The 53,587-nt window shown below is 38.3% G+C and overlaps 1 protein-coding gene across 1 annotated transcript; it reads left to right on the top strand.

Moving 5' to 3' along the window:
* Positions 1-14,906: 14,906 nt before the first annotated feature.
* Positions 14,907-52,404, top strand: clvs2 (clavesin 2). Its single transcript, XM_085372182.1, has 5 exons — positions 14,907-15,295; positions 19,172-19,346; positions 49,334-49,444; positions 50,112-50,344; positions 52,311-52,404. The coding sequence occupies exons 1-5, from the start codon at positions 14,907-14,909 to the stop codon at positions 52,402-52,404; spliced, it is 1,002 nt and encodes a 333-aa protein (XP_085228308.1).
* The last annotated feature ends 1,183 nt before the right edge of the window (positions 52,405-53,587 follow it).

Genomic DNA, 53,587 nt, shown 5'->3' with positions numbered 1-53,587 from the left:
CAAGACTAAACCTGTCACATTATCCATTCCTTAATGTTGCATAAACCAGGAGTTTATTCTTCTATTGAAACGCATGCTTTAAATTTAATACCCTTAAAAGAACACCGAATTATAAAACATGTACAGTAAAAATGTACTGTAAGAGAAATGTATCTACCCTGGGTAAAATGCGCATGAATGATGGCATGTTGAGCTGCTGCTTCAGAATGGAATAGCACCAGATGACTTGTCTTGTTACATGTAAGAGAAAATCTTGATTTCCTTTTAATGATTATTTTTCTATTAAATAAAACCCTTTATTCAAAAGTTCCATTGACTCTATTGTCCTTGTTTTCACAGGCAGGTTAATAGAGTACTAGCTGTTGCAGTTAATGAAATAAAAAAGAAGCTGAGCTGCAACTTTTAAGAGTGGCTAACTTGAAAGTGACACTTAAACTTGTGCTGGCTAGTTCATCTCTGCAGGAGGGGCGCAGGAACGACGGCTAAGCCCGGATGACCTTCATACTCCCTCCCACCATTAGCCCATGATTTTATTCTTCTCTTGTTCAAACTTTCCAGAAACTCCTCTTGTTTCTCAGCCTCCACTTCAAGCATTTGCCCCTCTCTTCTTCTCACCACCCTCCCAACTCTTTTGTCCCTTTTCCTCCCTCCTCCAATGTTGATTACACCTCTGCTAAAGATTCACAGCACTTTTTTTTTTCAATCTGGGTTTTTCCTGGCTCAGATTGAGCCTTTGAGAGTAGACTACAATCAGTCTGTATACAATAAAAACAATGACTCTGTGTTACCTTATTTCACAGTAACATTTTTGAACTCCTGAGTAACTTTTTTAAGCTCCTCATAATTTCTCTTATATTCTGTCCGGAGTTTAGAAAATATTCTTGGGCAGTGAATGTGTACTCTGTGTTATTGTTAAACCTTTCCCCCTCATGTGCCTCTTTGCCATTATTATTCCTGACCAACCCCTGCCTCCCCCCACTCAGTGCCTGACAGGACGTAACCGTGGAGACAGAGTTGGTGGAGAGCATGGCGATGTAGAGGACTCCATTGCCACGGCAACATGAGTACAGCTCCCAGTCCTGTGAATTCACTCTTTCAGTCACTTTTGTACTTACCAAATTACATAATGTGTAAATTGCCAAACAATAAATAAATAAGATTCCCTCCACTGGGTATCAAAATGATCCCTAAGAGGAAGAAGAGAAATAGGAGACACCAAGAAAGCATGGAGCCAAGTACATCAGACTGTAGTCTGAGTCTCATAGTTTTGATTATAGTTCCCATAAGAGCCAAATTACTAGTTTGTGAAGGGAGTACTACACACTGCAATATGAAAGCTGTGTTTTCTTTTTTTAATGGCAACTTCTGTCATTGGAACAGCTTTTATTTTTCCCAAACAAAAATACTGCACAGCAGGAATGAGTCCTAAAATAATAATAACAATAATATCATTAAAACCAAAAAAATGAGTTGGTATTTCACAGTAGGCTGAATGATGTCGAAGTAAACTTTTTTTCACTGGGTTTTTTTGTTTTTGTTTTGTTAGATGTCTAAAATCAGGCCTGATTTCACATTTTGCTCTGCATCTGTAAGTAAAGATCAGCTGTTTAAGATAATCATGTAGCCATATTAATGCTTTAATTAGTAGAATTGTTGTTGCCACACTAACTTGCATTAGCCACTGGAGCAAAGGAATGAGGGCTGCTGAAAACCTTTGTTCTCCTTTGTAGGTTATTTCTAATTTCTGATTATAAACAAAATACTGATTTGATTCATTTCACTTTAAATAAAATCAAATACATAGGTATATATTTAAAGATATTATTTTTCAAAGTTACACACTAAGCATTGCATGTGTTTTACTATCTGGCTATGAAATAACACAAACATATATGTAAGATGAAGGTTTTGTGTGGCAAAATCACAATTATCAAACAAAAAAACCAATTTGTCTTTATAAGCATGCATCTTCCAAATAGAGATTGTGAAAGCAAAACTAATGAGGCTACAGAGTGAAAGAGGGATTCAATAGCTGAAAACACACAGTGGTGCAACTAAGCTGGTTGGCTGGTTGGTGGACTGTCTGTCTTCTTAAATGACTGTCTGTTTGGCTAGCTGTCCCTTTGGCTGACTGACCCACATGTTCAGGTTTGCATACATTTCTGCTTTAGTTCCAGTTGGCTGGCTGGTGGAGGCCCACAATCAGTTAATCTGAGGATTACTGTCAGGACAGTACAGCCATCCAACTGCCCTCTCCTGGGGAGCTGGAATCTCTCTGGGTTTATGTGTGTATGGTTCAGATCACCATTACCCTTCAGGTTTCCAAATCACTTAATCCCTTTTAACATGTTTGGGTTTCAAATGCTGTCTTTCTCTTTACAACCAGAGATCCCCCATTTGATTTTAATGGTTGCAGATTTAGTTCTGTTGCATTATACTTGCTGCAGATTACTCTGGTGGTTGGTGATTTTGCTGGAGGAGAGTAAATCAGCACAATAGATCTAAGCAACATTTTCTAGTTAGCTATTTAATTGAAGTTTTGCTAATCAGTTGAAGCCACATTGTTTGTTCTTAGTGTCTTCTAGTAATGTTAAGAACAACACAAACTCTAGTGATCTAAGGACAGATGTATGAATATGTGTAACCTGCCTGTGCCAAACCTATCATTTTGGGGTATTGGATAGTAAAGAAAACATAATTAAGATACCTATTAGCCCTTTTTTACATGCCTTCAGTGGACTTCAAGCCTAACAGTGTGCACTCAAGATAGAAGAAATTAATATTTTTTATAGTGTTGTGTAATTTAACATGATTTTTTCCAGCAATATTTTTCTTTTAGTTTTACCCTAAATATGGTAATTATGATACTTACATACTATGCAGCCTAATGAAATAACAATGTCCAATATTTATCGGGCAAACCACTTGGTCTCTTAGTTGTCTATGGAGCCCTGGTTTTGACCTTGCTGCCTTAGTGCTTTGAGATTTGAGCATCCTTTTAGCTCAAGTCCAAGGTCAGGGGTGGACGGAGACCTCAGGCTACCTCCTCCTTTCTGGTCTTTAATCCTTTTTGGTAAACCAGCTGTCTGGACTAAAAGTGATTAGTCCTGTTGAGATGCAGTTCTACTTAGTAAGTCTGTCAACAACTGTTATGCCGTATTATCAGTCACTCCATCAATTCTTCTTCTATATCAAGTGAAGCTGCTGAAACAATAATTTTTGCATTACTTTATTATTATAAATGCTCTATTCTTGTACTTAAAACTAAATACTCTGCCTACATTGGCCTCATGATTGTGAGTGTATTTTGATTGATTGATGCTGATGTAGCACTGATCTTATTAACAGTAAGACTAAGAAAAGTCTCAATCTGTTCTCTTTAAAGGTTTGGATAAGTAATGAAACCTCTCTCCTTATTTGATTCTGTGAACTATGAAAACTTTTTTTGTTCTTTTGAAACATCAAAAGGTAAAATAGGAAGACATCATTTTATGTGTGCTCAACTGCATAAAAAAGTTTTATATTTACTGTAAAACTTCAGATTAAATGCTACTTTAAGTATACATTTTCCACCAAAAAAGCCACAGTTGAAAGTGTGCTAAACACAATGCTTCTTTCATAGTTCTGGTCCCCAGTGTGATATTCTCTCACACTCAAATCTCACACAGTCGATAATGGCCAGAGAGAGACAGAGACAAAGAAATGGGGGGTCTTAGTCTCATGCTTCAGTAGTAATTTGTCAGCGGGCATGAATGGGCTCCTTCATCAGTGATGGGGAGAGCAACAAGCAATCCAAGGGTAGTGTATGTATATACGTGCATGTGTGGTGCACATGCGTGTACGCTAGTGGGGGTCCAGTCTCAGATTGGAGTTTGTGCTACACTTCTTGTAGTCAGATCCTTTGTATGGGACCACCATAGGGTGTTCCCCCAGCAGCCAATCGGGCTCCACAGAACACATTACTTCACTCTGATGGCAGCCGAGCCAAGTTGGGCCAGCATCCACCCAAATAAAGGCTAATTTAGAGAGAGCATGAAAAAAGACCCGGAGAAGAAAAGGACTAAACTGGAAATACAAATATGACTTCTGAACACTGAATTTTTTTAATGAATACATTTCTTTCTGACTTTGATTATACAGGGAGTGCAGAATTATTAGGCAAGTTGTATTTTTGAGGAATAATTTTATTATTGAACAACAACCATGTTCTCAATGAACCCAAAAAACTCATTAATATCAAAGCTGAATGTTTTTGGAAGTAGTTTTTAGTTTTAGCTATTTTAGGGGGATATCTGTGTGTGCAGGTGACTATTACTGTGCATAATTATTAGGCAACTTAACAAAAAACAAATATATACCCATTTCAAGTATTTATTTTTACCAGTGAAACCAATATAACATCTCCACATTCACAGATATACATTTCTGACATTCAAAAACAAAACAAAAACAAATCAGCGACCAATATAGCCACCTTTCTTTGCAAGGACACTCAAAAGCCTGCCATCCATGGATTCTGTCAGTGTTTTGTTCTGTTCACCATCAACATTGCGTGCAGCAGCAACCACAGCCTCCCAGACACTGTTCAGAGAGGTGTACTGTTTTCCCTCCTTGTAAATCTCACATTTGATGATGGACCACAGGTTCTCAATGGGGTTCAGATCAGGTGAACAAGGAGGCCATGTCATTAGTTTTTCTTCTTTTATACCCTTTCTTGCCAGCCACGCTGTGGAGTACTTGGACGCGTGTGATGGAGCATTGTCCTGCATGAAAATCATGTTTTTCTTGAAGGATGCAGACTTCTTCCTGTACCACTGCTTGAAGAAGGTGTCTTCCAGAAACTGGCAGTAGGACTGGGAGTTGAGCTTGACTCCATCCTCAACCCGAAAAAGCCCCACAAGCTCATCTTTGATGATACCAGCCCAAACCAGTACTCCACCTCCACCTTGCTGGCGTCTGAGTCGGACTGGAGCTCTCTGCCCTTTACCAATCCAGCCACGGGCCCATCCATCTGGCCCATCAAGACTCACTCTCATTTCATCAGTCCATAAAACCTTAGAAAAACCAGTCTTGAGATATTTCTTGGCCCAGTCTTGACGTTTCAGCTTGTGTGTCTTGTTCAGTGGTGGTCGTCTTTCAGCCTTTCTTACCTTGGCCATGTCTCTGAGTATTGCACACCTTGTGCTTTTGGGCACTCCAGTGATGTTGCAGCTCTGAAATATGGCCAAACTGGTGGCAAGTGGCATCTTGGCAGCTGCACGCTTGACTTTTCTCAGTTCATGGGCAGTTATTTTGCGCCTTGGTTTTTCCACACGCTTCTTGCGACCCTGTTGACTATTTTGAATGAAACGCTTGATTGTTCGATGATCACACTTCAGAAGCTTTGCAATTTTGAGACTGCTGCATCCCTCTGCAAGATATCTCACTGTTTTTGACTTTTCTGAGCCTGTCAAGTCCTTCTTTTGACCCATTTTGCCAAAGGAAAGGAAGTTGCCTAATAATTATGCACACCTGATATAGGGTGTTGATGTCATTAGACCACACCCCTTCTCATTACAGAGTTGCACATCACCTAATATGCTTAATTGGTAGTAGGCTTTCGAGCCTATACAGCTTGGAGTAAGACAACATGCATGAAGAGGATGATGTGGACAAAATACTCATTTGCCTAATAATTCTGCACTCCCTGTACTTGCCTGTGATACATAGGTAGTGCCCGTCCGCTTAAGCTGTTGAGTTATTGGTTTGGTTTGGTTGTCTGTGTGTTTGTTACCTGATTAAATCAAAACATTCTTAACAGATTTGCACGAAAAATCAAGTTGTGGTTTTGTCCAGTTTATAAAGGATTATCATTTGTAGGTAATCTGTATCTGGTTTCAGCAAATTTTTGATTGTTTCTCTCCCAGTTTGAGACAACTTTAAACAAATAAAAAAATAAAATAAAAGGATATTTTGCATCACCAAAAATATCAAATGAATCCAAATGCAGAAAGGCCTCTAGACCCAGTATTTTTTATTTAGCATTTCAATGCACACTCTGTGAGTATAAAGCAGGCAGAGTCTAGGAAGTAAACAGCGTTACAAACAAACGCATTAGTTTAGTGATACATCAAAGAAACATGCAAAATTAGTTTAATGATAATCCTTTAATGGCAACTGGAAAAGGCTCATCCATTTATCTCAGATTTCCATATATCCTTTTTCTACATATATTCAGCAACATGAATAACATTTTCCATTGGGTTGCTTTATGTGTTGCAAACCTTTATTAAATGTTTGACCACTGTGTCCCTACTGAGATTCAGTAACAATTCAACTCTGATGATATCCCTGTGTTGATTTGGGCGATGGCAAATTAGATTTTCCCCTAAATGTCAGTGTATTCATGTGAGATAGTTTGATGTAAAACAAAAAGTTTTACTTTATTACTAAAAAGAAGCAGAGACTATAAGACTTTCACTGTATAACAGGAGCTACGCCAGTTAACAAAGAAGCCTTTCTCAAACTTTGGCGCCGCTGTATTGTAAGGCTAAAACCTGGCTGTGTTTCTGTATGCATGTGTGTGTGGATGTGCGTGTACACAGTGTGCGCATTTTCAGTATGAATGAGCTGGAAGGAGGCCAGCTATTGACAACTGCATGGCTGAGACTACACTTCCAATTAAAATTTCACCTAGTAACCAGAGTTGTACATTTCCCACTAGAGTAGAGCTATTGTACAAGAAAACAAAGGTCTCACTATTGTGCTGGTGATGAATTTATGAATGGCAACAAAGGATCGTGGCCACTGGAAATAAAAGAGTGTCATTATAACAGTGTTATGAAATTTGTCACTGCATGTGTTACAGGCTGTAAGAAGTTGTAGATGTTTAAAAGTGACCAATAAACGTCTGTCAGAATGAAGCAGCAGGAAAAAAAAAACACTTTAATATTTATTTCCCACTTTTTTTTAGACAAATCAAGAAGCAATGGTGACACTTAATTCTGCCTCAACTTACATTGACTATACAATTTTATTTTTCTTCTATTCTTTTATTCTTTATCTGCACTCTATCATACTCTGGAGCTTTAAGTCATATAACCCAATCTTCAGGTCTGATAACCACCTCTTATTACCTGATGATACCTGATTTTTTTAGCTTTTGTTTAATATGCCTCTAATCATAAACAATAACCAGTGGATAGAAAGGGAAGTTCACACAGAAGCCCTCCAGTGCAAAATGGAGGGCTTCTGAACAGAAGCTAAGTCAACAGATATGCTCATGTGTTCCCGAACTAGGGAGGAAGTAACTCTGACTATACCAGAGTATAGCATTAAACCAGGATTAAACTTGTTAACAGACAGCGGGTGATTTAACCTGCCATACTGAATGAAAGTGGACCGATGTATAACATGGTCAAGTAATAACATTTGCCTCTTTAATGTTCATATTTTCCATTTTTTATAGTTCTACTGACCCGTTCCAACTTTTTGTATATGTGTAAAAACCAAACACATTAGCTAAATTGATGGTTGTAGCTTATGCCTATAAAACTATCTATGAACATATTAAATCAAAATATATCAAGTTAATGAAAGGTAACCATAAATGTAAAAGATTATGAATAAACGATTAACCCTCTGAAGTGAACATAAAAAGACATCTAAGTCTTTTAACAATTCAGACCTCAGTTTCTGTGGAAAATTAGATCTAACAAACTAGAAGGTTTACTTCCCATTTAACCCCTATTTTAACCCAAATGTTGTCTCACCTGCACCTGCAAACTACTAGACAGTCAGGCTTCAAGTATCAAGCCAGCTATTTAACACTGCTGGTGTAATCATGACCACATTATTAAAATACAAATAATGCTGAAGCAAACAACTTCCATGTCTTCTTTCTCGCTCTCTTTTAAACAAAGACTTTTATTCAAATAGAAATGCAGGTACATTTAAAATGCATTAGAAACTAAGCAAGGTAAACAATTTTAATAAAATCCTTTAGAAAAATGATATTGCCAAGCAAATAAAGTGGGTTGTTACAGATACAATATAAACATGATATATAAATTCAAATTCAAATTTTATTTGTCACGTACACAGTCATACACAGTACGATATGTAGTGAAATGCTTGGACAACTGCTCGTGACCTAAAGAAAACAAAAAAAGGAAAAGGCTATGAATAAGATAGGAAATAAATATGAAAAATTAAAAAGGGTAAATTTAACTAGGAAGGAATAGAATATAAATTAAGGTTAAAAATGAAATAACTGTACAACACAAATTAGAATGAAGGGCAAATTTAACTGGGAAGAATAAGATAAAGATAAATATATAAATTAAAGTTGAAAATAAAATAACTGTACAACAAAATACACAATACACAATATAGAACTATATAAGAATATAGGCTGCTGCTTTATGATTGAACTTACATGGTTAATATGCACTAAAGTGAAGTGTGTAGTTTCTGTTCTCCACACTGTCAGTGTTTATCTAGCTTAAAAACCTGAGAATTAAAAAGTAAGTTGTCATATGTGTCCCTCCGAACAGGGAACAGATGTGATGTTTGGTGCTGTATTTCTACAAAAGTGTTATCTGCAGCAGATGTGTGTGTGTGTGTGTGTGTGTGTGTGTGTGTGTGTGTGTGTGTGTGTGTGTGTGTGTGTGTGTGTGTGTGTGTGTGTGTGTGTGTGTGCTGGTTTCTTTCCTATAAACTGCACCTATCACCCTTTCCCTTCTCCACAGCAGGTGATTGAATGCAGCTGATATCATCTGCTCATCGCATGAGTAATGTGTTAGACAGTTGAGCTCAGGAATCCACAGCTGTCTTCAGAGGAAGTGTCATTTTTCCTTTGCTGAACTGCTGCAGATATAAGAACAGATCTGATTGCGTAGTTCAGTCTATTCTAATATCTGCAATCTAACATTGAGCACACGAGTGTGTCTGGCTTTTCTAGCTGTTTCTTACTGAAGTGGAGAAAGCAGTTATTGGAAACCTTTTTTTTCTCTTTGGTCACCTTTTGTGATTAAATATTTCATTCAAATATTTCAGCACTTGCACACTTGGGTTACTGCAGCAATCCTTTTTGTTATCCTCTCATTCTACCCTTTTATTTAGCTCAGTAATACGTTATTAAACCGCACATTAAGGCCTTGTAATATTTTAGTGGGAACCTATTGCTGCAAGTTGAGCATGTCTGCTGCTTTTTAACCAGACCTGCTGTATTGCACCTATAATTTGCTAAGGGGGAGAGGTTAAACTGACTAGTAGATGCCTAATCTCATCTCCTTCCACAATCCAGTCCATCCCATCTCATTCCATCTATTCTTCCCTCTTTCCAGGACTCCCCGAGGATCTTCCCGCCCTCATCCAGCTCTGTCTGCTCTGTTTGCAGGGTCAGTGGGTTTGCCTACAGAGAGGTTTGGACAGGAGGAGAGGGATAAAGGGGTGTGGCATGTTGACAAGTGTCTTTGATCACCGTGGGGGTTACAATCCAGTTTATTCCACCTGATCAACACTGTCTTGACCTTGTGGTCCCACACCCAGCAGAGGAGCAACTGAATCTGGGGCTCAGGGGAGGGGCAAAGGGAAACCACCAGATTTTCCCTTTTCCCATCTTAACTGTCCAGACTTTGTTTTCCTGGGGTCATTCTGGAACTTTTATAAATATTAATACAAATAATAACACCTTAGCTGTAATCCATTGTCATTTTAAGATTTGATATATGGGATAAAACAGTGCTTGAATAGTACTAAATGACTCATTATGAAACGTGTTATCCTTGAATTACCTTGAATAAACAGCATTAACAAAATCTTAACAAAATGCAGCAAAAGTCAAACTCAAAACGAGCATCAATCACTAATTTTCTTCCTTGTCCTAATTACATTTCAATGTTTCTCATTTGTCTGCATGCTGTCAAAGCAAATGACTTCTGGACTTTTGCACAGCATCCATCTGTACCACTAAAATATTTTAAAATGTATTTATACATTCTTATTTAAATTTAAATGTGTAAAAGATTGTTTTTGATTGAAAATATGTGAAAAAGAAATTACTCAGGTGTTTAAAATCACAACACTTGTGGCACTCACGTTGTACCAGCAAGTTCATTAAATGTACGCTTGCTGCCATCTGCTGTTGCTCCAGTCAGTCTTTTTCTTTTCTTTTTTCTTTTTCTTTAATGCATCAGAAAATCAACATTTTGATTATGCTTCTAGAACTAAAGAATCTTTGATAACTGCCTGACATTTTCGCTATGAAATTAAAAAAAATCCTAGTTCATATGGTGTTTAGTGTTATTATTGGTAATACATTTTCGTAAACTGCAAATATATAGTCTATCAATAAACCCCGTCATTGAAACTGGTCCACACTAGAAAAGAGTTCACAGAACTCTAAATGTTGTTTATGTCTAGAATTTGCTAAATCTTTTTTCTTTAGTTCCAGTAAGGATTTTACAGAATTGAATTAGGTCCTATTGACCACCAGAGGGCGCCAAAGCGCCATAAAAGACTACATGTTCAGTAGACGGTTTTCTGTGATTTCAGGAAAACACAAAGTAAGTAAGTAAATATCTTCAAAGCAAGAGTGTTTTCCAGGTAAATGTCAGAGGATACGTACCCATCTGTAATTATCTGGTGCTGGTTTCAGTCACATGGATAGTGTTTGGTTTGTTTGTGTTCCAGAAATGAAATATCTCAAGCTTCAAATGCCATATCACAACGTTTAGCACTTTCCCTTTTGCAAAACCCTTTGCAATCCTCTGGTGCATCCCCCAATTTAACATCTATGTGCAGATATAAATAAATCTAAAATGACATAGAGCAGTTCCAAGAATCATTGAGATGCCAAAGCAAACAAATGCTGTACAACATAAATTGATGTCTTTACATTTGTCTTCTGTCTGTCTTTGTCCGACATTTAAAAAGAAAAGGCAGGACATTCACCTGCAGGGTCAGTAGAGCAATAGAATCCTTGGTCAGCTGAAACGTGAAAACATTTGTTTTTCCATTTTGTTAATTAGCTATTTGGTCCTTGGAGACTAAAAGGCAAATCAAGTCTGAAAATAGCAGCTGGGCCTTTGGAAACCAGAGGTAATGTCTAATGCCTGTCCTCAATACATTCAATTTGCTCTTATACCAACCCATTAGAGCTGAGGGCAATCACTGCAACCCCATCGCTTCCCCTGGGAGCCTGTTACTTGCTCAGTACTCCCCCAACCATCCATAAAGGATTTGCCCCTGTAACCATCCCCAGTAACATGGTACCTTCCAATCATTGCTTTGTATGTACCTTCCAATGCACACTTTAGACAGCAGGTGCATGAGTGATGTGGCAATATTGTAGCATAAAAAGTGTAAAAAAGAAAAAGTAAGCCAAGAGGTGGCACGGCTGAGAACTCTCCTGCAGAGCATCATAACATACTTGGACCTGTTTTGTTGTGAGTGGGTGGCCATTTCATTTGTGCTAATTCAGGAGGAAATGTGCTCTCTGAAAGATGAATTTTTCACTTAAAGGCTTAAAAGACCTATTTGCATTTCTAAATGTTTTTTTTTTCTACATGCATTTCCTCTCATAGTGGCAGCATCTGAACTGAAGTGTTCAAAGATAAAACGAGGGTGTGAGAAAATAGAACCACAACTTTAACAATGTAAGTTTACACAGTTCACTTCTGACAGATGTGTGCATTTACGCCATCTGCTAAATTCTCTTGAATTTATTATAAGCAGCAAAACTGAGTTCCATCTAGAGCCATGAAGTGGCTCTTTTGGTTTCAACCATTTAAATCCAGGTCTCTCCAAGCGCAGCCTGTGGGGAGGGAGGCCAGCGACATTGACAAGCCATATCAAGTCATATTCTGGCTTTCTACAGTCATCACAACTTTTGAAAACCCATAATTAAAATGCACAACCTTATAAAAACACAAGCACGGATGGTCTAAACTTGTAAAATTACATCAAAGCATGAAAGTGGTGCATATGGATGTGATGCTTTGCTGATTTGCCGACTTCAGATTCAACATATGCAAAAGTCATCTGACAAGAACTTAGGGGATTTTGTGTATGTGCATGTGTTTGTGTGTGTGGGAGAGAGTTATGTTTACTCTTGCCAAAACCACACAGGCTCTGCTTTTGCAGGTGTAGTTCTTCAACAAGGAAACAAAAAAATGTCACTATTGATTTTTAAAAATCAAGTAAAAATTAAGTAGAAGAAAGACTCTAAGTGCATCCCCCCCCCCCCTCTACTCTCTACTTGTTTCATGTGTTGCATTTTTGTCATGACTGTGCTGCTTTTGCAGGCAGCAGCAGAGGTGACTGGGCTGCGCACTCGACCGTGTGCAGTGACACACTAAACTGGCAGAGAGACAAGCAGGCAGATACAATAGAAATTAATTCAGCTTGTTAAAGTGCAGCTGTCTGGTCAGCACTGAGCAGGTGTCACCCCTGTCATCCCCCACCCAACTTCACTCTCCACATTCATCTATTCATTTGCACTCCCCTTCCCCCATACAACCCTCTAGCTTGCTATTATAACTATCAACAGCATTTCAGTCATAAAACAACAAACAGCCATGTACTATACGACCTGTTTTACTACACAAGTAATAAATAAGTAACATAATAATTCATAATTTGTCCATTCTTGCATCTTTCTAACTAACACCTTCCTCTTTCCCTTCGTCCAGCTCCTTGTTGCTTTATTCTAGTGTGAGACCTCCCCCAGGCAGACATGAACCTACAAAAGAATATGTTAAAAACCGACTAAAACAAGCTGTTATGTGAGTGATATTTTGAGTTAATGAGGCAGTTGATGGTGCCATAAATTCTTCTGCAGGAAGAATTTAATGCATTTCATGTACGATGGCAGAAAAAAGCCAGGAATGATCTGAACAAAAGGGGAAATGAATTACTGAACTCATGCTTAGAAGCTGAGGTTGTTTCGGTGGAAAAGTCTGCTGTTTGCATTCATGTCGCCAGTTTTAGCAGTGATCTCTTCCCTTATCCTCATGACACTAACAGATTTTATATTTGATGCACTGTCATTCTTATTTTCTGCCGTAGATAACACATAACTCTAAAATGCAAAAAAACAGGTTCACTCTACAAATTCAAACTGAGCAGATGGGAGGGTTTGTAGGTCAATTCTTTGATGTTTTGGGGGAATTTAAATAACCCATGGACGAGGTTACATTCTTCCAAATAGCATTTAATGAGCGAATGCATATTTTATTTAAGACATTTAATAAATTACCTTAAAACTTGCACTGATTTCACATGAAATGTAAATGAAATATCAAACACTTTAAGTATTTTTTTTTTATAAAAAGTGTTTAGAAAGCTTTAGAACATATGTGATATACAGTATGGAGATAAAAATGTACAGAAAACACAGACAAACAAGAACCCAGGACAGGATGGCTTTGTGACAGGACAGATTTTAATTCAGTGAAGTCTTCATTATGATTCTTAGTTCATATTTCTTATGAAATCCCAGAAAGGCGAGGAAAAATACAAAGCTACAGCACATTTTCTATCATTTCCTTCATCAAAAATTACATTAAATTTAAAGTTAAATGCAAATTAAAGTTAACCTGTGCATAATTTCAGATATAAAACCTACACACAAACGGTTCTTTAAGGTGAAACAGAGAAAGAAGAAGGTGACATAGAGGTTCCCAACTTTCCGTCGGGCCTCCAAAGCCCAGAACCCCTCCCTGTCTTCAGCATTTACCTTCATCTTATTGCCCTACACCCGTTCATTTGAGTTGCCTGCTCTCTCCTCCGCTGAGCATCCTTTTTTTACAGCTATTCTCCATCTCTTTGCCACCTGGCCCTCTCTCCCCTCCCTTCGTTCCTCGTTGCATCTGTTGTCTTTCCATCTTACACTCTACCCCCACCCCTTTCCCCCTTCCTCCCCGCCGGTGGTGACCGTACACCGACCGGATCACAGACTCTTGTTGTCAGTCACTTTCCCGGCGAACAGACGGCAGCAGCAACAGCAGCAGGCGGAGCGGAGACGGCAATCCCCCCACACGCACACATCTACCCCACCCCTTTCAAAAAACAAAAAAAAAACAAAAAACGGAGGCAGGAGGGGAACAAAACCTTGCGGGACACCTGTGCTGCTGGATTCCCTCTTTTGGGGCTTTCATGAACATTATTAGAAACCTAAATTCACACCCAGTTTTTGGGTTATGTGGACGAGCAGCGGAGATCAGTAAAACTGGGATGTAGACGCAGAAAAAAGCGGCCAAATCTGCTTCGATTGGACTGTGGCGAAGCCGTCGGCGGCACCACCAGTAGCACCAGCACCAGTATTGGTCGGTCGGCGGATGGAGATGCGTTGTGAAGGCGGAGGGATGATGATGATGATGATATAGCAGGTTGCTGCAGGGTCGTGCCGCATTGCCTGGCCGCCGCGAGCGACGCCGGGGAGTCGGTGATGCTGTCATCGTCATTGTGCCACAGAAAGAGAGAGAAAGAGAGGAGAGGCTCTGACATGGAGGGAAGCGGATGTCTGTCGACTCCGAGCTCAGGCCGCCCGGATCAGCAGGTTGGATGTACCGCCTGAAGGCTGGAGGACCTGATTCATGATATACATTGTGGGAAATTGTGATAAAGTTGAATTCTTTGTGGTGGAACTGATTTTTTTCTGTGCGCAAAAAGTGAATGGCCCATATGTTGATTATGCATCACAGGAGCATCATAGCAGCTGCGTGTGTGCCAGTTCAGGGTGGATTACGTCTACAGAGCAGCAGGCCTCCATCTGAAGTCAGCTACTGATCAGGAAAGCGTGAAGAAAACACTTCAGTATACTTTCTTACCCTGTTGCTGCTCCGGGGGTAACCATTTGTACTGGTGTTTCATTGGAAGCTGGTGTGGTGTGATCCCCTGTGGAGGGACAGCTGTTGCAAAAGATGACTCACTTACAGGCTGGTTTGTCTCCAGAGACCCTGGAGAAGGCCAAGGTAGAGCTGAAAGAAAACCCTGAGACTTTACACCAGGACATCCAGGAGGTCAGGGACATGATCATCACCAGACCGGACATCGGGTTCCTCAGGACAGACGATGCGTTTATCCTCAGATTCCTCCGAGCCAGGAAATTCAATCACTTCGAGGCGTTCCGGCTGCTGGCACAGTATTTTGAGTACAGACAGCAAAACCTAGACATGTTCAAGAACTTGAAAGCAACTGACCCGGGCATTAAGCAGGCCCTGAAGGATGGTTTCCCTGGCGTGCTCTCCAATCTGGACAGATATGGCAGGAAAATATTGGTCCTGTTCGCTGCCAACTGGGACCAGAGCAGGTAACAAAGAGGGGTTGTTATTAATGAGAAGAAAAAAGGGCTTTTGGAGAGTAGAAATCAGTGTTTTAATCTTTATAAAGTGGAGACTGGTTTATGGAACTGTCTATTCAGCACCACACAGCTGTTGTTTACTAGGAAACTACAAGAACTCTTTAACCAACTAAATAATCTTTATGGAAATATTAAAATAAAAGTATGAAATCCAAAATAATAAAAACACATGTAGCTAAATATCCATATATATCACCCGTACACTGTGTAAATGCTGAGCTCATTTCCTGGCAAGGATTTTAAGATGGGAGGACATTTAGTGAGGTGGCCCACTGATGTTGGACTAATTGGCTCAGGGTCAGCATTCCAGTTCATCCCAAAGGTGCTGTCTGGGCTGTGTCCAGTCACAGCACACTGTCTGCAGCGTGATGATGAAGCGTAATACCTTTTTTTTTAAATGAGGACTGAGAGGTAGCCTATCCCAAATCACAAATCACAGCCTCACACCAGAGGTCTGTGGACAGGGGGGAGGGTGTACAGTACAGTTTGTACTTATTTATAATTTATTTCAGCATAAACACACAATGTCAAATATTCTCAAGTCTGGCTGCATGGTTTTTAGTCTTTTTACCCAAGCTGGGGAAATGGCTCTGGTCACCTGGTCTACAGTTTTGCCCCAGACTTAAATATCCAAACAACTATAAAAAAACAAAACAAAAACTGAGCTGTAATAGCTTAGCAGGCCATTGAAGATGTGACTGTATGTCTCCCTCAGGATGAACTGTTTTCAATTTGATTTCGATTTTGGTGATCAAATCTTTATTTTGTAGATACAACACAGGCAGAATTTTGTGTTCCTTGCAGTTTACTTTGGTTTATCACCAAATAATGTCAGGCAGTAAACTAAAGTTACACTGATCAGTTTTATTTTTGAATGTCTTTGACTGATATAAGATTTATACAGGCTCTGTTGCATTTATTGCTAAGTAACAAAGTTAGCATACTACTAATATGTTCAAACTAAACAGTGAATATATTCAGCATGTTTGCATGACTGTAAAGCAGAACCTTCCCATCCAGTAAAAAGCAGTTTAACAGACACCAAAAAGACTTTTATAGATGTCTGAAAAATACTAAAATTAGTTTTTACAGGCATTTTCTCACTTTGTTGACATGGCTACAAAAAATGTTTACATCTAAATTTGGTTAAAATGGTACATCGTTCTCTGCAATCTCCTCAGCAGATTTAAACTGTTTCTCGGGGCCAGTAATACTTTTTTAAGTTTGCTTATCTGAAGAAATAAAAAAGGCTAGGTGTGATCTGTATGTCTAAATAATGGTCTAAACCAAATTTAACCCAATTTTAGTTTCAGACCTTCGGTATAATCAACAGAGAATTACAGAGTGGGTAACCATGAGTTGATGAAAAGCTGATGTTAGGTTGAATTTAGTTCTTTGCAATGGCCATAAAATATATATTTTTTTCACCTTTCACTTTCCAAATAAGTTTAGTTTCAATGTATAAATACGTTTAAATGGCTGGTTGACCAGATTAAACCCAGAAAACAACACCCACGTCTCGTGTTCTGGGGCCTTGTCTTGTTATCTTATGACGCCTTGAAATGAAGTGTTGGTTTCTTGCACGTGTTTGTCACATCCTGTATTCATCTTATGCCTCATGTGCCCTATACTGTAAATCATCTCAAGACCTTTCAGGGCCTGGCTTATTCACCCACTGTGGCTTATTTCAGGGGAAAATCTTTGTAATTACAACTATCAGATAGTAACAGGTTTAAATAGAACATGGTAAATGGACTGGTTCTTATATCGCGCTTTTCTACTCTACCGGAGCACTCAAAGCACTTTAGGCTTTAGATATGAATGTTTACGCTTTAGATAAAGTGGTGTCAGAGTACTTAATTCAGTAACATAGGGGCTGTTAGATACCCCTCATTACTCTGTGTTTATATCCTTACAATTGTAGTCAATAAAATAACAAATTAATGTAAAATTAAGTGCTGAAATTACATTTCCTCAACATTTTAGGGATGAATCTGCAGACAGCATTTGTGTATTTTTTTGTTATATTTTTTCATTAGTCTGTATTACTGTCACTATTCATTCACAGAGTCTAGAGCTTTACTGTCTCATAAATAACAGCACAGACTGAGCCAGACTGGTTCAAGGCTAGAAACTTGACTCATATTAAAGCTCTAAGTTGTCTGAGCTGTCTGCTCAGGGTGGCTGTAGCTCAGGTGGCAGAGCAGGTCAGCCACTAATCAGAAGGTCGGTGGTTCGATCCCAGGCTGCCTACGGGCTGCATGTCAAATATCCTTGGGCAAGATACTAACCCCATGTTTGCCTACTGGTGGTGGTCAGAGGGCCCGGTGGCGCCTGTGTCCGGCAGCCTCGCCTCTGTCAGTGCGCCCCAGGGCAGCTGTGGCTACAACGTAGCTTACCATCGCCAGTGTGTGAATGTGTGTGTGAATGGGTGAATGACTGAATGTAGTGTAAAGCGCTTTGGGGTCCTATGGACTAGAAAAGCGCTATACAAATGCAGGCCATTTACCATAAGTTGCAGTTTATTTGGCTTCAATATAGAATCGGGCTTGTTTATTGTTTTGGATATAACCAGAATCTGTAGAGACGTCCACCATCTGTTCCATATATCTGATTACACAACAAATAATTTACCGTGTATCTAATAAAAAACAAGGAAATAACAATAACCCGACAGATCTCGCTCGCTTTCGCATGACTTTGATCACATAAACTACACATAGTGTGATAAAACCTTTATGTTTTAGTGTGGTGTCAAGTAGAAAAAGTTTGCAAGTTTTAATTGCATTCATAAGATTAAAATAAAATAAATGATTGATCGCTCCTCTCTGAACATGAATCAGTTTGTGAAATCTGTCTGGGTGTTTCATGTTATGCTTTTGTTTCTGTCCAGTGCAGTTTAGAAAGACTTAAAAGCTATGTTGGATATTCTGGATATATTATTAGTAGTCTCAACTAGTAGACGCCTCAACTTGTGCCCGCAATTATGAAAAGGACATCTGTTTTGCTGCCTGATAAGCTAATTAAAAAGTACATTATCTGTAGACTAAGGCAATAGGTTTCTTGATAAGGAAGCAGAGAAAGATGAAGAGCGAGATAAGATAATGAAGGGCAACAAAAAACAGGAAAAAAAGCACAAGTGTTAAATAGGTACGTGAAGCATCTGAGGTATCAGCTGGATGAAAACCCACAGGGATGGACGAAAGTAGCACCAGGGACCACACAGTCACCAATGACAGCAATTAAAATGTCCCTGAAAACACCCAGCAGATACATTTGAGCTTTTTCACAACCATTTTGTGGCACAAAGGAACTAAAGACCTATAATTAATTCATGACCAAATTAAATTGAGTGAAGGTTATCAATAAATTTTACTGACAAAGTTGTGTCAGGCTGATTCAGAGATACCGTCTACAGCTCTTTCATGAGATTTATGAATGAGGGCAGTTCAGCACTCTTGTCTTTTAACTGATTCAAGTAACATTTTTTATTTAATAAATTCTTTAGTCAATGTTAGCAAATGTCAAAGGCTTTATCAAAGTTTGTCATGAGCGAGTTTGATGTCCGCGGTGTTGACCCGTCTAATCAGAACTCAAACCAGAGATTTTTTTTTATCTTGCAATCAAATGCTGCAATAAATCCTCGAATTTGAGAAAGTGTAGCTGGGAGATGTTTGATATTTTCAACTTTTAACTTTACAAATGTCCTTCATCTCCTTAGCTCGTCAAACCGTCAATATATATACTTTTTTCCATTTCTCTTCATGACTGTAAAATCTGTTCTGCTATTTTGTTAAATTAAAAGCTATCTTACATTCGTCTCAGATACACGTTTGTGGACATACTGAGGGCTATCTTGCTGTCACTGGAATCTATGATAGAAGATCCCGAGCTGCAGGTCAACGGCTTCATCCTCATCATTGACTGGAGTAACTTCACCTTCAAGCAGGCATCCAAACTGACTCCCAGCATGCTGCGACTGGCGATTGAGGGACTACAGGTAAGGAGCTGGGTTGGATCTGACTCTGACTCCAGAGCTGCAGTTTGCATCCCGAAACATGACAATGATTTATTTGATCCTGAACCAGAATTGTTCTTAAATCCTGTACGAAAAGCTTTAGTTTCATTTTGTTTCACACTTTACAATCATATCGAATGTCCTAATATGTTAGTGGCAAATTATTCTTATTTCCTGAATATATTTGACACTAGAGCAAAAAGTTAGCAACTTATACATCGATTAACATAGTAAATAGGATAAATATCCTATATTCTAAGCTTCTACAATTATAGTCTTGTCCCTGACCAACTTTATTTTCCCTCTTCTGTAAAATCGTAAGCTTTACTTTTCTCTAAAGTACTATTTTTGATTTTGCTACAGCACCGGAACAAACCTCCAGCCCTCTTTCCATCATCCTCTCTGCAGTCGAAATGTTCCACTTAGGAACAAGTCAAGCACCATGTTAAAGCTGTGAGCTTCTTTAAATCGCATGAGGAAAAAAATAATGACATTTCCATTTTGATTACGCACTGCTGGGTATTTCTTCTTCTTCTTCTTCTTTTCAAGCCTCATTTGGCAGGTAGATGATGTAAAAAAAAGTGATTTTTACTGGTTGTCAGTTTGCTAATAAGAGGTGGTATTCCAGCTTTTATCGTGTAAACAGAGAAATGAAGTGAGATATGACATTTATATTAGTATAGTTACGATTTTTTTCATGGCATGAAAACGCATTAGTCTTCTTAGCTGTCACAAACACCTTTAACGTTATTACTGAAATAGGTTACGGGAGAAAAGACTCACAGGCAGCATATAGCGCTGTCCTCGTGTCACTAGCCAATCCCGAGAGGAAAGGTCTTGCTTATTGCTGTGTTTGGGTGACAATTACTCGTGTTGTGGTGACATAAATCTGTCTGTAGTCACATTAGGGGATTTGTCTTCTTTATGGGGACAAAGTGCCCATAACATATATCAAAGTTTAAGATAAGGTTAGGACAAAGGGTTGGTAAGTAAGAGTTACTTCTGAATGAACTAAATGAAAGTCAATGTAATGTTCTCTGAAATCTTGGAAAAATTTGTGTGTGTGTGTGTGTGTGTGTACATAGATAAGGGAGGTTGTTATTGCTTTCTCGACATCTCTGTGAATCATCTGCCAATTTGTGTTGAGCCCCATTAGTCAAGTCAAATCTAAGGGGAAGTGTTTCTTGAGGGAAGTGTTGAGTGAGACGCAGCGTGGTCTGAGAAATTACCTGATATGTCTGTGATGGCTACCAAAGTGTCACAACTGCATCGTTTGAGTTTTACACTTAATTTGGATCCTGTGGTTTTTTTCTTGCAAATTCCCTGAGGGTAAAACAAGCACGACAGAAGCTTTCCGTATACCTCTGTGAGAATAGAGTGTTTACCTTCCAAAAATCTAATGTTGCTGCTGATAAACAGGACCTGCATCAAACCCTCTTTTGAATATAAAGAAGGCTGAGAGTAATGACGGTTATCAAATTACCTTACCTTTGTAGTTGGTACTGTGTAAAAGGCCTCCATAGCAACAGCTGTTGTTGTTTGGTCCATAGGAGACTTGTTGGTCGTGTTACCTGTGATTTTAGGGGTTTGAGCATGATGACAATATATGTTTCACTTCAGAGAGAAATAAAATGTAGAAATCATCCAGTGCTGTAATGACTGGTGACTTTTCGCAGCTACATTTTGAATGATTGAACCGGTGCTTCTGATATTCTGGAAACCAAGCCGAAAACAGAAGATTTTCTTTCAAATAATGACAGGAAACATTGATCAGTAACATGAAATTCTCACTGTATAATTTACACTCAGCGGACAGTTTGTTAAGTTCACCTTCCCAGATCTGCTTCAATTCTTCATGGCATAGATTCAAAAAAGTGTTGAGCCACATAAACGCTGGCTGCACATCCACAATGTGAATCTCCCATTTCACCACACCCTAAATGTGCTCTGTTGGATTGAGATCTAGTGACAGTGAGTTTGAGTACAGCAAACTCATTGTCAGGCACAACCAGTTTGAGATGATCTGACCTTTATGACATGTTGTGTTATCCTGCTGAAAGCAGCTGTCATAAGATGGGTACAGTGTGGTCAGAAGGGATGGAAACAGTCAGCAAAAATACTGAGGTAGGCTGTGACATTTAAACAATGCTCAGGTGGTGCAAAGGGCCCAAAATGTGCCAAGATCCAACATCAGAACTGGGCAGGATGGGTCCATGCTTTCATGTTGTTTAGACCACAGTCTGACTACCATCCAAATGTCAGCAGAAATCAAAACTTCTCAGACCTGACAATGTTTTTCCAAGCTTCTCTCATCCAGTGTTGGTGACCCAGTGTTGCAGCTTGAGTTTCCTGTTCATAACTGATACGTGTGATGGTGTGGACTTTACTGCTGTAGCTCATCTTCTTAGAGGTTTGATGTGTTGTATGTTAAAAGATGCTCTTCTGGTTGTGATGAGTGGTTATTTGAGTTACTGTTGCCCTCTTATCAGCTTATAACAGTCTGAACAGTCTGAACTGTTTACATGCCTAAAAGCATTTTGTAACTGTTGTGTGTATTTACGTGTATATTAGGGTGGTTAGGGTTGCAGTGGTCTGGTAATGTTAATATCATGGCTTTGTACCAAATTATACAGAATTGTACACTTTTTTGTATCATTATACACATTATAATGATAGAATTAATTAATTAATTATCATTTACCCTTTGCTTTTTCTTATGAATTATGTGTTGGAGATAGTCTCAGGGTTCACTGGTCAGTTGTTTGGTCAACATACTTCCATCTGGCCAAATTCTCATTGGTCTAAATATAGGTGACTAGTCTTATTGTCACTAGTTGGCAAAATCCTGCTATTTTGCAAACTAATCAGCAATTCTTCTTAGAAGAGACTGAACTATGCTCCCTAAAGTCACATTTCTACTAATCCCCACAAAGACAAAGACGTTAGCAAAGTGCATTTCTTCTTTAGCCGGATACTTTGATGCTCCTTTCCACCTCCTCCACTTTCTGTAAACATTAGTTTTCTGCTGTCAGCACACAGTTGATGTGGTATGTTGGTGAGGGAAAAATCCTCCCTTTTTTCAAGGGGAGGAAATAACTGTAGACTCAAGCCAGTGCATCACTGTGATGAGTCCATACATAACACATTTCTGACGGCTCTCCAGACACAGATTAGAGCCTGAATTATTGATGGGAGCTATTAGCTGAGCCCTGAGTCATTCCTAACTGTGCGACTGCTTGGCCGAATGGATGTTCATCGCTTGGTGCAGAAAACAACGAAAATAGGTGCGATAAGGTGGTTTAATTGGTTTTACTTTGAGAAATAAAATGCAAAAAGAAAAACTAGACACTGAAATCGAAATGGCTGTGGTGATCAATTCAGTCTTATTTTTCTCAGGATATGAAAAGAAGAATATAATTTCTGATGGCCTATGGCCTTTACTTTCCTATTGTCAGCATTTTTTTTAAATTACCGCAAATGCCATAAAGTACCAATGTATCCTGCGAACAGTTATTGTGTTTGTGCATGTGTCCCGTGCCTCATATGCTTTATTTCTTTGTCCCACTGAGCTACATTAAAGCCTAAACAATATTAAAAAATCCATCATTGTGCCACCTTAATTAATATGTTCCTGAATAACACGAGTACACTCTTACACTTGTTTGTTTTGACTCAGTCACACAAACAAACGCTGTCCTGGTGTGTTGAATATTAATTGGAGCCACAAATATGTATTAGTTCACAGCTAAAAATACATAGGACCCTACACACGTAGTTTTCTCTGTTTTTGTAAATTTTGCTAAATGATAATAAGGAGAATACACATACCACTACTTAAAACCTGAACTACATACTTTTCTTGTTTAAAAGTCAGAAGACTCCAGTATACTCGGAGCAGAGGGCCTTTTAAATGAACCCAAATTCAAAAGCTAATAAAGGATCGTGCTGCAAGTTAGGTGCATATAAATTGCATTTGTGGCACAATTTTCCCCAAATAATAATTTTTAATCCAAATAAACACCTAGGAAATGCATTAAATATTACATTTCAGCCTCTGTACAGCAGAATTAAGCCTGAATCATTCCCACACACTCAGAGAGAGATCTGAATACTGTTAAACAGTCAGTGAGTCACTTCAGTCTGAGCAGGTTTGGTTGTGAATCTTTAAACCATTAAGTGCACTGAAAGCAGCTGACTCACACTAATGTACGGAGCTTTTTTGGGTGTGAGAATTTGAAGTAGTTTCAGGCTGATTTATGGTAAATGGCCTGTATTTGTATAGCGCTTTTCTAGTCCCTAAGGACCCCAAAGCGCTTTACACAACCTGTCATCCACCCATTCACACACACATTCACACACTGGTGATGGCAAGCTACATTGTAGCCACAGCCACCCTGGGGCGCACTGACAGAGGCGAGGCTGCCGGACACTGGCGCCACCGGGCCCTCTGACCACCACCAGTAGGCAACGGGTGAAGTGTCTTGCCCAAGGACACAACGACCGAGACTGTCCAAGCCGGGGCTCGAACCGGCAACCTTCCGATTACAAGGCGAACTCCCAACTCTTGAGCCACGATCGCCCCAAATTTACACCAAATGCATCCCTGAGTTAAACTTTTCTGCACGTCAGCAACTTCATACGCTGCTGTCCATGTTTCTCTTTGTTTCTAAAGACTTTTCAGTTCGTTCTGCAGGATTTTCTGACGTCGATATGAACTGACACCAACGAGACATGTAAAAGCAGCTACAAGCATGCAGTATCATTAGTGTTTTAGAGGAACTGTTATCAATCTCAAAACCAAAAGGGGTGAACGTTTGTTTATTTTAGGTTTTGGTTAATCTCTTGTTTTTCTTGCATGGTTTTCAGTAGTGCTGTGACCACAATTCACTGCATGTTCCACACTTCCTTCCTATCAGCTGAAAAACAGGCTGAATATGTAACTACGGCAAATCAATTCCACTTACCTTGAAATTAATTCAAATTGAGCTTGACAGTTGAGTTTGCCTTTCGGTGGATAAATAATCTTAACCATCCCAAAATAAGCTAGTTTGACATTCTTGAATTGGTGCTCAAACTGCTTCGTCTGTGCTTTAAAGTTTGTCATGGCAACCCTGATAGTGTTAGTTTTAAGGAAATAGCATGTAGGCCACATGCAGTGGGATCCAAATTTGTAGCTCAGTATTGTGAACAGATCACAGAAGAAGCAAGTCTGGATCCCTGCTGGGGCCCCCTCGAGGGCTCTGTGTTCATTTTTATATCTGCAAATACACGACTGATTGTGTTTTTCTGAGGATTATCTTTTGGGCTTTTATTTATTTTTTTATTATTTTTCTCTGTAAGTGCAAATCCAAGACGCACACAGGAAATATGGGGGGACAGCGATAGTGATGGGGTCATTTATTCTGTCTTACTCCATGACCCATTATCACTGACTGTTAAAGAGAATAAACAACATACTCTCTGCTTTGTTGTGATTGTGTGGAGGATCATGCTAGCCATTAAGGGTTTATCAGCATGACTGCACAAATATGATCAGCAAATTCAACGTTTCTGCCAGTTCTTTACAAACCACGTTCCAGGCTTAAGTTGACCCCCTGCTGGGTCTTTGACTGGAGATTTATATTTTCTTAGCCTAAAGCTATAACCGTTAAGTTAGCTAATTAATCCCGCTCCTGTTTTTTTTTTTTTTCAACATTAACAACAAAAAAAACCTAAACCAATGTGTATACTGTCTTTAGCTATTATGTGTCCACTTCTGTCCAATGATTAAGACAGCCTATCTCGTTCATTGATGAATGCTAACAACATTATAAGCCTTTATGGTATTCTATGAATGGCTGTAAGAAATGAAGTATACCCAATTTCAGTTACATGTAGATCCACTTTGAGCAGGAATAATTTGAAGTAACTGTGCTCTGTATGACTGTTCATAAACAATGATGCTCATAAACATCATTGTTTATGAGCATTTGTTTACACAGCTTTCATCTGGGCGTTTAATTTGGGTTGAGGTCTAGATTTTGACTGAACCTTTGCAACACCTTCATTCTCAGTTTGGGCCAAGCTGCCTGACAGATGACCTCATATTTCACTCTAGAATACTTTAGGATACAGAGGAGGTCATAGTTGGCTGTGCTGTGCTTGGCAGCTGGTACGAGGTGTTTGCGTTGATATGTTGTGTTCGGTTTTTGCCAAATGTGGCACAGCATCGCTAAACAACTTCACTTTGGTTTATAGGCTCACCGTGTTGACATAAGACACGATGCTGCTGCAGTATGTTTAAACCCAAGAAAGTGGCATTGCATCAGTGTACTCATGTGGTACTCTGATGCAGCACATCCTTTTCATCTGCTCCTGTCTTTCCCTTCTAAAACGTTTGGTCAGCTGACCTGTCAGACATTAGTTTATGTAACACGTAATACCTCTTTTCCACCCACAGTTGGTCCCAACTTTTGGCCTTTTTTTGGTGATGTTGTGTTTAGACCAGCTTTTTGGTACCTTCAGGTGGAAATGAATGGGATTCATTCTAGATTTGGCAGTGGCATGATCTTAAATCAATGAACGGCCCTTTAAGAGCCATCAGTTAGAAACTCTAACATGATGAAAATATGAGTAAGGCAGTGGCTCATTTTGAAGGCGCACCAAACTAGCTCCTGGTCGAGAATCAAACCAGAGTGTTAAACACCAGTTTAGGTATGTTATAGAAAAAAGCCTGGATCCTAAAACAGTGTGTCTCAGGCAGTTCAGCAGCAGTTAGACAGTGAGTATCTCCTTTTATACAAACTTTGCAAAATGTTTTATGTGCACAAAAAGCGTGACACAATAAAGGAAACAAAAACAGCAGAAAGTTGATATAATGGACACTTTTAAAGAAGCATGGCCGTAAGTCTCTGAGATTTCTTGTCATTGTGGTTTGCAGATTTTGAAGTCTAAAGGTTTGGAATACATGTGTGAAATATCTTCTTCAGTGATTGTAGATCTTATGTTGTGTGTCTTCTACCATCTTTTTTCTTACACACCTAGAAAAACAATCCTTCCAGTTGTGTTTTTTTTTAATGTTTTTATTTTTTTGCCCTGCTTACCGATTTATGTCAGAACACAGTCAACGGGGCAAGAGTTCTGAGTTAGTATCTGATGCAACAGCGTTTGTGTCCTTAAGCTGAACTTCTCTGCAGTCTTTGTTTAATGTGCTGCTTCATTGTTTGCTGCAGACAGATGGTGCTCTTTGGGATTTGTGTTCCTATGCCTATAAGAACATACAACACAGTTCATGACTGATTTACTCGACTGTGTGAAGCACTACCTTCCACTTACATTTCTTTGTGTGTAAATTAGATTACATTCAAGTGTCATAAGAAACACAGGAGGTAATAAAGTGTGCGCAAAATGGGATTCAAACCCATCCTGACATAATCCTCCAGGATTACAGTGTTACAGAGGGATTAGAGCTGTGTGGTACTGTGTGGTTCTTTAAGGGTGTTCTTCTCAAAAGTATGATTTAAAGTAATATATGAACAGGTTTTACATGAAAAAACAGTTCAAGAAAAGTCATACAAATGACTTTAGAGATTTTTAAGGCAGGTTAAAAAACAGAGGAACATTGAAAAATCTTAAAACAAGAAAAGCATTAAACATTTAGTTGTGGACACACTACCACTAAAGTAAGAAATTATATTTTCTTAGCTCTTCATCTTGTTGACAGATTTTATTGTCTACACTGACATTATTTCTGTGTCATGAGTGTAACATGTTGTATCATACAGTGGACTGCAGCAGCTTCTCATGCTGTCTTGTTCCTGAGGTTTAGATTTGTGAATCACCTCGTTAACGTGATCTGTCACAGTCTGACGCCATCTGACCTCAGATCAACTACCTGCCACTCACTGTAATGAATGAGCTGTCCTGAATCTGATGGGTAACCGACTGTGCAGTCGCTGACAGTCAGTGGACTCAATCTTGCAGCTTCATGTGTTTAAGCTGCATTCAAGGATGCAGCGTTTAACTTTAATGTCCTAAAAATCATGTGAAAAGCAGTGATATTCTGTCTGTGTGCGGAACTTGGCTCAGATTTACAGATCAGCTGGAAGGACTGCGTTATTTAGATTTTGTCCATCGCACAGTTTATGTTTTGTTTTTTATGGGGGGGGGGGTGTTAGGAAATCCAATGGTTGCTCTCATTTTGTGTTTTTAGCAGAAAGCGTAATGAGATTCTGCTTCCATTAAATAATTAAAGCCAAATGGAGTAGCAGCTTTCTCTCCACAAACAAAGTGCATCACAGCAAAGCCGCGCGCCAACATCCTGCTATTCTTAAATCTATATATTCTATATATTTCTGTAATGCTTTTATATGTGTGCCATCAGTTCTGTCTACATTACTATGTCACTATATATGATCCAATTTCTGAAAATCGATTGAGTACACCAAAGAGCTGTGTTACTATATGATAGAATTTCTAGCCATTTTTCAGTTTACAAACTGCTTCACACGACCTCCCTCCAAGCTGAAAGCTGAACGCTGACACTGGTTTGGATGTAGCCTTGTAAAATAAATATTATTAAGGTTTGTGAGTATAAATGGATAGATTTACAGTACAAGGTCAGGTGCCAGGTGTCCATTCGTGCATTTCTCCTAAATATATTAGTTAGATTTTAGTAAAACTTCCATACAACGATCACCAAATGAGTCTTCACCCAAACTGCGCATGAGGTTAAACTCAGTGTCATATCGATCAGTTTGTGGGTAATTTTTCTTTTTCACAGAAACTGACTATTGTTCAGATTCTAGTGAAACCAGATGAATTTGTCCTGAATATGAATGTTTGGGATCTCATCTCTTCTCCATGGATTTTAATTTTCATTAGTTTGAGATCCAACCAATGACAAGAAAGATCAAACATTTCTTAAAACTTTCTTAACTTTCTACACGAGCTGCTTCATGCATTACAATAGCCTGTGTCACCGATGTTCCGGTTTCTTCTTTTGGATCGTGTAACATATTCAATGAGAAAAGAGACATTATGCCAAATATCTCAGCCAATCAAAAATACATTAAATTCTGCTTATTGGTTGGGCATCATAAACGCTACCTGTATTTTTATCCACTGGGGTTAGGTTGTTTGCCAGACCCAATAATCTATTTTGTATCACTTCTTGCTGTTCTTCTGTCCTATTCAGGTTTTTATTTATGGATCTCAGGATGTGCAAGCTCACCCATAATCAATAAGCTCCTGACTGACTCAGCCTTTTTCTCTGTAAAAATTAAATAATATACAATGGATATGAGTTTCCAAATGTGCAGTATTATATCAGTCAGGATGTCTAAAATATATCATCTTGAAAATCTGCAATACCATCACATTTTTTTTCAGGGATGAATGAGCTGCCAATTCATTCCTGGTCCTTATTTTTTATTTATTTATTTTTTTTCTGAATGCAAAATCAGTGCAACACTACATACGAGTTTCAATATTTCTTACTGTAAGGTAATCATTTCACATCTTAATGCCTTTAATAATTAATTAGGTAAGTGAATGAAAATTGATAGATGGATAATTTTCTTTCTCTTTATCTTAAGTAACCATTGCTTACATACAAAAATAAAATGGATAAATAAAATGAATTGGAAAAAAATAAAAATACTATATATACATTAAATTATTTGATTTTTATCCATATATTTCAATGTTTTTCTAGTCAAAACTTTTAACAAAACAAAAGCCAAATCCAAAGGCCAGTCAGATGCTATTGGCAACAGAAGGTAGCACTTTCTCTAATAACACTGTTAAATAACCAACATTAAATGATCATATTTTCCTATTAAGTCTTAATTTGCCAGATCAGATCGGTACTTATACATTTTGAGAATGAGGAACATAAAATAGTGGATTGTGTATTTGCTGATTCTATCCTAACACTAATATGTAATGGTAATAGATTATTTACATGATACTTTGTAGAGACACTCATAGTCCCCAGAGGATTAATCACAGCTTTTCATTTCACTGTTTGTAAGATTGCAAAAGCTGTAAATATTTTATATTTGATTCGCATCATTAAACCATCAGTAGTTCTGCTGCCCGTCTCCACCTCCTCAAACCCTTTTACTTTTGTTTTCTTTGCCCTCCCCCCTAAATCTTCAGCAACATCATCATCCTCCCCCTTATCTTTGTCCCTTTTCACTCAATTCAGCCACTCCAACATTGTGCAGCGGGGACAATAGTGGCAGAGCAGTTTTAATGTTGTCACAGCAGACAGAGCATTCAAGCCACACTGAGGTAATCGCTCGTTTTGTTTAAAAATGACCTCAGCCATTACACTAAATCACAACAGTTCGTCATTAATCAGTGTTTTCTATAGAAACAAAATGAAGTCCGAACAATTCATTGCTCTCCGCTTTAAAATGCCTCACCCTCCTCTCAACCTCAAAGAAGCATCGTCATCATCATCATCCTCTTTGTCAGCAGCCAGTTGAATGCTACAGTGTTTCACCTTACCCCCCTCTTCCTCCGTTCTTCCTCCGCCCTCCGCGGCTCCCTCCCTGCTACATCCCACCCTTGCTGCGTTGCCACGGCAACATGTCGGACTGCCTCGCTATCTGCTCTGCCCTCTCCTCCAGATGGGCTCCCTTTTGTTGTGCGTCTGAGTGTTCGTGTGTGTGCTGAGACAGAAACACATTTCTCCATCTTCGTTTTCTTTCTTCCGCGGATGCTCACAGGCACTTGAGTGTCAGTGAGTGCGCCACAAAATGCTGTAAACGAATTATGTGCTATATGAAGACACCATGTTTAATGTATTATTAAATGTTCCAGAATACACTAAATATTCACTAGCTACACATGCATACTGTTTCAAAAACAGCATAAAGACGTACTCCCTTTGTTTTATCTATTTGAGCTGAATCTCGTGGGTGTTCATGCTGATATTTTTCTTTTTTCAATGAAACGTTTTAACAGACATTAAAGGAATTTGTTATTTTCCAAACAATCCCATCAGGATTAACTTCCAAAACAATCATGATCACTTCTACTCCAGCCTAAGGTGTATTTCGTGAGACCATGTTGGTGTCCATATGTCCATTTGAGCCTATTTTGGCTAAACAGAGAGAACAACTGCTGGAATTCAGACAAAGTTGAGGCTACAGAGGCGCACTTGTGGGAGTCCTCCAAAAGACAGACCACTCAGTTGTGATAAAGGCATAGGCTGGTTTAAAAGCGGGCTTGAACAGGAAAAGAGGTGTAACTGGGCTTCAACTCAGAGAGGAAGAAGTGTTAAAAAGGCATTTAGAAAAAAAAAGAAAGAATGAGAAAACAGGCCGTGCCTTCATTGGACTTCTTTTTCTGTTTCACTCCTTTGTCTGTTATGATGTCTGTCTTGTTAATGGCAAGGACTATACAAAAACAAACAAAAGCAGCCCACATTACCATCTGTTCTGCATATTTTCAACATTTTCCCACAAGAAACATCAGACAGCTACAACATGTGAATGTGGGAATGTGGGATTTCAGTAGTGCCGAGTCTTTTCAGGGTACTTCGGATCAAGACCTGACAATGTTATGGCTCAGTCACACTAGAGAAAAGATAGGGCAGCAACCTTCTTGGCAGTTGGAAAAATTGGTGGTTGTCTTGGGATTGCACTATTTTTTTTTTTTTTTTTTAATTTGCCTATCTACAGTAAGTAGCTGGTGTTTGCACAGGTCACTAGAAAGGTGTACAATGACTTTATGTGTAAATGGCTTGAACCAAAATTCAGAGTTTTCTGTGTCATGAATGTGGCTCTCTTTATTTCCTGGCTAAATCACTATGGTAATTTATGCTGAACACATCACCTGGTTGGTAGCCGGTTATCTTCAGTTTGAAATTGAGGGCAAATGACACATTTTCACAGATTTTTTCATTTACAGCATGTAAATTACATGATGTGTTTTATATGTGCAACTTGTTAAGCCGTACCTTACTAACATTACAAATGAAGCCCAGATGTCACAGCAGCCTATTGTCACTGGAGTTGTTACGTTTATTTATTCATTTGCAGTAAATGTATAAATGTTGTCAACCTTGATTCTGCTGCTAAATCTCTTTTACGCTGCTGGAATTGTAGCTACTGGAACACACACCAAGAATTCCTGTTCATTCAATAAAATTGATTTCACTTTGCTCTGCCAACAAACTAACGATATTTTCATATATCTTTTATTAGACTATGGGACAGTAAAAATTTACTGTTTGAGCAGTTTAAAGTTTCAGAGCTCTAATGTCGCGCCTTCATCTTTGAAATAACCAGCAGCACTGAGAGCACACTCTGCATTAAAATAATTAACTTGAATAAAAATCAAGATTAATCCCAAGATTAATGACATCTGAATGTGTCTCTGATTGGATGACACACTCAGAGGGTCTCATTTTCTGTGTAAGAAAAGTCATGTGACCTGGGAAATTCCCACTTTTTATGTCAGCACACAGAGCCTGAGGAGGCAACCCAGTTCAAAAGAAAGTGGACATTGTAATGCCCATTATCTCCCACTGGAGTTTTAACGAAAGCCTAACTGTGTTGAACTTCCTTCATAATATACCTCTCTGATGGGAGATCGTGATGTGACTTGGACTGACCTCAAATAAATCTCAGACAGATTGATGTGTAATGTCGACAGACTGCCAGCAATCAATGTTGCAATCAGTCCAGGAAGTTGGTGATATCTGCAACAGGGGACAAAACTCAACTCGTTGCAAATGCATCGTATTCTTGTTATATTCATACATAAGCATCATTTTGCAGTTAAATTCTCCTCCTACAGAAACTATGTCTCTATTTGTGGAGGAATTTCAATTTTTGTTTCAAGTTACAAGATTGTGGCTGAATTCTAAATTAAAATAGTTTAATAATAGTTCACAGTAACGTCAGCCAATCATGACTTTGACTGGTTACAGATACGATCCCCATCTCCAAAGCAACCATTTCAAAGGCAACACGACCTCAAGTGCATTTTACACAGTCACATATACACATATGACTCTGTGTCCAAACACTAACTTTCCTAGTTTGACTGTTGCATCAGAGACAAACACATCAGTCACCTCTGTGGGCTAAACACACGGTGACACTAGGCAGCAAACACTCCCTTTGAACGACAAAGAAACCTTTGACCGAACCAGAATCAGTAAATCTGGCTTGACTGGTTCTGGTAAATGGAGAACAGACTTAGTAAAATATGAGCAAACAAAAACGTTTTCAGTAAATTATTTCAGCTTGTAAAAGTATGTGTATATCTTTAACCATGTTTATTTTTTGACAAAATATGCAATAGTGACACACTTTTATCCCCCAAGCCTGCATATCTGCAGATATTTAGACCACATTAACATATACAGTAGAGTATCGTTCCAGTAAGCAAGGTCTCTGTGGATATAGCGCATTAGCATTGTTATGTAACATATAGAGCTCTGCAGAATAACTGGGTATCCTGAAAATTGTGCCAACACTGGCTGCAGAAAATTCCCGAGATTAATGTTGACCTACTGTATATTTTGTGAAGCGGCTTAAAATGTATGAAAACACTTTGTTTCTTCATTAGAAGTAATCGTCTGTAAAATATCACTTTATTATGATTGGGAAGAAGTCTATCTCAGGACATTAATTCCACTCTACTGATTTATAATCCTCCTGCTTTTCTCCATCGCCATGAAGTGTAATAAAAAGGTTACGAGACAGCCTGTAATTTATCTTTTTTTATCTAAAGCAGTGTAATCGGGACATCCAGTTTAAATTCATTTTCCATTTATAAGGTGGAAAAACTGGTTAACTTTGAATGGAATCAAAGAATTTTTTGTCTTGCATTATATTAGGAATCAGATACTTGATAGGCAGTTTGCCAACAATCACCATGCCTTGTAAATGTCACTATCCTGTCGTTTCAGTCTGCAAGAAGGAAATTGAGACAGTTTTTAGCGAACAAAGAAGCTTCTGACCAGGTTTTTCTTTGTAAGTAACGCTGTATTGATTGAGATTGTCCTTTCTGCCCGTTATCTCTGAAATGCAGATGGATGAAGACAGCAGCTATCTGACCAAATGCTCTCCCACTTCAATAAAATAAGCTACACTGAGTTTGGCTGCTATAAGCTTTTGATAATTTGAAGAAAATCTGCCAATAGCTGGTATTCTCTGCCAATATTCTAGATCACATTCAGTCTTTGAAATTGAATGTGCAGCAGCATTGGTCCCTTTGTTCATACACTTGAAAAGAATGATTTAAGTGCCTATTTGACTGTGAAATCTCCAAAGCACTGAATGCTTCGCATGTCAGCGTCGAACATGTGACTAGTTAAAGTAATAGTTGGATACATTTCAGAAGCATGTTAGTCTGCACAGCCAAGATGTTATAGTATTTAGCTGCCCTGTGTTAACTGGTAAATTTCAAATCTTTTGAAGTCACACATACACTTTAGAATTAGATTTTTTTTTCTATGGAACCTCTATACAGTATATTTAATTTTTATGTATGAAAGACAGACATTGAAATGATAGAAAAGTCACAACGCCTCTTCGTCTTTTAGCAAAACCGACTTAATCTCATGTCACACCAAAATGGCAGTTAAGGAGTCGAAAACAACATTAAGAGCTTCTGGGGCGAAACATAGAAAACCAGAACTTGTTTCATCTTCGCACATGAAGAAATGTTAATTTGATTTTCAGTACAGAAGCATAATATTTGTTTTACAGGCTCCAGGCAAGAAAGGCAATGTGGTTTCTTTTAGCCACATATTCGTGATATATTATTTGGATCAGGATGATGACAGGTCGAATTTGCCATTTATACTTTTGTGTTTGTTTTCATGCAAGTCACAGAATATTAACATTAAGACCACATGTTTCTAAAATAACTAACTTAAACTAATGATAGCACTAATACCAAGGCTAAATTTCTTAGAAGTTTGATTTTCTTTAACTGCTAATTTACATTCGTATTTGTATTCCTGGCCTGTTCTCAGGCAGTTTTGCATGATTCACAGTTACAATAATCTAATCTAATACCAGGCTTTGGTACAGCCAAGGCAGCTAGTTTTGGACAGACGAGGAACCGAGGGTCAGATCAAATCTGGAGATCTGGATTACAGTTTGTTATCTGAAATGACTCACATTGAAAACTGGAGCCATTGTGGCTATTGTGGGTGTGTGGGTCATGCTGACTTTGTAGCTCCATGCCTGCTGTGTTCAGAGAACTGAAGAATGGCAGAATGGAAAATTGGCACATCCTGGAAACAAGCACGGCCTATTGCCTTCAGACACAGAAATCAGTCACTTTGCTCAGGGAATTTGATATTGGGCAACCATTACCCTTTTTTTTTTTATTTCTATACATATGATTCAAGATACTGTTTAATGTCAACTGAAACTCAAAGAAAACATGTACAGTATCGGCATTCACAAAAACAAATACAACAACAAGAATGCAGTTTTTCTTCCAGTTTCACTTCTGGTAAGCTTCTGACTATGGATTTGAACTGTGTTTTATTGATTTTTTTAATGTTTTTATATAAATGCAAATGCAGACAGCAGCTTTGGGTTGCACCCCTAATATCCAGGGACTCAATGAAGATTAGCAGTTTGCATGATGCAGTGGTGAACCAGGAAGGATAGGCAAAATCAGCCCTCTGCTGCTACATCTCACTCTCCTCTGCCCTTCGTCTGTTTGGCAGGAAGACGAGATCTGTTGAGCTTCAGCCCACAATTTGGACACTCAGGTCAACTCCACCGAACACACACACAAACAGCGAGTGAGAGAGAGAGACCAGGGGCAGAAACCTGGCAGTGCTAAGAAGTCCTCTAGCAGATTTTTAAAAAAGAGCTTACCATTTGCTTGTTCCTTTGTGAACTCCAGCCAATTCAGAAACAAACCTCCTTTATTATCACATAACATAGACTAAAGCACCACTGTGAAGGATGGATTTGAATGTTCAGGGTCATTAACCTGTCAATTTAGCAAAGACCTGATATGACAGAGAAAATTCACAGGAGGCGGAATTAAAATATATAGAGAGATTTAAATACATTTCTGATCTCTCTGTTGGGGAAAAATTTAATTTCTCTCTCAGAGCTCCTGAGTGGAGTTGGCAGTATATCCTGCTGAGAGTTTAATTGGTGTAACCTTTCCTCTCAGTCTCAATTTTGTGCAGGAAATAAGCTATAAGGTTACTTTAGATACCTGGGACACTTTGTCAGTGTTCATTGCCTCATTATATTTTTCAAGCCTCTGGTCTTTTTACATAAACTGAAGAATCTTTATAATTAGGAATGATTTATATATATGTAAATGCTATATTTTGGCATAAATTGCTGCTCTTCTCGAAGATGTGCATTAACAGCCTTTTACTTGCAATTTGCTCTGTGTGCATTGATTTGATTCATTGTATTTAAGTGCACACCAAGGTTATACTGATGAACACTGAATCCTCATGCTGAGGGAGGCTTCAAATAAAACACGGGTGCGTGTTGCACCTGCGCAGGCTGAGAGGAAAAAGATATGAACTTCAAACGATGATTTCTTACTCTACATGTGAGCCAGTTTAGCTGCAGGTGGAAATTTTACCATGAATCTCATCCCACTTCCTCACATGCTTTACATTTATAATGCTGTAGGTGAAATCCAGGATTTGCAAGTAATGGACTACATGTAGTTAGTATTATGTAATCCGATTATAAAAGCTAAGTAGGTATAATCAACTTAGATAAAAGATTTGTAATTATTTTATAAGTGGAATGTTAAGGATACTTTGCTTGTGATGGAGTGCTTATAATGAAAAAGTCATCTGACATATACATATGGCTATTTATAGTTCTATGTATTTGTGTAAATCACTTGATTTGAACTGTAAGCTATGTTTTATTTGCAGAAAAGAAAAAAATAGTATTTTAGTATAAGGTGCAGTGCATACATCTGGTGGTAGTATTACATGTTGTTTGCATGTTATCTATTGGATCATGCTTCTAATCTCCGTGACATTTTTACTAAGTAACTGAAAATCTGACCCAACAATTATGACATAAAGTCTGTGATAGAAGCATACCCAGAAATGTAAGGAAATTAATAAGATTGGTTATTGAGAATCTGTTCTCAGCAGGAATTGCATTTTTCTCAGCAATCTCTTAAAAGCGCTCAGCCTACTGCACCTTAAAGCTTCACAAGACTTCAGCAACACAGCACAATGCAATTTCTCTGCAAAGTTATTTAATATACAATAGACAACAGCGTTTGTATTTCTGCTAGTGCTTTTTTTCAGTGTGTCAATGTTAGATTTTCCAGGCCAATTGGTAAGCAAATAACACCTGGACCATTGAACTGTTGCATGAAAATGAAATGAAAATGAAAAATGCAATGAAAAAACTAACTTTTTTATTGCAATCATACTGTGTTATGCCAGAGAGTATTTTCTATCATACGTTTTAACCATGATAGCATGAATGTGCTAAAAATCAAAGTAGCTAAGAAGGCTTAAAAAAAGGAGCACATCATGCATGACAAAAACAATCATAGGGGATGCTTGAACTAAATGCTGGCTGTTTTAAGTGCTGTTTATCCATCAGGACTGTTCTGGTGAGTTTCTCAAATTTGGCAATATCTGTCCTCTTTGAAAACTTATACCAAAGAAATGTAGATGGATAGCACTACAAACTGGTGAAAAAAACTCATATATCTAACATTATGGGCAATATCTGTTTTTAAGGTAGATATCAAAACTAGAGAGGGGTTTAATATAAACAATATGATCCCAGAAAGGAACAAATAGAATAAACAATTTGAGCATCATTACAGAGCAAATGGGTCTCATTGTTTAAAAGGTTTTGGAAAAAAGACAGTTGAAAATGTACTGAGTGGATATAGAGCAACAGCAGGAGGAGGATGACTCTGGAGTCCTTGATTGGATAAAAGGCTCCAGGGAAATAAAAGATGGAAGTGGAGCCCAAGATTGAACCAATGCTGCGTTTATTCTTTAGAAAAGTGGAGTACAAAGGTTATTTTATTGGAGGAGCTGGTTTGTTTTTCAGCATGGGTAAAAAAAATTCAGCCTTCAGGGATCAGCGAAGTGGCACTGCTGTACACTCCTGTCCCAGAACGGTGACAGGAAACAGAGCATTTTCTGTCACTTACAGGAAGATCCACCCTTCGTTTCCCCCTCCTTTTTTTAGGTTCAGCATTAACTTCACTCAGATGACTTTGATAAAGAACAGACCAAAAGCAAACAATGTTGTAACTCCAGGCTACACTTTAAACCCTGAGAAAGACAAGAAAAAAAACCACTCAAATGGATGTTGTCTTTTTTCTCTCAGAAACTCACTTTTACTGGAGGACACGTTTACTCATCCCAGTTCAGATGGGAAGTGACAGAAGCAGAGCAGAGAATAGAGAGTGCTCATCAACCCGATCTGTTGTAGAAAGACTGAAAAAGCATGACGGAGCGAGACAGAGCGAAACTATGACCACAACTCAGAATCACAGAGTGCTGGACGACACACGTCAGATTTGGTTACGTCTGCTGCTTGCTCGTGGAGTGCTGATAGACTCGAACTCACCGGCAAAACTCTTGGATATTACAGATGTGTTGCTGGAAATACTGGGACGCAAGTACGCCGAGAGGAATATATTCTAAGAAAGGATTGTTTGCAATGACATTATGTAGAAGTCAACAACAACACCCTTAATGACTACAAAGATTAGGAAACAAAATGTATTTATAGCGGCATGAGTTTTCGGTGTTTTTATTATAAATGAAAAGATAAATGTCAAGAGATAAACCATGGTATTTTATGAGGACGTTATGGGTTATAGAGAAGTTTGTGAGGCTGCTAAAGGACATGTTATCAACTGGTGCAGGGGATAGCATGACAGTAGTGAGTTGTGCTGTAGGAGTAACAGATGCGTTCAAAGTTTGGGTGGGATTACTTCAGGGATCACCTCTGAGCCCCTTCTTCTTTACAGTTGTGATGGACAGGCTGACAGATGAGGCCAGGCAGGAGTCTCTGTGGACTGTGATGTTCACAGATGACATTGTGATCTGCTGTTAGAATAGGAAGAGGTGGAAGAGAGCCTGGAGAGGTGGAGGTATCCTCTGTAGATAATGTGAATGACAAGTCAGTAGAAACAAGACAGAATACGTGTGTGTGAATGTGAGAGAGACGTGTAAAAGTGAATGTGCAAGGAGTAGAATAATGAAGGTGGGTGAGTTTAAATACCTAGGGTCAACCCTACAAAACACAAGACAGGTAAGTAGAGAGTGGAGGCAGGGAGGAGAGTGTGTCAGCAGTGATTTGTGACTGAAGGATAGCAGCAAGTGTGAAAGTATGGGCTTACAAGATGGTAGTGCGACCTGCCATGATGTATTGTTTGGAGACAGTTGCACTGACAAAGAGGCATGACAACCAGAAGGCACAGGATTAGGAATGAGTATATCAGAGGGACAGCTCACATTGAGCAGCAGAGACACAGAGAGAGACAGAGCTGAATGAATAGTGGATATACTGGACAAGGGGTGTTCACGATGGAGCTGCCCGGCAGCAAGAAAAGATTCATGGATGTAGTGAAGTAGGGCGTGCAGAGGGCCGGTGTGACAAAAGCAGATGCTTGGATGAGGGTGGGATTGAGACAGATGATCTGCTGTAGCAATACTTAAAGGGAGCAGCCAAAACAAGAAGATAAAATAGTGTTGTGAACAGTACATACATGAGACATATTTACGGTATTTGTATAGCACCAGTTTAGTTTTTTCACCTCAAGGTGATATGGATTATAAGATTAAAACTACAAAATTAGAAACTGAACCTCACAAATCCATTGATCACGTACAAGCAGCACTTGGTGATTTTTTACAGAGATCTTCAATGAACAGTTAGGGTTTAAGAGGGAAAATAAAACAGAAAAACATAGAAAAACCACAGGCAACAAGCAAAACACAAATGACAAAGACCTCAGGCTTCACAATTGTTTAATCCTTTGCTTCTCCGTCTTTTGGCACTTCTCCTTCAGGATTAACTGGAAGGCCTGAGGTGGACTATATTCATCCCTCATAAGTCAAAACTATCACCTCTGCCTATGAATAATGGACTAATATTACCGTATCCAGCCTTGGAGTCCAATTTTATCAGGTCAAAGTAAACTTCATTGTCATCTCTGCTTTATACAGTTCAGTATATAGAGAGACGAAACGACGTGGCTCCAGTTCCATCCAGTGCAAAAGAACAACAATAAATATAGGAAGACTAAGAATAAGAAGAATAAATATATATACACTTTGAGACTGAGGTAAGGGGAGTAAATATACATTCTGAGGTAAGAACTTTTAACAACTTAGTAAGGATTGCTTGTCCCCTGAATTCAAGTGACTGAAGAGCACCTACAAAAGGAAAATTAAATCCAGTCTGCTTCAACTCAATGTGTCAGAGATGCTTTTCATGATTTTTTACAAGCTGAATTTCTGCAATAAGTTTACTACTTTCACTTGCTTGTCCAGAGAAGATTCAGGTCAGCATGGGTTAATGATAAAAGCAAACTCGGGGATGTTGTGGATCTGCTTCCCATTGTCTGGCTCCATCATGTCTCGAGCTGCTGTCACAGCTCCCGTTTGATAAACTAAATAATAAATGAGCAGGCTGTGACTTACAGTAGCTCTGTGTGACCTGATCTTACAGGTTCAGCAGGTTCAGACATAAAATACATGGTTCACCCACCAAAGATCTGTCTGTCTTGTTTTCTGTTGCTGTGTGAAAGCTGTTCTGAGAGAAACTCTTCTTCTACTTCTTCTTGCCTGCTGCTGTAGTCTTACCTGAAACTGAATCAAATTGTTACTTATGTTATCAGAAAATAGAGCTTGATCAGTTTTATTCAGTTTTGTTAATAAAAAAAACAAAACAAAGATATTGTTAGGATTGTTCTGCCAACATGAAACTAAAAAAAGCCACTCCTTAGCTATGACTCCCTTTTCTTGGACATTTGGTCCACATTGTGTTTTATACCCACAACATTTCCACTCAAAAGACTTTCTCACCACTTTATGTTTTAGCTTTTCCACATTCAACACTTTGCCAACCTGCTGGGCTACAGTCCAACTATAATTATATCCAATCAGAGCTGCCTGTCCGCTGTGGAGCTCTAAGCAATCCTGAAACAATTATAGTACTTTATGACAATGAACCAGTGGTTAACATTTTAAAAGGTTCTCTTTGCAGCCTGTATCACCGGTAACTTTCAGAGTATCTGTGTCAAGAACATTTTACTCTTTTACTTTTTATATCTCGATTAATATATCTGGTGAAAGGTTCAGAAGAAAAAGCTGTATGATTAATAAGTGGACTAATATATCTAAGGGAAAAGGGCATTTTGTCTAAACATGCAGTGTTTTCTTTAGATCACCTAATAAAGTAAATTTGAATAAATCTCAGAGCACTGCTGCTTTTCACACTCCAGTTTGTCTCTTGATCCAACTATTTTTGAAAGGTACATCAGTACTATAGTCATTAAATATTCACCTGCCCTGACAGTTACATAATACCTTTACCGACAAACTCCTTTCAGTCATGCTGGGTAGCACTCTGAAGCGTTTCTCTGTAAACGCTGTTTTAAACAGCAGGTAGTGTTTTCCTTTTGCTTTGAGAAAGACTTAAAGTCAAACACAAGGGTAGAAAATATGTGGAAAATACTGTGTACTAACTCTTACTGTTTCATCTTTCTTTGGTCTCCTTTGAATATCAGAGCCCTGCTGCTTTTGTTTTTCCTGCGTGTTTTGTTTGGTTTAGTAAATTGCCTTTGCTGTCATTAAATTTCAAATTCAGTGGCCGATGAGTGAAATACTAGTTAGAGCATGTGACGAACACTCACATTCAGAATGTGGTTTAGGAGTAGTTTTGCAAGGTTTTTTTGGCTTTTTGTTGTTATAGGTTGTTATATATTTACATTCTTGATTATAGTGTCTACAAATTCATTGAAAAGACCAAGAGCAATCATATTATCTAATCCACTGATCCTTGTAACATTTATTATGCAATATATCTTACATAGTAGTGTCACAGAACCTCAGTTATATCCAGAAACCATTAAGCAGATCAGTGAGCTACAATGTTACACTCTGTGGCACACTGGCATGTCCCGTAATCACATTAAACACACTGCAGTTTATTTTAACTCAATCTGCTGTCATATTAATAGTAAATGTACATTCATTCACTGAAGCATTTAGCCCTAACCAATGCTCTGATTTCTACTATTTGGGTGTCATTTCATGACATGCTACGGTCATGTATTCAAGAGTGACGGAGAGACCCAAATGCTGATAATTGAAGCAGACTAAATTAACACACAACAAGAAGTTTATTGAGGCTAAAGGTCAGGATTTCAATAGTTCAAAAACAAACAGAAACACGAAAACCTTGAGGAACAAACAATGAGAAGACAGGGGTGAGTAACAGACAGAGTAAGGAGAAGCACTGAACTGTTTATGCACATGAGGGTTAGCAAGAAAGTGGAAACAGGAGGGAAACAAGACACAGCTGAACTTAATCTAGACAAAGAGACAAAGTAAATGTAAATGCAGGAGACAAGAGACAAATAAAACAGGAAGTGAGTGACAATAAGTGAAACAGGAAAATAGAGAGATATAAGTTAACTTTACAAGCGGGATAACAGGAGGATGAGACAGAGGGAAACCCTGAGGGAATTAATAACTCTAGAAATATGCTTGGGATAGGCTCAGCCCTCTGAATTGGATAAGTGGGAGAAAGTGGATAGATGGATATAAAATCAAACAGTAACTGAAATTCAAATATTACAAGAACTGAAGTCACGTAATGCTATTGAATAAATGGAAATCCCACCTAAATAATAAATAAAAAACATGGAAAAACAAACAAGAACACCTATAGCAAAAAAAAATTAAAGTTACCAAAAAAATGAGAAAAGAGCAGCGATTGTGACAAATGCCAAAATGGGAAGTAAAGGGGATCTATGATCCAAATTTCATCTATATATTTTCATTTTTGACCTGTACTTGAGTAGCTTTGCATACTTCATGGATAAAAATATTATCTCCTGGTCTTTCATCCAGCCCCTCAGGTCATCCATGATCTGATATACTGACGTTTTAGCTCCTCCCCTTTAGGTGTCTACTGCCTCTGTCAGACAAAAGATTTGTTTAGCAAGTGTTTGGGGGCATTTAAGGATATCCATCTCATCTTTAAAAGACTTGGAAAATGTGTATATAGATCAAATAAAACTAAATGTGTTTTCTTTATATTACATGATGTGATATGGATATTTTTTTTTTATCTTTCTTTACAAAATGTATGGGCTATGCCTGAAATTAAATGTCAGCAGGCAACAGAATATTTACACGATGTCAAAGGAAATTTATCTCATAAGGTTAACGAGGACACCATATGTTGCTGTGTCTGCTTTTGTGTGTCCTGTTAGCATCTTTTAATTTATAACATTTATGTGCAGGTACAACAGATGTAAATTAGCCTTTTGGCTGAATCTCTCACATTAGCAGCATCCTTACAGCATGTTAATTAACATGTGTTGACGCTCATAGAATAATAATGGGTTAAGAAACTTGAGGAAAGTGAGACTGAAGATTAAATGAATGTAATAGAATGTGTACTGAAAGATTAGCTTTGCAGCCCATATTGATTTTTAAATATTTGTCCTTATTTACTCCAGTAATGACATCCAAATGCTATAAATTGAAAACCCTGAATATTTTCTGGTTTTCTGTCTATTAAAAGACACATTTGGTGTCCTTAAGGAAGACTCACTACTTCAGTCGCCACAGTGCAGCTTATAATCTATCTGAACAGACGTTTCACAGGAGAAGCAGCTGTGGCTGCTGATGATTGGCTGACTTCATCTGTTCTTTGCTCCAACCATTACGGGTAAATCACATGTCATTACTGCTGTGTGTCTGTGCGCCTCTGAACAGACACGGTGTGTGACCCACAGTGTTCGTGTCAGCCTATCAGTTCATGATTTATGATACCAGAAGCCCAGAAACACTGGAGAACCTATGCTGATGTTGCATTTAAGTCATGTGGGACAAAAGAGGCTGTCATGGTTACAACGTGAAAAGCCTGATTACTTTTCGTCCCACTTGACAGATTTTTTTTTTCTGTGCATCCAAACGTTGGTTTGTTTTCCTCACTCATTCCCATCAGTTTACAGGAAGTTAAGGTTTGTCATAAATAATATTCTTAATAACTATCTAACACATTTCTTGGCTTGTTAAACTAATTTCCTTTAATATTTTGTTATTGTTAAATCATCCAAACAGTCTAGCATTAATTTTGACCTTATAAAAGGTCAGTGCTTATTTAGTGTCATCACAGCTTTCAGGAAAATCTAATACTGCCATTTAAAACTATTGCTTAAATGCTGATTTAAAAGGAATATTTAAAAGTTATAACTCATAATATCTCTGTTATGAAAATGTAATAAAATGCTCAGCTATTCGCCAAGGCAAATCCACTACTAATTGTCTGCATAAGTATTCCGAGTATTCGCTAAATATGAGCTCCAAATAAAATCTTGCGATTGATACACAGTGTTTTATTTCCCTGGGTGGAGCAGGTAAGCATCACCGTGGCAAAATGTGCTGGGTTTTAACACATACCAAACATGCCCGGCTCTTTCAGCTCAAAGTCACAGTGGGAGGGAAAAATTAAGTGTTTTTTCCTTTTAGTATAGTCTCATTTTAAGAAAAATGAAGACTAATTCACAGTCATTACTGTAATTACTGTAGACAAAAAAAGCGACCATCACCAACAAGATTGGCAGCTTTTGTGCTGCATTTTGCAGGTTGTGGCCCCAGGTTAGATTTAGACGGAAATCTGTTGGATTGCCTCATGTCACTAAGCAGGAGGTTGGTGCTGCTTTCTATGGCGAACCAAGCTTTGAAGAGAAAATCATTTCTAATGTGTTTATCCTCGTCGGTGAAGCCACAGGCTCTCGGGAGAGGGGGGGAGAGATGAAGCAACGTCTAAATGTACAAATTCAGCCTTAATAAATTGAAATAAATAAATAAAAATTCTCCTAATTTCCACATGTTCGCTTGGACCTGTCTCCATCTGCTGTCACCTCTAATTCGTGTCAACCTTTTGCAGTAACTGAACACAGTGACCTGGAGCAGGAGTCCAAAAATAAATCCCCTCACTCGCTCATTTGCTTAGAATCGAATTTTGCCTCTCAGGAGCCAAACATCAAAGTAAATGCAGAAGTGGTTTTGACTGTCTGGTTTCTGGAATTTGGCAGCTTGGATTTACTGGCTGCACAGCCTGTGTTTTTGGCACTTAGTTTGAATATGTTTTTTTTTTTTTTAAGTAAGACCAGGTCATGGCAAAAACTCAAGGTGGAAAAAAGGTTCCACTTAAACGCGGGATAGGCCAAACAATTCAAGAAAATAACCATTTAGTAAACTGCAATTCAAGTGCTCTGAGAGGGAATCAAACTGTTTTCAGACTTTACCAAATCTACCTCCTGGCATGAGTTTCTGAGTTCTATTACTACTGTTTTTCTCGTTTGGTGGTTGTTTCTGAAGTATTAGCCAATCATCTGCAAAGTTTATATAAACACATATTAAAAAGGCAGAGCCCACGGTGACTCACCTGCCTTTGGTGAAACACTTCATTAACGTAACAAGATCTTCGATGTACTGCCAGAATCATACAAATGAAAATGACGAATAGAAAAAATAGCTTAACCTAATAATTTTAGCAGTAGTTCAAAAGACAGTGGATCACTTTTGAATTTACAGACCAAATTTTGCTATTTTTTAAAAGTCTCCAGGCAAAGACTGCAATTTCCCAGTGCCTGATCATCCTGCCATCTCCCCAAGAACAGATACAGTTGCTGTGGAGCAGAAGGGTATTAACATTCTCTCATTAGGAGAGCACTATCCACTTTTAAAATGCATGCTGTGTGGCCCAAACACAAAAATTAAAACAGCATTATAACTGTAGGTTACACACACACACGCGCGCACCAGGGAGTTTATTTTCCACTTTAGGAGAGGATTTATCCTACTATAATTAGTGAACATAAGTGGCCAGGTATGATAAGTCAACTGCATTTCTCTTTTTTTCTTTAGGCTTATAGTTGAACTAATTTATTCTGTTTTTAAATGTTAATCCTCCACTCTTCAACGTTCCCTTCCCACACACAGCAGTATTTTACTGACAAACACATACACCGGGTCAAAAAGAAAATAACAGTTGTCTCCCTGCAAACCCACAGTCACATTTAACTAAGACAGAAAATCATGCTTCTGTTTTCTCTTATTTTGAGATGATGACCGACCTAAACCCACATGCCCACATATGAACACGTGTAGGCAAACAAATCTATGTAGCAACTTGACATGAATTGTTTTTGTATTATTTTTTATTATATTATGATGTTTGGCCTTGTGGGAATCTGTAATATTCGTTGAAAAATGTTTTTACCATACCATTTCATAAGTCACATGCAAGATTTTTAATAGTTGTGAACTTTCCAGTGGATTTCTATTCCCTGGTAAATACAGATTTTGTTCTATTTTGAGATTTATAAAAGGGGACACAACCAGGTGATGCTTCAGGAAAGACAAGTCATAGTCAGAATCTGCATAATGACATACACCAGCCTTCCCTTTATGGCTTGTAAAGAGATTTGTCTGCTCAGCTGAGTGGAAAAAAATGTAAAAATCAACCTCAGCATCTGGATTGAAGTTAGATTGGACGAATACTGACTCAAATCATCTGCAAGCTCTTGTGTTAGACTTGTCCAATGAATAATATTATATAAAATCTGTCTAAAAGTGTTGAAAATCAATTTTTTCAGCTATTCTTCATCCATTCATATTACCTCCTGTTATCTCCTTGGTGATTCTTTTCACCTATATTTCATCAAAGGAAAACAAAAGCTGAACACCCCAAAAATAACCACTTTCCCATTAATTTAAGCCTTTAATTCGTTCTCCATCCTCAGTCCTCGAGATCTTCTTACATCTTTCCCTTTTGGATCTCCTTTTATTCTCACTGTAGTGTCCCCAACCTGTATTTGAATACCTCCTCCCTCTTTCTTTTCCTTTAGACATCACTTGTGCGAAGGTAGATCAATCCTTTAGCGCCTGTTTCTTTTTCTCCTCCTTCTGTCCCTCCAGCGCAGCAGAGGGCCTACATCTCATATTCCATTTTTACTATTTCATGTATAATCCAGTAGGTCCCTTTATCAAAGTGAAAAAATGTCTGTCAGAGCAGAGGGCAGGGCAGAGATTTAGAATCAAAAAGAAGCACTGAGGGGTCGGACAGCTGAGAGACGAGCTGTCCGACCTCCATCGGACCAAAATACATTTCTTTGTTATTTCTTATCATCTGAACATGAGGTTGAATATTTTTGCAACAAATACACAACATCTGAAACATTAACCAGCATTTCTTGTGCAATGTTAAGTTAATCCTTGTTTACATGTTTGAATATGTGTAGGCTACACAGAAACAGACAAATGAAATCATCTTAAATGTGCAGCTTTTGTCATATTTTCCAGAGGTGAATGCAAAACACAGGAGGATGTTAGCTGGGTAACAAGAACAATCAGACTGGAAAAATAAAAAAGTAAAACTAACAGCAAAACACAAGTGATGGGGAACTATCAAAATAAAACAGGAAGAAACTCAACTGGGGATCACTAAACACGGAGATGAGGATTTAACAAGATACAGGAGGATACTGAAGAGGCTAGGATAATAAACCGGTACACACAGGATCAAATATAGATAGGCTGGAGTGGTAATATAATTGGAATTCTAAAATATTAAAAAGCTCATTATAGTAAAGTAAGAAATCAAACTCAACCAAACCTCTTGAAACTGAAAACAGTCATAAAACCAAGCGTTACAGTACGCTCCAGCAACACAAAGACCTAATCAAAAGTCTGTACTGAAGACTGGAAACAGCAAAATCTACAGACCATGACAGCTTTTTAAAAATGTATGAATGAGTGGATTAAACACAGAGGACTACCATTTTTAGTGTTGTCCACATTTTTCAACAACAACGAAGTTAAAAGAAAATTTAAATTGCAGGAAATGATGGAAGAAGAGTAACTTTGATCAACTTCATGATATGTAAATAAAGTATTTATTTATTTATTTATTTATTTAGCAACTCTTAAGATTAAGGATATTTTCTGGAAGAGTATCCTGTACTGATATCAGCAAGATTGAAAATGCTTGTTTTTCAAAGGCAGGGGAAACCAGAGCTACTAGAGGAAAGTCATGCAAACACAGCGAGAACATGCAAACTCCACACAGAAGCGAGCTCGTGACCCTCTTGCTGTGAGGCCATAGTGCTAGTTACTGAGCCACTGTGATGCTAACAAACAAACATGACAGAAGTGCTGCATTAGGTTTTGACTTTCTTGGACATTTTTGTCTCTTCCATCCACCTTGGAAGTAGGTCAAGTTGTTCTAGAGAAAGGATGAATGGTAGAAAAAATGTGTTTGAAAAGATTTTCAACCATTTTATGTTTATATTATGAAAAAATCACTAGGGGAGTATGTTTGTCAAAATGCCGAATACTGCATCTTATTATGAAACTTACCTTCCATCCATCTTCTTCTTCGTATCTAATTATGGGCTATCCCAGCTGTCACTGATTGAGATGCAGACTATACCATGGACTGGCTGCTAGTTTGTCACAGGGCGGTTGGACATATATAAATATACAATGTAATAAATATATGGAATTTATTTTTGGCAAATGGCACATCTTATGTAGTCATTGAAACATTTCTTGTCTTGGAATATTGGGTGTGTTGGTGGTGCTGCTCTTTGAATGAAGATTTACAGTAAATGACAGTAATTGGCCCATTACTTTGCTGTTTAGAGGTTAATTTTGGCGTGATTGTTACTCTAAAGGAAAATTCTGAAGGTTGCCTCAATTAATATAAATCATTCTCTGATCCTGAACTAACCTTCCAGTTCTGTTAGGTTTGTTGTAAATATAGTCTTATATGTCTTTAAATTTTATATGGCTCTAGATCAAAGCTTTGTACAGTGTATGAGCTGACATTACTGCTATCAGAGCAAAATCACTTGAAGTGACTTTGGGCCATGATGATTCATATCAGTCAAATCCTGATTTACAAAGCTGCACTGACCTCAGACACTGTCACTGTCTCTCCCACACATTGCCAACATGTTTTATATAAACATTTTCCCCAAGCCATTTTTATCAGCCAGCTCTGTTATGTCAGATTGCTGTACAGTCTTCACCATACTGCTGGATTACGGCCAAACGATGATTCATACACATGGACTGGAGCATAATTATTATAATGGTGTCCACATTCTAGGAATCACTGAGTTAGGCTCAGAGTACACACACTAACCTGTATGAACAAGGCCTCATTTCCCTCTGGGCTTGTCCTGCAGCCACTGCAGACCATTTCCTATTGACTATGAGGTTAGAGGCCATTTACAAAACTAATCTAATGAAAAGAGACAGGAAACGCACTCAGGTATGTTGCACAATATAATGGTGATTAATGAATTTGCAGCAGAAGTTTCCATGGCAATATGTAGTTTACAGTTTTACGTTTCTGGTTAAACATCTTTCACTGGTGATATTTTTCTGCTATTTTCAGTCTTTCTGCTTGACATATAGAGTTGTCTGTTCTTGTTCGTCAAAACAAATAATATCACAAAGACAAAAAAGTAACATAATCTTAGGTGAACATTAAGAGGTTATTAGAACTTGGAAACTGGCAGGAATATTATATAAGGGCATAGCTCAGTACTGACATACAACTTTGTAACACACACACACACACACACACACACACACACACACACACACACACACACACACACACACACACACACATATATATTTACACCATATTTTGCTGACCTCCAGATGTCATATTCATCTGTGTTGTTTTTTCTTGTGTTTCCTACAGGACAGTTTTCCTGCCAGATTTGGAGGGATCCACTTTGTGAACCAGCCCTGGTACATTCACGCTCTCTACACCGTCATCCGACCCTTTCTTAAAGACAAGACAAGGAAGAGGGTAAGCCAAGAGATTTGTCTATAATCTGTCTTTCAGCTGGTGCAAAATCAGGTAAAAAAGCACCCTCCAAATTGGGACCACAGACAGTCTAACAGTAAAAATAACCACACAGAGAGCCACTTTAATGTGGATGATAGGTGAAAACTATTAGCAAGCTGGAATTCATATGGTCTCCTTTTAATAAAGTAATTTGGTTCTGATTGTTTTGTCTTTTTCTTTCTAAATTTGAAATGGTAATGACCTATTCAGCAACCTATAAACTTAAAAAAAACATACATGCTAAAACAGAATATAGAATTAGGTTATAACAAGTTGTGCTACTCAAATTTAATAGGAACGATGACATTTTGGGTCTGGTTACTGGCCTAATAGTCAAGCTTTTTTGGTGTTTGTGATCTTTTTCATGGTTTCAAGAAGAGAAAAGAAATTGAATGTGGAGAGAAAAATTCCAAGAGTTTCAACATCCTCATTCCAACACAGATAAATCAAATGAATGGCTTGTTACTAGACCTTTGCCAAACTTGATGTCATGCTGAAGAGGTAATTCAACCATTTGATTCAGCTGCGTTACAGTAGGGATGCAAAGCTGCAGGACAGTAGCTCTGGAGGACTGGAGTTGGAGACCTCTGGTCTAAATTGTTTCCCTGTGCATCTTTTCCCTTTGCAGATTTTCATGCATGGTAACAACCTAAACAGCCTCCATCAGCTCATCCACCCAGAGATCTTGCCATCGGAGCTTGGTGGGATGATGCCACCCTACGATATGGGGACATGGGCTCGAACACTGCTGGACCACGCATATGACGAGGAGACTGACTACTGTCCAGAGTCCTACACCCTATCAGTACAAGACCTGGAGAGAGACCTGGAGAAAAACCTTTCCCCAAAGACCATGAAGAGGTTAGCGTACCATCTTAAAACCTCCACAGTGGTTTTTATTTAATGTAGTACTGTTTTTGATTATTATTAGGTTTAAGAATATATTATTAAATGCTTTAGGACCCTCTTAATGACAACCAGAGCTACTGTTTTTTCCTGAGGCTAAGGAGTCCCACCCAAGTATTTCACAGCTGCTTCAGGCTTAGGAACTACCAGCTAATACATTTTCTCAGAGAATAATGCAGGTTTAAAATTTAAACAATGCACAAAAAATGAATAAAATGCTTGTTTCACAATAGGATATACTGTGGAACTAATTTGGTTATCTTTGCATAATTATAGTAAACAAAAGGCATAATAACAGAACTATACAGATTTTATCTCACTGTGGTCTTCTTGTAATCATTGTCTCAGCTGGCGGGGATGAATATGCTCTAAATGGTTCCATCTGATTTTATATTCATTAGATTTTTATTTAAGCAACTAGTGTTATTTGGCTGGACCTCTTTGTGATTCTTGTGGATCAGATTTATTTATAAAAGATGGACATAGTCCAGTGGCTCAATCCTGCATTAATGTCCAGCAGATGTGGAATCCTGTGGTTTACATTTGATTTATGTGACGTTTTTCTGGTGAGTGTAGATTCCCGATTACTAGTTTTAAAGTTTTGTTTGTTCTGGTTCTATTTAAAGTAAAACAGACATTAGATAGTCACGGTGTGTTTTATGGTGCGGTTGTCTTGTGCTCAACAAGCCCCAAAAACAAAATGATATGCCTCAAAAAGCTGAATTTAGGTCTCCAAAATAGCTTAGTCGACCTTTTATATACAAGCTGTGGTTTGAAAAAAGAAGCAATAAAGATGCATAATGATATGATGGGGTCAATAAATAGTTTATGAAGTTGAACCCTTACAAAAAAGACAAGTAAATAAGCAATCAATACACAATCTAGTATTATCCAGACTAGCTGACTTTGGGGGTTACATATATATTTATGTTCATTCATATGCTAAAATTTATGTGCTTATTCTTGACAAAGAGAATTCTGCTGAGAGCATGTTTGACATTTCCTGCTGTAGAGTTTCCCCCCTATAGGCCATTGTGCGGTGTAATTCACTGTGACAGTAAATCATCTCACCACTGTGGAACGTCAACTCACTCAAAGACATTTATACTATGGAAGACAAACAGCAGCGAGTTAAGGCAGCAGGCTGTCACTGCAGGAAGGCTCAACCCTGCCAATCATAAATTAATTATTAGTGAGTTATAAATGGTCTGACAGTAACAGGGTGCATTTAAAAATGAACTCACTCTTTGGTTAATTCCCATACAGCAGGAAATAAAAACTTTTTATGACACTTTTTTAGCCTATAAAGCACTGTTAGTGTTATGCGTGTTATACTATAAAATCTGTATGCACGAATGCATTTTTATTTAATGTGCGGATGCTGTTTTCTTTTTATGAAGTATTAAAACAAAAATTATAACACAGGTTAACTAGTAAAAAAATAATACTGATAAATGATTGCATATAGAACATAATGAAACATAATGAAACTTGCAAGTAACATTTTATTTTTTCATTTTAGCATTTTGAGTTGTTTACAAAAACACACTGGTTATGTTACAGACACAGAAACAGGTGTTTTCTGCATGTATCCAATGTCTTATAAAGTATTTTTAACTTTGTGTGAACAAAATAATAAACATAGAAATTAGAGGATTCCTGGAAATCAAACCTGAGGTGATGATTGACCTGAAGTTTTTTTTGCAGATTTTATTCATACTCACAATTTGCCTCATAGCATGAGACAAAATAACGGATAGACTGTTGCATCAGACTTTACACAAGTAGGTCGGAATATTTTAACATCAACATAAACCGTTACAGTTAATATTTCACTGCACTTCACGGTTGACACTCTAAAGCTTTCAGCACAGTTGGCGACACAGTTATGCTAATCACCTCCTGTTCTTTGTTCTTGTAGGTCTCAGTCGGTGGTGGAACCGGGAGTCCTGAAGCGACCAGACAAAGTCAAGAGCGAAGAAGACAACATGCAGCCGCTGCTTTCGCTGGACTAAACCGTGCAGTCACAGCTCAAAAGCATACTCAAATCAATATTTACACACACAAATACACTGACTTACTGTGCACAAGCAACACGCGCCCTGAAAAACACCTTCCTCCAGGAAATGCTGCTGCTGCTACTGTTGGATTCACCTTTTTCTCCAAATCATGGAAAAGCAAGCAGCAAGAGATGAGAAGGACGTTTCCTCAGACTTAAGGGCATCCTAAGAGCTACTGATGGTGTTCTATATATTTATTTATTTAGTTATTTGTCAAGTGCCAATTCCAGAAACTGTAAATTAACGTCTTTAAACAATCCAGTATGGAGCAGGGAAGAGACACTCAAGAGAGTGAGTTGTGAAAGTATAGAGTGTTTACTGCACTTGTACAGGATACAGATGATAAAGAATGTGGAAAACTGATCATGAAACTTCAAAGAGGGCTTGGGGCCAGAGCTCTTGAGCTACAGTTTTTCCTTTTTTTGTACAGTAATTTGAGGAAAAATGCCCCATATGGGCAAGAAGCACGGCTCAGGATCTGCAGCAGTGATGGCGATCAGCTTGTTTAACCTCCTGGACCCAAACTGGCATACAGGCAGTGGGTTTACTGGGAGCTTATTGGGTGTTTACTGGGGGTTTGGCATCTTTCCTTTGAAAACAATGGCCGAACTCTTGGTTCTCACTCCAGTTATCTCTTGGAAAAGCAAACCCCCCTTTACGGTAAGAGTTGGCTCTATGTATCATTTGGTTTTTTTTGTTGTTTTTCTTTTTAGTCATTCTCTCGCTTGTTTCTGACCCATATGTCACAGAGCACAGCGCTGTCTTCTGCCATTAGGGATAACACAAAGCTGCTGTCTCTTATTTTTAACATAGACGCACATAATTACATATTTGTTTGGGAGACCAAAGATGTATTTTCTGAATTTCGATGGACAAATAAATGAGGCAAAACTTTGTAGAAGCAGGGAAAGGCCAAGTGTATTATCTTCTCCTGTGACGTTGTGACACATTTGTTGGATGTAATGACATTAACGAGCTTCTGAAAACATATTCCCATCATTTTAACACGGTATGCGTATTAGATATTTAGAGATTAAAGCATCACATTGGTATGTTGTTGACCGATTATTTCCTCCTGTATACAACAAAAGCAGACTTTTTCCTTTTTTAAATGATCCCAGGCTGCCATTCACAGTTT

Source organism: Diplotaxodon limnothrissa, linkage group LG15 (assembly GCF_057381915.1).
Source record: "Diplotaxodon limnothrissa isolate DT_005_m linkage group LG15, D_limnothrissa_male_GT1.1, whole genome shotgun sequence".
Classification (NCBI taxonomy): domain Eukaryota; kingdom Metazoa; phylum Chordata; class Actinopteri; order Cichliformes; family Cichlidae; genus Diplotaxodon; species Diplotaxodon limnothrissa.
The sequence above is the reverse complement of the archived record's forward strand: the minus strand, read 5'-3'. Positions and strand labels throughout refer to the sequence as shown.

Bases quoted from the DNA above. Each gene is read 5' to 3' on its own strand.
- clvs2 (XM_085372182.1), top strand. From the start codon at position 14,907: ATGACTCACTTACAGGCTGGTTTGTCTCCAGAGACCCTGGAGAAGGCC. The intron at 19,347-49,333 runs GTAAGGAGCTGG...TGTTTCCTACAG, and splicing joins TGGCGATTGAGGGACTACAG to GACAGTTTTCCTGCCAGATT. The intron at 50,345-52,310 runs GTTAGCGTACCA...TTGTTCTTGTAG, and splicing joins TCCCCAAAGACCATGAAGAG to GTCTCAGTCGGTGGTGGAAC.